Below are 64,644 nucleotides of genomic sequence, written 5' to 3' on the forward strand. Positions count from 1 at the left end.
AAATTTGAACCAAGAGTGTAAAATTTACCCCGATTCTTATTTATACCGAAAATAAATACAACCTTAAAGACTCAATTTCGAAAGAGTACGAATATAAACACATACAATGCAAAACCTTGTATTTTATATTATTTTGTATTATTTGTACTATACATATTTATATTTATACTCTTTCCAAAATTTAACCTATATTTTGGGTTACATAATGCATTGATGCCATTGTTTGATCATTCAAAATTATCAAAATCATCAAAATCATATTCTCCGAATGACCCCAACATTTATTGTGTTTCTAGTTAGAGCCCCATGTACTCACGTCACCCTTGCATGGAATGTAACTCTTGATAATGGTTATCCTCTAGGGAGATTATCTTCTAGAGTCATAGTTCATCTCAAACTCTACCTCAGATAGAGTTATCCTAACTAATGTATTTATCTTGTAAACCAACAGCCTTGTATTTAAAGCCTTGATCAATCAGTAATACATTGAACCATTCTTATCTAATTATCCTCTTTCACTTGGTATGAGAGCCATGACCGCCAACCCATCTTCACTCTCTTCCTCCTCTTCTCCCTTCCCTTCCCCCTACGGCAATCTTGCCAATTTAATTTCCGTTCTAGATAAACACAACTACCTGTTGTGGAAGGCCCAGTACCAACCTATGCTTGAAGGACTGGGCCTGTTCAACTATCTCGATGGATCTTTCCAATGTCCCCCTCAGTTCCTCTGTGATACGACAGACACCGTCGGCATCAAAACCATGAACCCAACATTCACCTCATGGCAGATCCAAGACAAGCTCTTGCTTAGCTGGTTGCTCACGACTCTCACTGAAGGAGCTCTTGCTCAGGTAGTCGGCTACATAACCTCTCATGATGCGTGGATGACCCTGACTCGTATATATGCCTCTCCCTCACAAGCCGAGACCATGCAACTTAAAAATAACCTTCATCATCTCCACAAAGGCTCCAAGTCGATGATCGACTATCTACAACAGGTCAAAGGCTACATAGATGCCCTTGAAGCCGCCAACCAAGGTCTCTCATCCGATGACACATCCTCTACACCATGGGAGGTCTGGGACCAGACTATGATCCACTCGTCACCACCATCACCACCAGACATGACCCTCTCTCTCTCTCTCTCGAAGAAGAAGAAGAAGAAGAAGAAGAAGAAGAAGAACTTCATAGTCTCCTCCATTAGTTCGAGCTCCGCCTCAACCGCCAACACTCAACTCTCCGCCAACTCAGTTGTTCATAAACTAGGAGTTCGCTTACCCAACTCTCACCGGGGTGGTCGCGGTGGCAACCCCTCTTCACGTGGTGGCAGAGGTAAGGGTCGTTACAATAACACTACTCCGTCTAAACCATAGGTCACTTGCCAGGTTTGCGACAAGGTTGGCCATTCTGCTCTCTCTTGCTTCCACCACTTCGATCTCAGTTTTCAAGCATCCGGAAGTAATCCACCGTCTAAGGCCCTCGTTGCCTCCAATACCCCAGAATCATCTGATGGCGATTGGTACCCCAACACCGGTGCCACGAATCACCTTATAGCCGATCTTGGGAACCTCTCTCTTCGATCTGATTACAACGGCAATGACAAGATAGTCGTAGGTAATGGGACAGGTTTGGACATAATTCTCTTCATACCTCTTCCCGTATATTGCACTTAAAAAATATTCTTCATGTACCTGAAATCACTAAAAATCTTATATCTGTTCGTCAGTTTTGCCGAGACAACAATGTCCTTTGTGACTTTGATGATTCTGGTTTTGTTGTGAAGGAAAAAATTCGGGGGACACCAATCCTTTCAGGGTCGATTAGAGACAGCCTCTATCAGCTCTCAGTTTCTTCTCGTAGCTCGAATAAAGGACTTGTGGCCATGTTGGGGGTGCATACTACTGTCGATAGCTGGCATCAACGTCTCGGACATCCTCAACATCGTGTAGTTCAACAAATTGTTCAGCAGCACCACCTACCAGTTGACTCCAAGTCTGTCTCAGATTTTTGCTCTTCTTGCGTTCGTGGAAAGTCTCATCGTCTCCCTCACCCACCTTCATCAACTAGTGTGTTTGCTCCTTTAGATCTTGTCTATTTTGACTTATGGGGGGCCTTCTCCTATGCCCTCCAATAATGGTCACCATTACTACATTGAGTTTATTAATGCTTTTACTAAATTTACTTGGATTTTTCCCATACGAAATCTGAAGCCTTGTATACTTTTATTCGTTTGCGAACCATGATTGAAAAACAACTAAATAGGCCCATCAAAACCTTACATCGATGAAGGGGGCGAATACCGCAACTTCCATGCTTATTTACAGGAACACGGTATCGTCCACCGCTGTAGTTGCCCACACACACTCTCAAAATGGCGTCGCCGAGCATAAACACCGCCACATTGTTGATACTGGTCTAACACTCCTCGACAATGCCAAGCTTCCTTGACGGTTCTGGAGTGAAGCCTTTGCCACATCAGTTTTCTTGATCAACCGCCTTCCGACCCCGCTTCTTGGCCACAACTCTCCATACGAGCTGCTCTTTGGACGTTCCCCAAATTACTATCGCTTCCGACTTTTTGGTTGTGATTGCTACCCCAACCTGCATCCCTACAACCGCAACAAATTTGATTTCTGTACTCTTCGCTGCACTCTCCTTAGATATAGCTCTCGTCGCAAGGGTTATCTTTGCTTGCACAAATCTACTAGTTGTCTCTACATTTCTGATGACGTTATCTTCGATGAGACATCTTTCTCTTACAGTAATGGTTCCTCTCCACGTAGCATGACTTCATGCTCTAAGGACATGCCCTCTCTATTGAGTTTGCCACCTGTGTTGGGACGAGATCTGAACTCTAGAATATGATGGTGTTGTGAGGTATTGATAAATTGGGCATCATGTCTAAACATATAATCAGAGTTCAGCCCAGGATTAGAATTTGTAGGCCCAAACTACTGTTGGGGTAGGTATCAGCTCGAAATTAATGACAATTCACAAGTGGGCGTTGATGCATAAAATATGGGTATTTAACATTTTGAATGTTTATAAATCTGTAGTGGAATTCAAAAATTTGCATTGGGCATGTCCTTACTTCTCCAAAAGTTTAAATTCTAGTTTTTATATTATATTCCTACGTTTTAATATAATGATCAGATTTAAAGATTGAAATATGTAAATAAGAACGACCACCCTTTACAAACATTGACAATATATCGTACTACTAAATATTTTAGTTGGACTTTTTTTACTTTGAGCATAAATGAAGCCAATAAGTAAGAATCAAAACTTGCATATTGTTATTGGCAATTGGGATCTGGATTTGCCACGTAAAATCACTGTTATTGGGGTCTTATTATTGGTTATACAGCCCCTAGTATAGCCTTCACTCTCAGTTAATGCACGCTTTTAGGATTTATATATGGCACGGGTAATTGCAAATTTATCTTTTAGGTTCCACAATGTAAGTGAAATTTACAGCGGTGTAAATGCATTGTACAACAAATGGGTTGAGCATATATTCTTATCATCTTGTCTGCTTTTGCTTCACACTAATTGACTTTCTGTTGTTTGGGAGGAGTAAAATGATGCTAGTCCCACTTCATATGAAAAAGAATGAAAGGAGCACGAAATTATTTGTTTATAAAGAATAAAATAGGAATTAAATGATATATTCCCATTTTAAGTATAAACTTCGAGTCCGCTACAAATAAGGAATGTACAAGGGGCTGGCATATTGATGTTGTTCGATTCGAGATAATTCTTGAATCAAGATCGCAGTCAGATAATCTTGTCAACTGAGTGGAGTTGAAGTAGAAGGATGAAATCATGGTTCAAGATCTAAAACCAAAAAGACAATCAGAGGCCCGAGGAGTCATCCCTGAGTAGATATTCTGATGCTCAAGTTAATCAAAGAAGGTGGACGGTTGGGCCAAGTAGTTAGAGAACGGTGCTGGTCCGAGCAGAGTAACAGTATGAAAATCAAGAGTCGAATCCCTTACCTTGAGAGGGAAGTACATTTTTATAGCCGAAGATCTGTGTCTTGGTCGGATGAGGCTTCTGGGGTTGTCGAGATGAGATTAGCCATCGAGGTCTTTGGGATAAGACCTTATCCCCAACGGAGTCATCATCCGTACAACATTCTCCTGTCTGGGTCACACTTATCCACACAACGTGGTGCTGACGTGGCTGGAGAGATAAGATAGGCCACGGAGGTTACGCAACGCTGATGTGATCGAAGAGATAAGGTGGGCCGCGGAGGTGATGCGGTGCTGACGTGGCCGAGGAAATAAGGTGACCACGTAGGCGACATGTGGCGTTCGGAGCCAGGTCAACCATAACCCAAACACCACTCCTCCAGTTCCGAAGTCGAGGAGTGTAGTGCTCAACCGCGGTGTGGCATGGAAGAATTCTTCAGTTCTCGGCTAAAGAACTTGAAGTTGAAGTTTGGTTTAACACGCCAATCAAGAATCAAAACATCATTGCAACATACAACTAATATCATACCTATAGGCTTAGTTTGGAAAGAGTACAAATACGTCAAAAAATGCAAAGTTCTACAGTACCCTACATGTTTGGATTTGTACTCAATTTAGAAGGAATGAAAATACGAATATGTAGAGTGCAAAACATTATGGTATGAAAAGAGTTTTTGACCATTCAAAACCCATCCATTAATTTTGATAAATAACACCATGTTCCCTAACGCGTTTGTGATTTGGTTTATTGATCAATTTGGTTTATTACATACTTGCATTTATACTCTTTTGGATTATTACCGACGTATTTACTCATAATTGAGTTAGGCAGCATGCATTGTACACGTCTTATTTGAAATGAGTGTAAATTTTGCATCTAATTCAGATTTATCATTTATACGACAAACAGTGACAGCCCTAGATAAACCCACAAAGATGAATAACCTTATATGTTGTGAAATTTCAAATTTCCACGTTCCCTGTTGACGCATATATGGATTTGATTGCATTGACCTTCATGAGTGTTGGGTACGTGTGGCTTCCAAATCTAAACAAAATTATAACATGATTGACTCTGATTGGATTGGCCTTTCACTCTACTCTCCGTCAATTTTTATTGACGGTAGTCGGTACGTACGAACCAACGTGGAACTGTCGAGTCCAAAGGCCCCACTGGGCTGGTGGCGGTGGGTGGTCATTGGTCAAGTCAGCAGCCAACACTCTCCGTCAATTTCCATTGATCTCCGTTCCGTCTCCAGAGAAAGAGAGAGAGAGAGAGTCCACTTGTTTTGTGAGAGCTTGAAAATTAATAAAGCTCCTTTCCCTTCATTATAGAATTTGAAAGTCTCCATTTGTTTCAAGTTCATCCTAGGCCTCAAAGATGTGTCTGCCACCTATTCGTCCCTGGTTCCCTACAATCCTATGTGAAGAGTGGGGTCGGCCCCTCTCTATAGCATATAGTGCCCTCACTCCCCTCCCATGTTGTCCTTCCGGCCGTATAATGCATGGAACTATAGACATCAATATCATCGCACTTCCCCTACAATCTACATATATACGTTCATGCCTAGCCTTACAGTCTTACACAAAACTCAAATTTTCCAGAGTCCAGTAATACATTGGTTCAGTCCACAGTCCACACTGGAGACTGGACTGCCACTCAGGCCTCAGTACATGCAGCGCTCGCTGAGACTCTTAGGCCTGCAGCATTAGAAAGTAGCAACAGGCCTAACCATGCATGAGTTGTCTCTGCAAACTGCCGAGAACAGGCATACTGATGCCTTCTTTGGTTACGTCCTACATACGATGGACTGGACGCTAGTGGATCAACTGCTGAGCTACACTCCCAATAGCAAAACCTTCTTAGAGAGAATTGATGGGGTACGGTGTCCGGCACGTTTCAAACAATGCGTGGTCACTGGCCCAACTACAGCTACCGGTTTGACCGCCATATTTGGAGGAGGGACCTAAGGTCCCACGACATCGCAAGGTCGAGCCCACCGCCTGAAGCCACGGAATCAGTTAATCTTCCAATTATTAGTAATCAAACTAAAGATAACCTGACCTGAGAGAGGGAGTGGTGTGTTCAGTCGATTTCAGACAGTTCCACCACCACCCACTGGCCCCTGCACCTGTGCCACTACCTTTCATTTTCTTTCTCTAGGCCCTTTCTTTCGCTCTCTCGCTTGCCCACCGCCACATCGAAGCTTGTCTGGGCCACCGAGAGCGCCAGAGCGGGAGTCGGGACCCAGCTGCTTCACATAAGTTGCTGCTGCCCAAATACCCCCGGAGACGATGTTGAAGAAAAATTGTTTCGATACGGAAGCTATGAAAAGCATTCATAAGAATGGTTTAAAATATCAAAAGATACAGTCAGAAATACATGTTTCCAGGTGTTTTGGATCTCTAACTAATTTTAATCATAAAAAACATGTTTTAAGCTTTCTAAGTACCGATATAATACGGTCAAAATGCGTATCATATCTATACTTTGAACATTGTCCATAAGCACATCATAGATGGATCTTTATACTCATTCCATGAGTCCATCAGATGGGGAAGCCCATCTGATATTTGTATATATTAATAATTTTATTTAAATTAGTATAGTAAATAAATTATTTAAATTAATCAAGTATGAAATATAATGTTATTGATAGTATTTTTTTTATAAATTATTGAACATTACCATAATTTATCAGTAAATTAGATATTTATTTTTTGCATTAATTAACTGTAAATGATATACTCTCTTCATATTGGATATTGGATATTGGATATTCATGTGCATTACATGAACCGTGCTAGTATCACATAATGCTGGGCACGCACTCTCAAATTAAGCACCATAATTTTATTCCTGCACATATAATTAAGCTAAAATTAGCGGACTTTATGAAGGCCCAACGACAAAATCCATTAACAGCAAAGTTTACACGGATACAATATGAGATTCATCCTCACGTAAAGCATGGATGATACAATTAGGAGTGTTGCCGCACGGATTGGCTGGGGTAACGAGGTAAATTCATTCTCCAGGTCTCGAATGTTGGCCGAGGACTTCGTAGCCTTGGAAGAGGTGCGCCGAAGATGAGGATCGCAGGCCAAGGCGAGGTGTTCCTTCCGAAAACCGTGGTAGTCGAGGACTACAGGCCGAGGCGAGGTCCCTGGTGACCAGAGGTACTGCAAGACAGGAAATGTAAGAGGTCTCGGGCGGGTACCCGAGGCAGAGACTCCGATGCTCAAGTTAGTACGAGGTATAAAGTAGGAGAGGGTGCGAGCGAGGTCTTGGCGATAGTCCTCGGATGCACCAGATCTCCCAGAGTAAATGCTAAAGAAGCAAGGTAGGTGCAGGGAGTAAATGAGTAAATTGTGTTAGAATTTTCTATTCTGAATCCCCTTTAAGGGGGAGTTACCTCTTATTTATACTTGACCATGCTGAAGATAGATAAAGATGAACGCCCCGGATGAGAGTCCTAGGTGAATAAAGAACTTTCTCACTTGGGGGTGAGGGGGGAATAGTTGCCAACACTTGAATGGAACAAAAATGTCCCTTTTAATAATATATTTTTTCATTTTTTATGGCTAAGATGGTCATTACCTTATTTACCTAGAAAATAAAAGAACATGGGTAAATGCACTTACCCAAGTAATTACGTTTACCTGAATAAATAACTTACCAAAATGTGAATGGGGTCATAAAGTTTCAAACCATGGACTAATTTAAGGCCCTCAAAGAAAGCATGGACTTCAACAAATATACAAGGAAAAATAATTTTGGGTAGACCAGTCACCAGTCCAGATCTCCTTCTCATACCAACCTCACAACACCTCACAGCTGCACATTGGGAACATCTCCCATATTCTGTATCGTTATTCATCGGGAGATGTTCCCAATACAGGTGAGATAAGGCTGTGAGGTGCATTCTGTGATGAGCAAATCCCTCAATCACAAAGTTCAAAAAAAATTGAGGTCAGATCTGCTCCTCACAGCAACCTTACAAGATGTTCTAACCTTCCATGAATATCTTCCATACTTGTGTTATTATTCATGGGGAGACGACTCAACCATCTATTTTTGAATGGAGGACCCGTTTTGATAAAAAATTTAAAAAAATAATAATTAAAATAAAATACGACCAAAACTGTTGAACGGTTGAATAGGTCAATGGTTCGACTATCCAAATTCAACGATTTTTGGCTAGGAATCAAGTTTGGAGTAAAACAGAACCAGTTTTCTTAATGCTTCCTGGGCTAAATGGTCTAACCATCTAGGTCAATAGCGATTCAAAAACATTGGTTTCCAATAAACCAATACACAACGCAATGTGCTTTGAAGTAGATGTGAGATGCACCATGTGGGGAGCAAATCCCCATTCAAAAATCTTGGCAAGATGAAATGATGAAATAATGCCTACCCAAGCCCAACCTAAAACCAATATCATTTTTTTCCTTTTGTTGATGGGTTAGGGTTGCGGTTGGGTCCCAACAACTTGTGTTGGGTTAGAGATGACCTAACCCAACCCAATTAGCCCAAAAAACAAAATTAAAAACGACCAACTAGAACCACAACATAGAATGTGGATATGCTCTTCATAGAATGCACCTCACATGGACCTTACAGTCCCATCTCACTGTATTTCCTTTGTATTATTATTCATGGGGAGATATTCCCAATACATGGCGGTGGCCTGGTGGGATGGAGCTGTGAGGTCCGTGTGAGATGGGCCCTATGAGTAGCAGATGCTGACTCAACAACATACAACCGCAACAAAGTAACAGCAAGAAGGTGTAATTGGTGGGAAAGAGCATCAGCAAGATGCAGATCTGTCAAAGGCAAACAGTGAATTAATGTTTGTTTATTAGGAATACCAAACATCCTATGCCTATTTTAGGGTCTATTTGACACGTCTTTTTAAGAAAATCTTTTGATAGCTCTAACAGTCAAAAAATACATTGAACTTTTGTAAGAAGATTTAAGCAGTCCAAGTCTTTTCATGCATCTTTTTATGTGAGAATAAAATGGGAATAAACCGAAATTCGGTCTACCCAATTTATAAACAGCCGAAAGACCATGCAAAAAGACACTAAACAGTCCCTTAATCTTGTTAAAGCTTGGGTTGAAAATCCAGGGACTGGACCCTCAGTCACACAGTCACACAATTGAACAGTTGCTCTCTTGATGGGTCATTGTCTTTGTAATGATTGAGACGTGGATCGGCCCCAGATAGCTCCCACCCTAGGAGACGGGTTTAGCCCAGTCCGAGACTTGACATACCCCTACCTCCTTAATATTCATGGAATAAGGGTTTTATATAAATATATATAGTCACGTTGCCTATAAGCTCATTTCTGTATGCGGGGACCGGCTCTCTTCCTTGCAATATTAAATTATTAATCATAAAATTTTCTGTGTGTATTTTGAGATATAAAACATAAATACACGACTTACAAAATACCTTGTTTTATTTGAAAACAAAATTACATGAAATCTACCATTTATAATTTTATGACCCTACTTGTTTACAAATGTTTTATTTATCTAGGTAAGTGTATTTATTTAGACTAGTTTATTTATTCATACATGTTCTTTTGATTCTCAAGTAAATAATATAATAATAATTTTTTTATTAAATGGACAAACTTATTGCATTATATTTTATAAATGAAGCTTCTTAGGAGGGAAAATGAAGCTCTCTTTACCATGGAGCCCGCCCAGTACTAATTGGAAAAAAAAAAAAAACCCCTGTAAAATTGGTCAATCGAAAAAAATACTCACTAATCAACTTTACCCCAAATTGAAATTCAAAATTTGCGCTTAGAGACCAATGTCTATAATTTTGGAAGTTATTTGAAGTGAAAATTTGATTAAGCCATGAGAAGGCTTCTTCTCTAGAGTCTAGAGTGCATGCACTATATTTATCATCAGTTAGATGGATTTTGATTAATGGCCACCCATCAAACGAGGAATGTCCAGATTGGCTATAACTTGTCTTCTTCTCCGGTGCATGGGTATGCCATCCCTTCAACTTTTTTTTTTTTTTTCCAACTCATCCTTTTTGTTGCCTTTTCGAAGCTAGCAATTAAATTGAAGACTTGTTAATTTGAAATTAATAGAAAAATAATAATTTGTCTTTTACGCCTCAAAAGGGGATACTGGGGTAAAACGGAAAACAGTAATACTTGTCTGACCGACGATGGTAATGTGGAACCACGTTTCTGTCCTTTTCCTGCACATAAAATTATTATATTTAGGATTTTAAAAAACCAAAATATCAGCCATTTCAGTTCCTCAGACCGAAAAGAAACAACTAAAACTAAAATATACAGTTACTCAGACCGTAAAATACATTAAAACTATTATCAACTAAAATATACTGACATGTCTAATTTTCGATAATTTTAAAATCATAACTAAATAATGGGAATGGTTTTGTTTTCTAAAACAAAAACAATTGCGCATCATCAGCAAAAGTTTTTTTTTTTTTTTCCCGCTATGGCAGTAGTTTTTTGTTGAATTCATGAGGCTAATCATATTTGTATTTATATATAAATTTTTTATACGTACAATTTTTTTTATAAGAAATTTGGTTTAAAATCGAATTTTAAATCAACCCGAATTCAAACATATACATGAGCTTTTTAGTTGGGCCGAATTCAAATTCAAATCTCTAATTTGAATGGAACTCGTTTTTTTTTATGAACCATACATGAATAACCAGATATTCGGCTTGACTAAAACCCATCCCTATCCATGGTTTGCACTGCTCATATAATTTGATCCGGGTAGTGTTTGTTTGATGTGTTTACACTGCCCATCCCTATCCATGGTTTATACTGCTCATCGATCCAAGTAGTTGGTGAAAGATTTAAGAATGTAGTATTTGTTTGATGTGTTTGGTTTTTCAAAAGCTATCACTTCTAAGAAGGGTACTCGTTAGGCCTTTTCTGAAGACAACCTAATCCCGCTTTATCCAAATGAATGGATAACGTGGCCCTCCTCGGAGCGTCCATCAGAAAGCCCACGCCTTTTCTTTGCTAGTATGTTTACTTTACAGGCACCATGTGAACCCTACACATTATCATCTGTTGAACATGCATGCTTCATCAATCACTCTTTACTCTCTGTGACTGTGTTTATGTTAAACTTTTTTATTGAGTAGAAATGCTGCATGCAGGGCTGAGACTTTCTTTCGCTTTGTATAGTTTTGTTTGTATGTACGTCGCCGTAGTGACACATGGAGCCCCTATTGGGCTGCCAAGTGCCAACTATGTTGTCACGAGTAAGATTCCTGATGAGGTCCAACACTAGTCCATCCATCCATCTATCAAACTGCTGTACTGCACAAATATGAGTGAAAAGACAATCTGTTGTTTCTTCCATTATTTTAAAGTCTTTAATCCAATCAGCAGAGCTGAAAGCTGTTTTGCTTTTGTAGTACTTCTTAATTTCTTATTAATAACTTGGTTAATAAATAAACATTATTACACAAGACAAGGATTTAAAATAAAGTGAGAAAACTCAAAACTGAACGGAAAGAGTAAAAGACAAGAAAGTAGGAACTTTTTCTCCTTCTAGCCCTTGGACTTAACGGTTGGCAGGGAAAAGAGAAGAAAGAGGCTTAGTAGAGAATCTTCCTTTATCGAAGTCTGGAAAATATACAGTTCCCTATATCTGACTTCGACTCTACGACGACTACGAGACGATGTTTGGCGGGGGCCGGGGGGTGGGTTAGAAAAGCATTTTCCGGTGGCCCTTGTTCTGAGTTTTGAGTACTGGGGCCGGCCGATCATATACGTACCGACGTCACCCTCACCACCCTTGTTGTGTTATTCACTTATTCCCCGTTTTGGGCCCAAACAAACTCATCAAACTCTACAATTCAAAGTTCAAGCTAATGGTAATGGAGTCGTCGGGCCAAAAACCTCCACCCAGTTTGTCAAAGAACAGTCACCACGGCGGCTTTATCGGAATTTTCTGGTTGGACAGACAGCGAGAGGGTGGAGTGTGACTCCAATAATGGTAATACATATGGAGTCTGAGGTTGAATTCCTTGTGCAGTTCAAATCCCCTACAGGGCTACTGGAACCGGATTAATTGGGCCCACCATGATATGTCACGTCCACCTGACATGTAGAATCCATGTGTACGAGCTGGGCCCAGTACTACGAATATAACTGTAGAGAATTGGAACTTTCAATGGTGCAGCCGTGCAGTTAAGGATTTTACTTGTGTTAGGATTATGAATTCTGGAAAGGCAAAGATAGAAATGTGAGTTGGCAAATTTGGTAAGCTGAAGTAATGACTTATTATTGTGCTATCTTCTACTGAATCACTCTGTGGATTTGAGGCTGAGAGTAGTCAATTTGTGCAAAAAATTGCCAAAGGTTATCCATGATAGCTGGGACCAACATGGGATGCAGAATGGCTTTTAATTTTTTCTTTGCCACGTCAACAAATACAGGGAAACTTGCATCCTGAAATTGCAGCCCCTCCTAATCCGTTAGTAACCCCTATAAACCGCATCTTGTTTATGAATTTGACATCAATCCAGGATTCAGTTCACCCCTAAAAATCCTAACTCCGGACTGAATTATATTTTTATATCTTCTTTTTACTTTAGAAAATATTATATATGCTGTTTTGGAATGTTTGACAAACTTTTCAAAACTAAATCAAGATTTTTCCTTAGAAAATGCTCATGTGATATTACATATCGCATAAAAAGGGGGACACCTCCAGGCTCAACTATGATGTTTCTCCAACTCTAGTTTTAATTTTGGTAAAGGGTTTTTGTGGGGTTGGCGAAGAGCTATTGTACTAATGCTCTTTGCAGCAATGACGCTCAGAAAATACTGTTTTTTGATAAGAGTGGCGGGGCTCCTTTTTCTTGAAACATAAAACCAAACACTGCTACAAGTTGATAAGTGAGAAAAATAAAAAATAAAAAAAAGGGGTTGATGAAGGAAGATTTGGCCCGATCTCCTCATCACTCAATACGAGGCAAAGGCAAACAGCTCAGCACAACAACACGCCCAGGGCGTGAGCACCAAAGGGAGGAACCAACAGTCTGAATTCCCTACCAGCAGTCCAAACTCCCTATCAGCAGTCCAAACTCCCTACAAAGAGCCCGAACTCTTTAATAGGAGCCCGAACTCCCTACAAGGAGCCTGAATTCCCTACAAGGAGCCCGAACTCTCCCTGAGGGCCCGAGCCTCACACAAGGCAATGACCCGAACTGGCCCGCCTCACGGCAGTTCGGGACACTCCCCTATCCGAACTCAAGACTTCATCTCGCTCACCACTCCAGCACTTTGCCTCCAGGATGCTAGACTGAACAAACACACCATACCTGACACCGAGGATGTCCGTATCCAAGGGCGGCGCACCCGACTGACTTGGGATCTGACGCTTGACAGCCGCACTTCAACGGCCACCTGCCGCTGCCACCTGCCACCGTCGTCACCAGCCGCAGAGACGGCTCCGACAAAGAGAGCAGTGGCGGTTCTGCCCAGCCAGAGGGGATGACATCCGAACTGGCAGGAGCTCAGAAATAATCATACCCGATCTGACAGAAGCTTAGAAGTGAGTGCGCGAGGTGGTTATAAAAGGCTCTCTACCCCCCAAGAACAAGGTATGTGAACTTTGCGCCATCTGATTTTATCTTGCCTTTGAGAGAATTCTAACTTGAGCTTCGGAGCATTCATATCGGGTTCCCCCCGGAGCTTCCTCATCTTCTCCATTTCAAGCTCCCCGTAGCTCCGTTCAGAGGCAAGGTCGTTGACAGCTAGGACCAGCCGGATTGCGCACCATCAATTGGCGTCGTCTGTGGGAACGCTTCTAAAAGCCTCCCTCTAAACTCTCATAACCTCTTTCTCCAAAAAGCCCCAATACTCATGGCTTCTTCCAGCAACACCGGACGTGGCACAGAGACAAACACCATCGGGGAACAACTTCAAGTCCCCGTGGTGTGCGTCAGACAGTTCACAATCCCCCTTCCGGTGGATGGGATCCCCAACTTGAATGCGCCACAAGCAGTGGCACCCGTAAACCTTCCTGCCATGAGCATCTCCTTTCCTCTCCCTATCAAAACAACCTTTACTAAACCAACTGTTGTCCCCCTGGCAACCAGCCAGAACCAGTTGGACGACCTAATGCAATGCATGCGGGCAATGCAAACCCAAATGCAACAATTCCAACAACATCAGTTCCAACAGCACCAAGTAATGCACAATATCTCCCAGTATCACTATCAGCAGCAGTTCCCCCAACTGCCTCTGAACCAACCACTACTTCCACCTCGGCACCCTGCTCCGAAGCCGGTTAAGGCCTCCCCTTAGGGTGGACGCCCCCACCAGGGAGAAGCCTCCCGACCCCAGAACCCCCCCGCCTCACAGCTCGCAGGCGGGTCAGGAACCTCGCCCGCAAGTTCAGCACCTCAGCGCTTTAGGCCCGAGTTCCCGCTCACGGAGAACCGATTCAGCGCCCTGGCAGTAGACTACCAACATTCCGAACCCATCGAGCTCGGCAACACATAGGCCAGCAGCGCCAGTACTAGGCCCACTCAACAACGAAGGCGCCGGCGAAGTCGCCGAACTGCCACCCGTGTCCTGCCCAAGCTCAAAGGTATGGAAGAGACGAGCTCAGACGAGGTAAAAGCTGCCTCGATTCTCTCAGTTCCTTCCCCCCTCGCATCGCAGTTCCCATGTCCTGAGACTTCAAGCTCCCACCTTCGGACAAGTATGATGGGTCCTTTGACCCTAACGACCACGTCGATGCTTTCCAATCCCAAATGCACATCGCTAGGGCCAGTGAATCATGCATGTGCGTGGCCTTCACCACCACCTTCAGGGGGGTGGCCCGCACCTGGTACAGGAACCTAGCCCCAGGGTCAATAAGAAGCTGGACCCAATTCGTGCAGGTCTTCACGGCACACTTCGTTACCAGCAAGCGGTGCCCCAGAACTGAGGAAAGCATCTTCGGAGTAGTCCAGAAAGAAGGAGAATCCATCCGGGGCTACATTAAGCGATTCAATGAAGCGTGCTTGCAGATACTGCGGTTAGACCCCGCGGTACAACTCGCGGCGGCCAAGAGAGGAGTAACGCATAAGGAGTTCAAATGGCACATGGTAGCCAGCCAGCCCGCAACCGTGGCCGAATTCCTCAAGCTCGCGGACAAGTTCATGAGAACAGAGGAAGAGATCAACCAAAGGACCGAAGGCGGGGTCGAGAAAAGGAAAAGAGAAGGTGAGCCCTCCAACCCAGGTGACAGAAGAAACCCGGCCCGGGAGGCGAAGCCGAGCCAGCCGTCCTGAGCTCCCTTAGTAGTTCGGACGGATTACACGCCGTTAAACGCGAGGCAGACCGAGATTTTGATGACGGTCAAGGACGCCCCATACGTAAAGTGGCCACCTCGCCTAAAGGGGAATCCGAACGAGAGAAATAAAAATTTGTATTGTAGTTTCCATAGAGACCATGGTCATAGTACCGAACAGTGTAATAATCTCCAGGACGAGATAGAGGGACTCATCCGTCGCGGATACTTGAGAAATTTTGTACAGCATGATAATAATAATAATAAGGCAGGTCGGCAAGGGGAGCACGGAAAAGATGCCCCCGAATCTAGCAGCAGACCAGCCGAACCGTCGCAACGACAGCCTCTGGAAGAGAGGCCGGTTCGGGGAACCATCCATGTAATAGTGGGAGGTTCGGTGGTAGTAGGGTGTACTTCGGCAGCGGCCCAGACGTCAGTTCGCGAAGCAGCCCGAGAGGAATAGAACCCTCCAAAGAGATCGAAGACTGAAGAGCCGATCTTCTTCACGGAAGACGATGCGCGAGGGGTCCACTACCCCCACGATGACGCGCTTGTCATAAAACTAAGGATCAGCGACTTCGAGTCAGGCGCATACTCGTGGATTCGGGCAACTCGGCGGACATCCTCTTCAAGTCAGCATTTGACCAGCTACAGTTGCAGAAGAGTGAGCTAAAGCCCACGAACACTCCTCTGGTGGGCTTCAGTGGAGAGGAAGTCAGGCCCCTCGGAAAAATAACAGTACATGTGGAAGTCGGCACATGGCCTTGTGCGGTCAAACTCAACCATGATTTCCTGGTGGTCGCGACCCCTTCCCCATAAAATGCCATAATAGGGCGGCCAATTGCGCATATCCTGCGGGCAGTGGTCTCCACATACTATTTGGCAATGAAGTTCCCTACAGACCGGTGTGGGGGTAGCGCGGGGCGACCAGCTTGAGTCTCGCAAGTGTTATGTTGTCGCCCTGAACGGATAAACCAAGGCGGCCGACGACCTTGAACTGGAGCGGCCTACGGAGCAAGGCGAGGAACGAGCTTCATCCACAGAGGAAACGGTCGTAGTTCCGACTTCAGCTACAGACCCAGCTCTTACGCTACAGATCGATGCTTCCGTCGAGGAACCACTATGAACCGAACTGGTGAGTTTTTTACTTCAAAATTTAGATATTTTTGCCTGGTTCGCGGCCGACATGCCCGATATTGACCCCAGCCTTATAACTCACAAACTTAATACTGACCCTGTAGTCAGACCCGTTAGACAGAAGAAACGCAACTTAGCCCTAGAGCGCTGGAGGGCGGTCGACGAGGAGGTCGAAAAGCTCCTCGCAGCAGACTTCATAAGGGAAGTTCATTACCCAAGCTGGGTAGCCAACCCAGTGCTGGTGAAAAAGGCAAACGGCAAATGGCGCATGTGCGTCGACTACACCGACTTGGACCGAGCTTGCATGAAAGATTGCTTACCCCTTCCCAGAATTGACCGCCTAGTGGATGCGACCTCGGGACATGAGTTGCTAAGCTTCCTAGACGCCTACTCGGGCTACAACCAAATCAGGATGAACCAGTCCGATGAGGAAAAAACCAGCTTCATAACCGAGTTTGGCCTGTACTGCTACAAGGCCATGCCCTTCGGATTAAAAAATGCCGGGCGACCTTCCAAAGACTTGTAAATAGGCTGTTTCGATCCTTAATTGGCACGAAAATAGAATGTTATGTAGACGACATGGTCGTCAAGACGCAGTTTTGACAGGAATTAATACAAGACTTAGATTCTGTCTTTCAAATCCTGCGTCAATTTAGCATGAAACTGAACCCTAACAAATGTGTCTTCGGTGTCACCCCGGGTAAGTTCCTAGGGTACATTGTCAACCGGTGTGGTATTGAGGCCAACCCGGACAAGATAAAGGACATCCTAGATATGAGACCACCCCGGAAAGTAAAAGAAGTTCAGAGGCTAAACGGCCGCATAGCCGCTCTGAGCCGCTTCATGTCCAAATCGGCAAACCGCTGTCTGCCTTTCTTTAAGGCAATCAAGGGCAAAGGGTTCGAATGGACCCATGACTGCCAGCACGCGTTCGACGAGCTAAAAATCTACCTCGCTACTATGCCAACCTTAGCCAGTCCCGAGGAAGGCGAGGTCTTAGAACTGTACCTCTCGGCAAGCGACGAGGTGGTCAGTTCGGTACTAATAAAAGAAGTAGATCGGGTCCAGCGGCCCGTCTATTATGTTAGTAAAGTTCTGCAAGGAGCAGAGACGAGATACCCACAGATAGAAAAATTAGCATATGCACTGGTAATCACAATTCAAAAACTCCGCCCATATTTCCAGGCTCACACGGTCATGGTCTTGACCGACAAACCTCTGAGGCAAGTCTTTCTCAAGCCCGAGGTTTCCGGTCGACTAACGAAGTGGGCCATCGAGCTCAGCGAGTACGACCTCCAGTATAAGCCACGAACTGCTATTAAGGCCCAAGCCTTAGCAGATTTTATCGCCGACTGCACGTTTAGCCTCGAAGCCCCTGGGCCGGTCGAGCCCGAGATCCCTAGTTCGGGTGAGCCCGGAGCTCCCAAGCCAATAGAGTCTGAACCCCGTGAAGTGGCAGCCAGTGTGGCATCTCTCCTAGTTAGGCCAAATGCGAACTGGGATGAGGAGCCCTGGATCCTTCACGTAGATGGCTCCTCGAACCAGTAGGGCAGCGGGGCTAGAATAGTGCTATGCGGCTCGGGTGGCACGAAATTAGAATACGCACTACGCTTTGAGTTCGCGGCATCCAACAACGAGGCGGAGTACGAGGCACTGATAGCCGGGCTTTACCTAGCGCACAAGGTAAGAGCAAAGCACGTAGTTATCTGCAGTGATTCCCAGCTCGTGGTCAACAAGGTTATGGGCGAATACGAAGCACGCGAGCTCACTATGATTGCATACTTGGCAAAAGTAAAGGAGGCTCTGCTCAACTTCCAGTCACACTTCATCAGGCAAATCCCGAGGTCAGAGAACACTGAGGCCGACGCCCTGTCCCGGTTAGCTAGCACGAGTTACAAAACCATGAGAACCGTGTACATAGAGGACTTACCTCGGCCTAGCATTCTCGGTGGGGCAAAAGAGGTCGCTCCCGTCCTTGAAGCAGAGCCGAGCTGGATCGACCCACTCGCGAGCTTCTTACTAGATGAAATCCTCTCTGCGGACCGCAATGCAGCCAAGAGGGTGTAGCGCCAGGCAGCCAAATACGCCATAATAGACGAACGGTTGTACCGACGATCCTACACGCTCCCCTACCTGCGTTGCTTGCGACCTGCCGAAGCCGAGCTCGTACTCCACGACACTCATGAAGGTCTGTGCGGCGGACACCTGGGGGGCAGAGCCCTCACCCAAAAGGCACTTCGACAAGGATACTACTGGCCAACAATGAAGGCAGAAGCCGTCGAGCTCGTCGGAAAATGCGACAAGTGTTAGAAGCATGCCAATATCCACCATCAGCCTGTTGCCGACCTCAAGTACCTCACCAGTCCATGGCCCTTTGCACAATGGGGCCTTGTCCTCCTGGGGCCATTCCCGCCAGCAACAGGTGGGAGAAAGTTCCTAGTGGCAGTAGATTACTTCACAAAGTGGATAGAAGCTGAACCTCTAGCAACAGTCACAGCCCGAAACATACAGAACTTCTTTTGGAAGAACATAGTATGTCACTTCAGGCTACCTCGGGTACTGATCTCCGACAACGGCAAGCAGTTCGAGAATATCAAGTTCCAAGAATGGTGCCAAAATATGGGAATTCGTCAGAACTTCACATCGGTCGCACACCCGTAGTCAAACGGTCAGACAGAGGTAATGAACAGAGCCATCCTCCGCGGACTGAAAGCACGACTAGACTGAGCTAAAGGGTTGTGGGCGGACGAGCTACCAAGTGTTCTATGGGCTCACCGAACTACGGAAAAAACCGCCACGGGAGAGACCCCCTTTAACCTCACCTACGGCACCGAAGCGGTAATCCCGGCGGAAATCGAAATACCTACACTACGACTAGAAGCATATGACAATCAGACAAATGGAGACGAGTTACGCACCAACCTCGACCTACTAGATGAGGTAAGAGACCTCGCACACATCCGAACAGCGGCCTACCAGCAAAAAGTAGCTTGGTACAACAACGCCAGAGTAAAGAAGCGGAGCTTCCGCGTCGGCGACCTGGTTCTCCGTAAGATCATGGTACCCGAACCCGGCGTGGGCAAACTTGGACCGAATTGGGAAGGGCCCTACAAAGTAAAGAGAGCGCTCGGGGGGGCATACGAGCTCGAAACCTTAGAGGGAAAACAAGTACCCCGAGCGTGGAACATCGTCAACTTAAGGCGATACTACCTATAGGCCACCAAGCGAAGTGGACAAAATCGCTACTAGAAACTAAGTATTAACAGGGACATTGGCATCTCAGAGACCATATTAACACCAAAACAGGTCGTGCGAGTGCAGTAACCCGGGCAAGAAACAGATCGAGCATATGTTCAGTTCGGCAAATACAGTCAGTTCGGGAGAAAAGAACAACCAGCACTTATCAAAAGAAAAGTCCTTCCATTTCAAAATAAGGGAGCGTACATTTCAAAAAAAAAATAAAAAAAGAAATAAAAAAACTTTTTTACATTTCATAGGCCCTGAGCTATTTCTTCATTATCAGAAGGCACTTCAATGACACCCGAAGGTCCTGCCTCGCCCTCGGAATCCGGCTCACCATCAGCAGCATTGGCCATCTCCTGAGTTATGCGCGAAGTGGATATGGCATTGATATCGAGCTCGGGGTACGTATTCTGGATCATCCACTGGCTTAGCTTGAAACCCCTTCGGTACGAGTCCACCATTAGGTCATCAAAGCTCAGCGAGGTGATGTACTCATCGATAGCCTTCTTCTTGGCATCTTCAATACCTTGAGAAAAGATCTGCGTCCTCTCCCTAATGTCCTCCTGAAGGTATTCGACTTGATGCTGCAAATCCAGCCTCAGGTCCGCCATGTGCTTCACTACGACTCCCATGGCCTCGGCATCTCTCTGAGACCTCGCCTACCTGGCCTCTGCAGCGCGAGCAGCCGCCTCAGCAGCTCGGGAAGTCACATCTGCAGCACGGAAAGCCTCTTCGGCAGCTCACGCCTGCCGTGAGCTCCTTTCCACCTGGGCCGCCAAGGCATGGATAGAAGAATTCACCTACCAAAAGGGAAGAACAAGTGATCAAAAGGACGACAGCAAAAGGGATAAAAACAGAGAGCCCGACAAGAAATCTGACTTACCACCATGGCATGAGTAACAACGCGATAGGCCACCTGGTTCAAAGGAAGATCTGTCCACGCCGTGACCTCCTCGGGGAAAATGGTCTCCCTACTCTTCTGAAGAGCGTGGTTCGGCGACAACACGCTCCTGAATTCCCCTTGGGCTCCCGAGCCTGAGGGCCCAGCTCGCGTATAAGCAGACCCAGAGTAAGCAGGAGCCCTTGTGTAAGTAGTCTCGGCATAAGGGGCCCCTGCCGCTTCTTGCATTGGAGGAGCCATCTCGGGTTCCCTGGGTGGATCCTCTGACGGGTAGTCTGGCACCTCGGGCTCCGCATCTCGGGGCAGCTCGGCACGAGTCCGTTTGGCGACTCGCTTCCTCCTCTTCATGGCTTGAAACAAGTGCCCACCACGAGTCCTTCTTGAGTCCATCACACCTGCAAAAAGGAGTTCGGCATCAGAAAAAAGCAAGAGACAGAGCAAAATAGAACCTCTAAGTAAGGAACCTACACGAACTCAGGCGGGCCGCAATGAGCTTGGCCTCCTTCAGATACTGTTGGCACTTTAGCCCAAGCCACGCCCATTTCCAGAGGCCCTTCACCGTCTCTTTGTCAAGCGTAACACCGGAGTCAGGGGCGGCCATCCCCCACCCGGTCTGAAACGGCCATCCCAGCACACTTCGCACCCCGAAGTAGTCCCGCTTCCACGCCGGGACCTTGTTAGGAAGTTCATGTAAAAGCTTAAAACCCGGGCGTGGAGACAGGTAATACGCCCGCCTACGCCCGGGGAGGAGACCCGCTTGCTTCTTAAGCATTAAGATGGAAGAGAAGATCTCCAAGTCTAAAGGAAAGCCCTGTTCGCAAAGTAGGGAGATTGTCCCCACCAAATTACGAAAGGAGTTCGGGTGAAGCTGGCCGACTGTAACACCGAAGTGATTCAAGATCTCGACAAGGAAAGGATGGAAAGGCAATCGCAGCCCCGCAGCGAGCTGCTCCCGGAATATCACGATCTCATCAGGACCGTGTTCCGAAGGAAAGCTACCCGAAGGTATGAAATAAGCGTACTCCCCAGGCAAATTGTAATAGGTAATAAGGGATTGGAGCCCCTCAGGCGTCATGGTCGAGGGGCCAAACTTGTCTAACGTCCGACCCCGATGAGAGGTGGACGCCAAACTACCTGAGGCGACTCGACCTACGGGTTCAAACTCTTCCTCGAGCTCTACCTCTGGCTCGCTAGAACTATCAGGGGATGCAACTCGGTTCATAGAACCTGCATCTGACCCACTTGAAGAACCGTTTGAGCTATCCGAGCTAGACATCGAGGAGAGAAGGTGGATTCCAGGAAGGTACTCACCGGGAAAAAAGCTTGAACAAGACTACGGGAACTTGAACGAGCAAAAACGTTGAACGCGAACTGAAAGCTTGAACGTGAGCTGATACTTGGACGCGAGCTCAAGAGGCAAAGCACAGAAGTGACAAATCGACTGGGGTCCCCCACTATTTATACCCACAGTGACCGAGAAGCAACAACACAGATCAAAGCCAATCCGACGGCCTGCAGTCGCGCTGACCGCACGTCCCTTGAGACCGAGACGTGATTGGCGCATGTCTTTCTGAAACTGACAGAGCGCCGGCGCACGTCTTTCTGAAACTGACAGAACGCCAGCGCACGTCTCCTCACATTAAAGGCGGCAGCGACACATTTTCAAAATTTGAAAAGACGCCTGTTGTTGCGTCTCCCAGTGGCACGCTTTTTGAATTTTTGAAATAAAGCGCGCGCTGTCACGTCTGTCAGCATTTGTAGGCAGGTCGGCGCGTTTCCCACCTTTTGGGCACTCGAGGAAACCCAAAGAACCCTGACAACGCACCTCGTGCTATCAGTCAACTGAGATTCGAAGTACGGGACAAATCCACCTGCCACCTTGCGAACTCCCCGTGCCAAGGCAAGACCCTTAGCACGAGGAGTGGGGGGCAATTGATGAAGGAAGATTTGGCCCGATCTCGTAATCACTCAACACGTGGCAAAGGCAAACAGCTCGGCACAACAGCGCACCCAGGGCGTGAGCACCAAAGGGAGGAACCAGCAGTCCAAATTCCCTACCAGCAGTCCGAATTCCCTACCAACAGTCCGAACTCCCTACAAGGAGCCCGAACTCTCTACTAGGAGCCTGAACTCCCTACAAGGAGCCCGAACTCCCTACAAGGAGCCCGAACTCTCCCTAAGGCCCCGAGCCTCACACAAAGCAATGACCTGAATTGGCCCGCCTCACAGCAGTTCGAGACACTCCCCTATCCGAACTCAAGACTTCATCTCGCTCACCACTCTAGCACTTCGCCTCTAGGACGATAGACTGAACAAATGTACCATACCTGACACCGAGGATGTCCGTATCCAAGGGCGGCGCACCCGACTGACTTGGGATCTGATGCTTGACAACCGCACTTCAACGGCCACCTGCCGCCGCCACCTGCCACTGTTATCACCAGCTGCAGAGACAGTTTCGACAAAGAGAGCAGTGGCGGTTCTGCCCTGCCAGAGGGGATGACATCCAAACTGGCAGGAGCTCAGAAATAATCATACCCGATTTGACAGAAGCTTAGAAGTGAGTGCGCGAGGTGGTTATAAAAGGCTCCCTACCCCCCAAGAACAAGGTATGTGAACTTTGCGCCATCTGGTTTTATCTTGCCTTGAGAGAATTCTAACTTGAGTTTTGGAGCATTCATACCGGGTTCCCCCCGGAGCTTCCTCATCTTCTCCGTTTCAGGCTCCCTGTAGCTTCGTTCAGAGACAAAATCGTTAACAGCTAGGACCAACCAGATTGCACTCCATCAGAAATGATAATAAAAACCTAAATAAAGATTCTCCTATATGTATCATCATTCTCATGCCCATCCAATAAATAAGTAAATAAAACCATCATTTTCTTATTTGCTTTGGAGGAATGATTTTTATGCGTACAGATCTCACATATCAGTAGGCCTCTATAATGGGTCATAGTCTTATGGTCAGATATGAGATGTATGAATATAAGTCATAAGAAAAAAACAAGTCATGTTCGAATCATGTTGGGACAGTTTTTATTGTGAAGAAATCCCAACACGATTTTTTTTACCACCTTCGAAGTCACAGCCCCAACCAATTTCAGGTAGGTCACAAGTAGCCTAGCCTACTTTGATGTTTACCTTGCCTCTTCCTAGAAAGCTACTTTATGATTGTTAATCACAAATTGTTATAGTATTCATTATACTATAAATTTACACCAATGTCATTATCAAATGTCCCATCGCATTTTAATTAACAAATTAGGTCTTTTAAAATTAGAAAACCATTTTCCTTTCTTGCAATTATTTTTTATCATCAAATTTTAACATTCATTTGTCAAGACAATAGTCAAACTCAGCATTCAATCCATAATTAAAGATCAGTTATTCATTTATTTGGGCACATTCCATTTTTTATTAACAAGTCGCATCCCATTGAAAACAACTTTTAAATATATAGATGTTTTTGCCTTTCAACAGACCAATTTTATGAGGATGAGGGGTGATTTGGCCCAATTCATCAATACCCGAACATATAGAAGCGGTCTCAGGTCAGTTTGGGTATTTAGGGCACCTTGGCCAAGACCAAGATTCAAGCATTTCGTGATGGCCCGATCTATCAAGGTGACATGTAGCCAATTTTTAGAAGTTAGTTGTCTCCGACGTCCTCAAGATCATGATGCATATCCGTAAGTCTAACCCTCATCCCTCTCGGACCAGACGAACTTGATAAGTCTTATCCGCTCACACGAAGTCCACCTCATAGAGCGAAATGGATTCTTAGTAGCACAAATCGGGGATCTTGAAGGCGTTTCATAAGTCATACGACAGATTATTAGATTATTGCTCACTAGCCTACTTGCATTCAAACTTTCAACCTGAACAATATAAGTATGCGCGATTTATTGCTCACTAGCCTACTTGCATTCAAGCTTTCATCTCGCACACCATATTACTAACTTAAGCATCGGAATGCCCACACCAAGTAAGCTACCCTAGGTTCTTTGAACATTGTTTCCTTACAGTTCGACTGGCCAGCAAAACAACCGACGTCCGAGATACCTTCCAGCTAAGAGCATCCAGATCGCGCGCCATTAGATATAAATGGGATGTGTTCAAAATCAATATTGCAACTCCTCTTAAAAGGCTACGTTTGGTTTGCTAAAAAATAAGAGAAAAATATAAGGGTATTTTTTAGGTTCCATGGGGTAACCCATAACCCCCCAACCCTAGTATAGGTGGATTTGATCCCAAATCTAATACGTCCAGCGAGAGACCTTACCAACCAAGCAATTGGCACCCTCAACTAGTTGAATAAGGTTTTTAACAAAATTTATGAAATTCCTTGGAGATTTTTCCTCAACTAGTTAGGGTCGTACCTCAGCCAGTTGAAGTTGCGCTATGGACGTTATCATGTCCCAGGCCCAATTGACCTCTTTAGGCCACATCAGCAGATCAGCATGCCACATACCTAAGTTGGCGGATAATCCCACAAGCAAGAACCTCGAAGAAAGCATAATCTCTCATGGACAAGCGCCCCCGTTGAGGAGAGCAAAGCCTCCTGAAAACCTGGCGGACAGTCTCTTCCCTTAAACCCCACAAGGAATTTGTCCAAGTGCACTACGACACTCGGTTATTTAAAGGCATCTCTCATATCTTTCTCTTCGGCCCGATCCATTTCATCTTTAACAGTTCAGCCGGACTGATCACATCACATATTAATGACTTGAGAATCGAAATGCCTTCCCCAGAGACCACATCCTCAGGCTTCTGGCATTCGCTTTGATTGCATATCTGCTGGTACATCACTTCATTCTTCCAACTTGGCTCGTCCAAATCAGTAGGATCATCTGCTGCGTATCCGTCTCGGCTCCTACTCGGAGCGGATAACATCACATCCCCTTCATTAAACACCGTGTGAATGGGCTTTGCAAGTTCAAACATCCCATCACAAATCAAAATTGACAAAGTTGGATTGGAACCACAATTTGACTTCTTTTCCCCATATATATGAATAAGAAGAAAGAAGCAAACTTCTCTTTGGCATTTCAATTATGTCAAATGCCTTGGTGGACGCAAAAGAACTACAAAATTTTCAAAGCCATACGTACAGAGGATGAGTGCAAGCGTTGTTAAAACTTGGAAAATATGTCAAACTGAATTTTGTAGAAGATTGCTTAAATAAGACAGACAATTGAAAGGCAATACTGATCAAACTTGTCATCAGTTACGACTAGAGAACAATTGCAGTGAAGACTTGTTTTCTACAATAAAGCATGACAATGTCTCTTCTTCTTTCTTCTATCAATTTCTAATTCGTCATTCATCAGTTGGTGTATAATTTTCCACCAACCATGAGAATAGCTATAATAAACACTGCGACCCAAACCCATCAACAGTCAGCCATGTTCATTGGACCCTTCTTAAATTCTAAGTTTTCAATTTCCAACTCCACCTACCAATACTGCTGTAGGAAGAAAAGCTTCTTCTGCCTGCCAAATTCAAAGACCAGTCTTTACTAACAGATATCTGAATTGTCCATCTTGAAAAAATTTCGACCACCATTCTATCTATGGGTCCAGTTTTTCTGCTTTCATTGCTCATTGCCTAACTAAAGTCTGAAATCATAATAGACGGTAGTGTTTTTTTTTTATTTTTTTAATATCCATCAGGAGAGAAATGGAGAAGCCTCCAATTTAACTAATTAATCGATCGACAAGTAGGTATAAATAAGAGCTTTATAGTAGAATAGTTTTTATTTTGGGCAGCCCCTTGTGATTTGGAGAATGCTATAATTTAGATACTACTGAGGAAATGGCTCAAAAGAAACATGATAGGCCGATCAAATAATAACACTGAAGAAGTAGAGGGTATTAACCAAGGTTTTTAAAATTGGATCCGACGGGGAACTGTTTTGGGTTCGGTTTTTAGGTTGAACGGTTTGACTGTCCAGCCCGAATGGATGGCTTGTTTTGATAAAAAAAATTAAAAAATAAAAACAAAAAATGGTCAAAAATTATTGTATGTTTCGACAGTTCAGTGGTTTGACTGCTCATTAGTGGTTCGCTTACCAAATCGACGGTTCTTTTAGCCCAAAAACAATTTTGGGATGAAACAAAACCTGTCAATTGACCGGTTCCCGGTTTTTCAACCTGGTCCGATTTTGAAAATACTGGTATTAACTGCCTTTTTGAGAGGGCTTATGTGTTAATTGAGCTGGACTTGAGACTTCATTGAAAAGTTGATTGTACAGCTCATGTAAGCCTATTTTCAACTTTTTCGGATTTTTACCCAAATAGGGCAGCTGCTGCGTAACAGGAGTCGATGGAATGAATGTGTCCTTAGTGTCATTAATTATTTGGTGTAATAGTAAAATTTTGAGCTAATAAGCACGAGAGTATGGGTTCAAGTTCGAAAACTATGACTTAACATGAAAAAAAAAAAAGCTAGCACTTAGTTCTCAACCAAGATCCTCAAATAACTACGAGTCTGGGACCAACATTGGATCATTAATAACATTTTTGGTAAATGTATTGATTTTTTTTTTTTTTTGAAAAATATGTATTGAGGTTCATAAATGGGATTTTCTGCTCATCAAGAAAACTTGTACAAAAGATTTCATTTTGATGGTTTCAATACATGTTAATTTTCTTTCCATCACTCAACTGAAACCGGAATGAAAGGCTCAATTAATCTAGCAATTCTAGCCCTGGAAGTCAAATTTGCTCCTTCCTTTTTGTAAAATTATTTGTGTTGCTTTAGAGATAAAATAAAATAATAGTAATAACACGGTTCCACTCCACCAACCTCACCCACCACCCACCAAGAAACGAGTAAACACTTTTCTTCTCTCATGAGTCATGACTCGTCAGACTCACCCAAGTGCCCCACACTCACTCACGCCCATAACAGCAGCTAGACAGATCAGATCCAATTCAAATTTTAAATACCCAATTCCCCAACTTCTACGACCCACAACAGAACCCCTTGTGAAGTCCATGTCACTTCGCACATACCAAACGCTACCCAATATAAATCCTAACACCAATAATACACTTTATCAAATTAATTAAAAAAAAAGGCTCAATTCTCTAGTAGTAATCCTAATCCTGTGCTGTAATCCATCCTCCTTTTCCACCTCATGCACGAAAGATCGAAGTCAACACATAAACAACTGGCTTGAGTCTGAAGGTAGAAACAAGTAGAAGCAGAAGCGTTGATCCCGTTGAAATTAATTAACAAATGCAAATTCTAATCTGGTCCCCTTCCTTCCACAGTCTGGATCTTGCGTCATTCAGATAAGTGTAACCTTTAATTTCTCCATTAAGTAGCTGTCGGTAGACTTTTCTCCATTTAATTTCTCACTTAAACAGTCTCAGTCTCGACTTAATTAACTTGGTCGGATTAGAAATTATGAAGTTATGATGTGAGCAGAACAGGGCCGACCCCGCTGAAGCCCACCACCTCTTTCATGGATTCATTGGCTTCAATCCATCTATCGCTTACACAGTCAAGTTCAGTACTTCAGTTTAATCCAAATGGTTGAACAACCAGACCAAACCTAGATACTTACCAAAAATAATTAGTTATACTCTGGAATTTCAACAATTTATGCTCTTAAACTATACTCTAGAGTCTAGATTCCTTATTCTTGTAATGTTGGCGTGTTTGGCGTTGAGATTAAAAAAATAAGTTATTGGCATGGGCTTTTGCTATTTCAATAAGCAACAAGTCAGTGGCAACTTAATTTTCTTGTGCTCTAAGCTAGTTTTTAGCTTTTTCTTCTTTGAAGCAATCTATGTCAACGTAACCAAACGGTCCAGAAAGCAATTTAATTTTAATTTTAAAAAGGGCAGCTTATGTTATGCAACAAAAAATAATGATAATAATATTTTTCTATGCAATTATTCTACCACCCAAATATCCAATTGAGTTGATAAAAAAAAAAATCCAATTGGGTTATCGCCTCATCGACTCTAAAAACCAACCCAGCATGATCTTGAATCACCGGAATCATGAACAGTTATATTCTTTGGGATATATTCACAGTTCAACGGTTCAACTACCTGGGTCAATGGGTCATCAACTAATTTAATAGTTAAAAAAAAAAAATATCAGTATCCGGGCCGAACGGTCCGACGTCCGAGTCAACGACGGTTTTAAAACGTTGATGAATGATGAAATTGAAATCTATATTATAACATTATATACACGTATTCGGCGGGCTATCACCACATGCTTTACACCTACGAAGTCTCAACAAGTCAAAGTAAAACATGATCACATGATTGCAACTGTTTGGGCCCATCGAAACGCATAGATATGACAGTTTTGATGTGATCCACATTGATTTTTGGATCTTTCATACTGACCTTTGGATCCAGAACATCAAAAGTGGGACCCACTTAGGGTTGTCCATGGGTTGTGAAAATCCACAACCACAATTCTCAACTCTCAAGGAAGTCTTATAGACCCTAAAGCTCCTCCTCTCCATAAAAGTTAAGACTTGAGTTCCACTCCAATGTCCAACATGCAGATGGACAAAAGGCCAAGTACTTGCACTTTCACCACCACACAATACACAAAGAATACAGAAAGAATCAAACAATTACAAAAAGCAAAAGTAAATCTTCAAAATGATTAACACAAAACCCAAAAGTAATTTACATGAAATTTAAACCCACAATAAGAAAAGAAAATATCATTAGTTTGTTTGTTGAATGGCCACCCAGAAATCTATAACCTATAATCCATATAATAAAAAGAAGAAAAGAACAAAAGAGGAATCAAACATGGTTACATGGATGTAAGAAAGCCAAATTTCCAAATAAAACGCCATCAAATCACCTTCAGCCCCTATATTTCCTCTCCCACAAACTAATCAGACACTCTTGTTACTGTCTCTCTCCTGCTCTCTCTTCTCTTCTTCTCTCTCCTCTTCAATCATGGTTGTTGTTGCAGAGAACACCACAGCGGCTGAGCAGATTAGGTTCAGGAGACCCAGGAGTCCATCCATTATAGCACCAGATCCAACCCCACAAATCCCTTCTATCAATCAATCTACTCGCGGTAAAACCACCATCTCTTCTCTGTTTCTGTCCACATTCTCCACCAACAACAATAACAAGAACAAGAGTTCAGACATGTCTTCAGCGGCGTTGAAGGATAATAAAAAGAAGAACTTCACATCTGCGACATTTAGAGGACTTGGATGTACGTCCTCCGCTCAAGTATCGGCACCGGCGGTTATTCGGTCTTCGGCAGATTGGCAAGCTAAGAAGGTGAGGAAAAAGAAGCATACTAATCCACAAAGGAAGAAAGGCCAGCAGGTGACGGCGACGACAACTATGGGGAACCCAACTCCAGCCGTTGTTGTTCCTGATGTTTGGTGCTCTCCTGGGATCGGTTTTGCTGCTGATGCTGCCCCCATCGATTGTGTCGTATCGAGACGGCCAGTGGCGGGAAGGGGGAGGGTTGATGCGGAGAGGATAAATCACAGAGAGGTGTGTTTGCCGTTTTTGTTTTGTGGCTTTTTCTCACATTGAACTTTCTTCCGTATTGGTTCTTTCTCTTCTTTTTCATCATCGCCATTATAGATTCTTTCCTTTTTTGATAAATTTTAAGATATATTTGCAATTTTGTATGTTATTGGGAGATTATATAATTTCTATTTTTAATATATATACATTTAGAAAGTGTTCCTTTTTTCTCTTCTTTTTCTTATTATTTTTGGCTTTTTTTGGATTTTCCATGGCGGAGTTGTTTTGATATTCTGGGATCTTTAAATTTTGAATTGGGTTTTGGGATTTCTTGGGATTCATTTTTTTGTTTGCGGTTTTGTGGGTTCTCGTGCATTCTCTTCCCTGCTCGTTTTTTTTTTTTTTAATTTATTTATCTGTTTCTAGCACAGGACAGGTGATGGATTACCATAAACATCTCCTTTTGTTTCTTTATGAATCAATGATGGCCTTTTCCATTGTTTCTGGAGAAGGTTTTGATTCACCAATTGGTTTAGCTGTTTTTGTCTATTGTCGATGGATTATCTTGGGTGGGCTTTCCTGGGATCTTCTTTTGAGTGTCCTTTTTCTTTTCTCCAATACTCGCCTACGTTTACTTAATAAATTATCAATTCCATTTTTTACATTTCCCTTTATTCAAAATGTGTTCTTTCTTTCTTTCTTGTTGGAATGGATTTTCAAATTTCCATTTCTCTCACTGGAATTCTTGTTCTTTTCTTGCCCATGCCTTCATGGAGTGTTCTTGAGCATCTTTATTTCTTTCTTTTCTGTTTAGTTCTAGTTAGTTTGAAAGTTCTTCTAACTTATCATATTTGCTACTTTTAATTTTCTAAAGAACTTCCTTAATCACAACTAGCATAGAAATCCTCCACATTAGATCCGGCATGTACAATGAGATTTCAGTCGAGAATAAATCTGTTAGACCCGTAAGGATTTACATTTCCAACCTCTTATAGGGAACCAATCCATTAGTAACCAATTTACCCTGTTAACCACCTTTAAAAGATGAGATGATCGTGGACTATGAAGCTATTTCTCTCCTTTCAGTTTTCATGCATTGATGGTCACTGTGATATAGTTTTGGGTTACCATTTTGGTTTTGAGGGATTTGTGGAACATTGTCACTTCATGTATGTGACTGTGGAGTATATTTAAATGGTTATTAAAATGTATGTTCTGAAGGTTCTGAGACTTTTATTTGGTGGCCTTGATAGCGTTCTTGTAATGCAAGGCGAGCTGCACCCTTTGAGCAAATCACTGGTTTGGATTCTCCATCCACCTTTGAAATGCACTCTGCGTCTGATGTATTTGGTGGTAGACATTATCGTCATCTTCGACATCGCTCACCGGGAGGGCTTGCAGAGGTATGCCCGTACATATGCTCCTCTTTGATCAGTTATTGATGTTTGCCCACAAACTGTTTCATGCCAATTGAGTTGATTTCCTGTATTAATTGTGTTTAAAAGATCTGCTTTTTTATAATCAAAGTTCAAGATATAGGTTTGGTATTTTCTAGGTCTGGCAATGTAGTTGAACATGTGAAGCCTTTGCTTGACCCTCTTCTAAAGATTGAGTGGGTGCATGGATGGAATAACCACTGTCTCAATAGAGTTATTGCTTAATAGGGCTGGCTTGTACAAAAGAGTTTTCTTGGTGACTGCACTTATTCTGCTGAAAACACAAAAAGGAAAAGGAAAAGGAAAAGGAAAAGAAAAAGAAAAAAAGAAGCCTTTGGAGAAGAGAATGGTAATGTGGAGCTCCGTTATATCTTGTATGACTTAATAACCCTATTCAAATTGAACCTCTGCTTCAATCGAACTCCTCATAAAGTGCCACTTTAGCTAAATGTAAACTAATCTCTTGAGTAGTAGAGTTCCTTTCAGAAGAACTGTGACCATTCTCCATTGGGTGCTCATACTTGCAATTTACTCTAGTAAGGGGCTGTTTGATAACAGCTGATGGCTGAATTGAATGACTTATTGTTTTGTCTTTTAGTGAATAAGTTATTAAAGAGGTTGTGAGTTCCTTAATGGCTGAAAATGAAGTTACATTGATTACTGAGTTGAGCCACTTCAGCTGTTACCAAGCAACCCCAAAGTCTTCACTCTTGCTTGGTTGAAATATTTTCTATAAAACGGTTGGAAGACAAGCAATGCTGTATGGAGCAGTGTTGGGTAATCAGAAACAACTTGTCCAAAAAATGAAAGTGGCAGAAATACATATGCTGAGAATGATTAGTGGAGAAACTAGAAAAGATAGGCTCAAATTAAGTCATTTGAAGGAACCTAGGAGGCTAGGAGTAGCTCCAATAGGTGTTAAAAATGAGAGAAAGTAGATTGAGATGGTTTTGTTACATGCATAGAATACCATCTACAACACCTGTAAGAAGAAGTGATCTGTTGCAAGTTGAAGGGGCAAGAAGGGCTAGGGGCAGACCAAAAAGGATATGGGTTGAAGTAGTAAGAAATGATTTAAGCACTTATAATTTAACAATGGATGTGGTACTAAACAGAATTGAATGGTGAAACAGGATTCATGTAGCCAACCCCAACATTGGGATAAGGCTTTTAGATGATGATGATGATTCTGTTTGATATTTAGGCTTATTTGTGTTAATCCTAACTGATGTAACCGTTTTTGGTCACGTACCATTTTTTGTGATGTATAAATTTTTTGGCTAAGTACCTCGTTGTTTGACCCGGTGGTGACGTGTCTTGGTGATGAGCTACTTGGTGGCGAACTCCCTGGGGGAGAACTACTTGGTGACGAACTGCCCGGTGGTGCTCCCTGGTGGCGAACTGCCTGGGGGCGAACTGCCTGGTGGCAAACTGCCTAGTGGTGCTCCCTGGTGGAAAACTGCCTGATGGCGAACTGCCCGGTGGCGAGCTGTCTGGTGGCGAACTGCCTGGTGGCGAACTGCCTGGTGGCGAACTGCTTGGTAGTGCTCCCTGGTGGCGAACTGCCTGATGGCGAACTGCCTGGTGGCGAACTGCCTGGTGGCGAACTGCCTGGTGGCGAATTGCCTAGTGGTGCTCCCTAGTGGCGAACTGCCTGATGGCGAACTCGTCACTTGACTTGCTCCTAGGCGGTCTGCAACTCAGAGGATGGTGGAGCTCCCTGGTGCAGCGCAACCCAACTACCCTCCGCGTGAGGTGATTTTCTCTCCTTTGTAGACGGCGGGAGCTGAGGGACCTGCGAGAACTGAATCAGAGGACCCGGGGGTATTTTCCCGGCGGGGACTCTCCGATGCCTAAGTTAGCATTCTGATTACAGAGGCTTGGAGAGAAATGAGAAAGCTAGGGGGCGAGGGTTACCATACTTTTTTCTCCCCTCCTTGGCTTTGGGGGTCGGAGTCCTTATATAGTGGTGCCCTCGCGGGTTAGGTGGGTGAAAAGCCTTCAAATGGTAAGACGTCATATCCCGTCAGAACCGGGGTACGGTGATGAACTCCTCAAGGTTGTCAGGCTGGCGCTTGTGCCAGGCGGCCAGGTCGGCGCCTGGGCCAGGTTGTCAAGTCGGCGCCTATGTCAATCGGCGGGTCGGTGTCCGGGCCAGGTTGCCAGGTCGGCGCCTGTGTCCGGGCCAGGTTGTCAGGTCGATGCCTGTATCAGTCGGCGGGTCGGTGTCCGGGCCAGGTTGCCAGGTCGGCGCCTGTGTCCGGGCCAGGTTGTCAGGTCGACGCCTGTGTCAGTCGGTGGGTCGGTGTCCGGGCCAGGTTGCCAGGTCGGCGCCTGTGTCCGGGCCAGGTTGTCAGGTCGGCGCCTGTGTCCGGGCCAGATTGCCAGGTCGGCGCCTGTGTCCGGGCCAGGTTGCCAGGTCGGCGCCTGTGGCAGGCTGATCCGGCCAGGTTGCACAGGTCGCGCCAGGCCAGTCAGACCGGTGCCCGGGGGGGACACCAACTTGGTAAGTTGTTGCCTGGGTGCTTGCCTAGTTGTCACGAGGTGCCACGTGTCGCAATTTCACTGGAGGGCCAAATCTGCCCTCATCACTAACTGTTAGTCATGGAGGGTGGTTTCTGTTTGAGTTCCTTGAAATTTCCTTCTCTGGAATAACATTTTGAAGAATTGGACATTTATATATTGATTTTGGATTAAAATATTTGCATTGGCCTTTAGTATGAGAAATGAGGCAACTTGTTATTGTGGGGTTGGGTATTTTATTTGTTTCCCAGAGTAATAGGTGAAATAGATTCATGGAATATCTCTTCTTTTACAAATTAATATATGAATTAAATTGTTTTCTTTTTTCTAGTACTCAAGGATCTGAATTTGTTGACTGGAAAATTATTTTAATGTTTTGGTGAAAACAAGAAAAAAAATGCAATTGCTCAATTAATTGATGTCATCATAATCATATTTCTTTCCTAAAGTAAGCAAACTTACAAAATAAACAAATATTTTTTTTCAGCAGTAAAAGAAATAGTGAATGATGTTCTTCCACTTTTAATTTGATCGAAAAGAAATTAGGTATGCAACCCTGCAATCATATCATCCTTGATCATAGATATCCATAATGTCCATCACACAAAAGTCCATTAGTTGAGTTTTACCCAACTCTTCATAAAGGGATTTGTTCAGCTTATATTCTAGTGTCATAACCTAAATTTTCAGGATACGAAAATGTTTGTGTTTTGCCCTTTTATGAACAAACAAGTAGAACGTGTGAGGCTAAAAAATTGATTGTTATGATAGACTACCATAGCAAGACAAATGGTCAAATGGAATCCCAACTTAGACATGGAGTCAACCACCCTATCTCTCAAGTAATAGTCAAGCACCACAATACTTGATCTTTTTCTTGGTAAGAAACTGATTTCATTCAAGAGACCATAATACTTTATCTAACAATGCTTTCAGTGTTCAAATTAGAAAATTCCTTCTTCCTACACGTATTACAAAATAAGTCAAGTTAACAGCGAGTAGAATGTTGGTATGTTAGAAATATGGTGGCATATGAGAGAAAACTTTGGCTGTCCACATTTGACTGCCTGGGCTGTCCACATGTTATTTCACCCAGACATGCATCCAGCATCAACACTGTTACACTGAATCTGTAACTAACATGTCATATGGGGAGAACCCTCTTGACAGCCCAGGCTGTCTAATGAGATCCTTAGACTGAAGAGTGGAGAGGATTTAAGACATTTCAAAATCGCGTGGACAAACCTCAAGATGTGAAGTCAATAGTGCTCATCAGGAAAACAAAAGGTGAAGTTATGAGTGCATTCTCAAGTGGCTGAAAAATATTTTGGTTCTTGGTTCACAGTAACTTTAAAGCAAGAAATGCTCAAAGTAACAAGTGTAGAATAACCAATTAGAATGTTCCCTAGCAATAGGTTTCCCACTATAACAAAACCCTTCTATTTTCTGCTGAGTGAATGGATCCAATTTTGTTCAAGCATTTTGTTCGCATGTATTAGGGTGCATGTTCCAATTGATTTTGGACCTCTGAATGACCCAACTTTCTGATGCCAGTGAATGAGCAAAAACACAAATTTTAAATGAGGGAAATGAATGTGCAATTTGTTTACTTTTCTGTATTCTGAAATCCGTATGTTGGATGCAGATTATGATGTTCCAGAGCCTTCTTTTGGGTGGAAGATCAGAGGTATATGATCAATACAGGGATTGGCGGCTTGATGTTGATAATATGACATATGAGGTGTGAAGTTCTCCCCTCTCACATACTGCCTTTGCATCATGTCCCCGACTTTATCTAAATTATCTGCATTTATTCCATTTAATGGAATGACACAGATCACTTCATCTAACTACTTGTATGATTCTTTTGACTGTAATTGTGCAAGCAGGAATTGCTTGAACTGGGAGATAAAATTGGGTATGTAAATACTGGTTTAAGAGAAGAAGAGATATTCCATTGCCTCAGAAAAATTAAGCACTCCTTTATGGAGGATCTGCAATCACATATTCCCACTGAAACAGATTGGAAATGTAGCATTTGTCAAGTGCGTAATTTTTTTCCCTGTTCCTTTCCTTTACCTCCTTACTTTCTCTTTGCTTACGTAAAGAGGTTGATTATGTACATTTGTGTTTGGATATCATTCAGGAAGAATACGTAGCTGATGATGAGGTGGGAAAGCTGGACTGTGGCCACAGTTATCACATATTTTGTATAAAGCAATGGCTTCTGCAGAAGAATGCTTGCCCTGTCTGCAAGGCTGCTGTAGCAGCTCAATACTAAGATTGGAAATCATTAAAGAATATGATGCTGATAATGAGATGGGAAAGCTAGATTGTAGTCAGAGCTGTCACATGTTTTGCTTAAACCAATGGCTTCTGGAGTGCTTGCCCGGCAGCCATGCTGCCAAGTGCCAGCTCAATATTAAGATTGACTTCATTTGACCTCAGTGTCTGCCAATGGGTATTGGATCAGTGTTTCTCCTTTTTGGCTTCTTGTACAGTTTTCGACTGAAATAAGCATGCATCCATTCTTTGTTGTGTAATTCCTCTACCCGTTTGCCTAATATAATATATTGGGTTTTTGTGGGAGCCACAAACACTTGAAAGTTTGCGGCTGTTCGCATCACCATTTCATGGGCAACATTTCATTCAGTAGTTTTGGTTTCCTGTGAGATGAAAATACTTTTAATACAGTCAAAAGTTACCATTCAGTCATATTTGCTAATTTTGTGCGCAGTATTGCCGTGGTGAAAGGTCTCATTTCGCGATGTGGCACATATGGCTTAATTACATAGAAAGCATTTAGAACTAAAATGGCCGTAGAATGGGAAAATAAGACCAATCAAGGGATCCTCCCGTGGCAGTTGGCACCCATCCATGTCTGCCCGAAATATGAGAAAGTTCCTAGAGAGCGGGGATGGGTTACTGGGGAGTCCGGATCATCTGCCCATGAGAACTCTGCCCATGCCTACCCACAATACACTATTCCCCGTGAATTGGGAATATCTCTTCCTGCATAATACTATACAGATAATGAGATGTTCTCCATGTGTGGCTCTGATAAACGTGGGCAGGAGATCCGGACTCACTACCGGGTGTAGACTATAGGAGGGGGGGGGGAGAGAGAGAGAGAGTAATTTCTTGTTTAATCTTTAAGGTCTATTTGTTCCACAACCGTAAAATTAACTCGAAACAAAGTTAAAGAAACATGTTTTCTGTCCTTATTTACTATTTCCTTTAAACAAATGTTTTTAAGTTGATGACAATATGATATTGATACAACAAAGACATAATTGACGCCAGACTTTCCCTTTCTTTTGTATCGTGTACATAATAAATATGTTACTTGATCAGTGTTCTTTATCCAGCTGCTCCTCTTTGCATGCTAAAAAATTAATGCGAAGTACATTTCACTTGGACAAACTAAGGAGAGGTGATGAAATGGTGTAACGGAGAATCATGTCACATCATGACGAGTGAGGAACTCAATTATGCATGGATACACTTGTTCCACTGCCTGCATGGGCGAGAAAGGAAAACAGGAAAAGGAGACGCATCAGAGCCACAACAACCGTTGAACATGGAAATGTTACCAGACAGAACTTGGTCCTTCAATGTATCGAGTCATATTGAGAACATTCAGAAGAAGCTCGTAACCTTCGAAATTAAATGACAGAAAAATAAGAAAGCAAAATACATACCAAACGCCCTCCCACCAAATCATAGTGCGCATAATGAGGACCACCAGGTTGTCCAAGGATCTTATATGTAACCAAATGCCGAGGAATTACCTTGACAGTTTCTGTGCCATCCACAACAACAGGAGTCAGAAAAAGAACCAAAAGAAAAAGGTGTGCCTTGGTAAGATCTGAAGCCATTAGAGATAAAGCATACTTTATTTCCAATTACAACTTTGGAACGTACCATACACAGCTTCAGGTGGGCATATCAGGTCTTGGTCTCCCGCAAATGCCAGGACAGGGATATTGCTTTTGTGCAAATGATCCTTGAAGAAGAAAGTACCATCCCTGTTACGTAATCCACCCTCTTTGAAAGCAGTTGTTAGTTGCAGGACGAGCTTAGCAGGTATAGTACCTGTCAATCATGATTACCTGCTAGATAATTAACTAGCACTGAAGAGAGAAGATGAAGGAATTAAACATGCAATAGAACAGTTCCTATGACAATATTAGTGCAAAGGTGATTCCTGTAGAAGATGAAGAAACCAAGGCAATAAGGGAAGATATCATATGGTGTAGAGGGTACATCGGCACGTTTATAATGGTGGAATCTTCTCTTATTATGAATGGTGATGAGTTAAAACTTAGCAATGGAGTGTGGTCCCAAACAAACAAGTAGGATGCTAAAGGCGATGGGTTACAGCAAAGCCATATTGTTTTTTTTGGTGATGTCGCAGTTGTTCTTGTTATGAAAAACAAAATCATATACATATTTGTAGCAACTAGCAAGCCCCATTTTATGTACCCCAACTGCGAATTGGCCGCACACAGGACCATGAGAGGGTCTTTAATTTTCCAGTTTCACATTTTATTTCTGTAACACAGTAATGTTAGGATCTTAGGATTTTTTCCTGAGTTTCAATTACCTTAGAAAAGGATCCCCGATTCTCTCAAGGACTGTCATAGTTGAAGTGGAGATTCCATATTCTGATTGAGAGTTTGAGGGCAAGCAAAGGGCGTTCCTTTTAAATAAAGATCCTCAACAATTAAAAAATGGAATGGAATAGAATGAAGCTGAGATCTTTGACTGTCTTGATTGCTGCCATCTATTGATATGAATGCTCTACTTGATAGTAAGGCTCCATTTTGAAGCTCTAAGGTAGATTCTAACCCCCCAAACCTCCATTGATGTCATGAGATTTTTTGTTGCATCTTATCATTTGTCCTATTAAACAGCTATCCATTCAACAAGGTAAAAGCAAAGAAGTTAAAATTGAAATTTTCTAAAATTTTTATGTATTTCTATACTTTTAGACAATAGGGGCATTTTTATTATTTTATGTGGTTTGTAGGAGTCGGTCTTAAATTTTAATTTGTCTAATTATAGTTGGTTTACGTTTAAAGTGACTCATTAGTTAGGTATAGGTATAAGTAGTTTATGACTGAGTTTCCACAGGATAATTAAATTCTATTTTATTGAGTAACATGCAGTGAAAGAAAAAAAAAAATGATTCATAATTGTAGTAGGGATGGCCACCCCTATAGTATCTATATGTATGCATAAAGTGCAAAAACATGAGAACGCATAAAATGAGTTCATTTGAGTTCTTAAAGCTTATGCTAAGAGTGTTGATCAATTCCCGTGCCTTAGAATGATTCTAGGCACCTTGGTGAGTGGTTCTGGGTTTTCTCTCTCTTCTTTTTTCACTCTACTTTGTTTTTAATTTTCCAAGCAGCCATTATAGGCTATCAATGGCCCATAAGTTCTAACATTGAACTCACTGAAGGCATTAACACGACATCCCTAAAGAACTGAAACTGATCCCAGTAAGTTTCTTTGTTTTACATCAAGAACCAAAATTTTCCATTTCAACAAATTGTCTTTTTGTCACAAACCATCTCCTATTACTTCTCTGTTTGGAATCCCCTAATAGATCTTTGTAACCTTCCACACTCCCAAGTTTCATCTCAACTCCACCTAGCACCCTGGATTCTAGAGTTTTTGTTTTTTGTGTTTATTTTTTTACAAAATAAAATTTTCATCCTTTCATACAAGGTGTACAACAACCCTATAAAACTCAGTCACCCTTTATAACTATCCAATCAAAACTTAAGGAATTTTATTAAGAATTTCCATCCCTACATTTAGTTTTCGAATTTTCTATTTTTCCATCCTCCTATAAAGAATTTGTAGTTCTCTATCAACCCTTTTAGTCCTAAAATCAGCTCTAAGTTATTCCCAGCCCATTGTTACATCCTAGATTCATCCCTAGGTCACATAGATCTTACATCAATTGGTATCAGGTTATAGGTCCTACAACATTTTGGAATCAGAAAAGCCAATCCTCCCCCTTAACACCAAATTCTAGTCTTTTAAGTTTCCCATAGCCACCCCAACAACCGTCATGTGCTTTTTACCAAATCTTCCAACCTAAAGTAGGCCTGGGATCCTTTCATGGTTCAATCAATACCTAGAAACTTCTCACCCGTGTGAAGATATGCAACTTCTCCAAAGACCTGGGCTCCAAGATCAATTTTCTAAATTCTGCCAATTTTGAAATAGTCCTAATAGGTTTTAAATCTCTATAAAAGAGTATTTTGGAGCCTCTAAGTTCAATAAGTGCAGGTTAGCCATTTTATTTAGTGATACCAACTAATCACTTAACTGGCTATATACTACACTTAACTGAATTACCATTGGGATGCTATCTTAGGCTCAGATTAGTCTGCACTGAACTTAATCATAACAACCATCATCATCTAAGCCTGTTCCCAACTATAATAGATTGGCTACATGAATCCTGTTTCACCGTTCTGTTCGTGCACTTAACCAATAACAACCATATCTTTTGTTTGCTGACTGGTCCAGTTCAAAAATCAAAATGCTCTATCTGAATCAATTTGTTGATTGAGCTTCATATGCCCTATCACCTATTAACAAGATCTGCATTAAGACATGCTGCAAACATAATGCACTAGCCTGAGCAAACACTGAAGTATGAACTCCAATTGGTTAAGAAAGGAAAAGCAGCTCCATACTTACAAAAATTGTTCAAGACAAGTTTTTCAAACAACTCCGGATGCATCATGTCCTCAGCTGAGATCTGAGCATTAAGCCAAGACAACACATAAGGAGGACGACAAGAAAGGGGATAAGCAGCTGCCAATAATGCCCCCAAAGGTACAACAGGAACATTAAGTGCCTGAGCAGGATCTGCCTGCACACCAAGACAAAAGACCATTATATTCTGGTTCAACGGCCAAAGATATTCTGACTAACAAGTAGAAAATTGCCAAACAAGAAAAATAAAGAACTATATAGTACAAAATGATGCTGCTCCATTCCACTTACAAGGGGTAGGAGTAACTTGAGTGATGACTTGGAAGAAGTGTAATCAAGTGATGATGCCAAAGTAACAACTGCAACCAATCCAGAGTCTCTTCCCTCAAAGCCTTACAACACAAGCAAGCAGGTAAATAGAAATAAAAATCTATAATGAAACTGAGAGAAAATCAATAAGAATTTTTCATAATAAAATTTAGTTATGGGAACTGCTATACACCATAGCTAAATGCCAGTTGTTGCATAAAAAATATGAATAGAAAAAATAGACAATGAGTGTATGTATTTCTCCAAAAAAAAAAGAGTTCACCGTTTATAAACAATAGAACAGTCAAAGGCTTGGGTCAATGGAATATGCTAAAGAAAGCTGTTATCCATGTGGTGAGTGGTGACCTGGTGTGTGGGCAGATTCTTGAGGACAAAGTGACAGCTTTTAAGGCTTTGAGGAGCTGCATCTTATCCATGCTTGTTTTTTGGAAGATAGCCACCAAGATTTGTGGGAAACCTTTTCATGATTTGAGAAAAATCTTACTAGAAATCCTCCAATCCTCTGAAGGCACAAACATTCCCTCCCTCCAACCAAAAAATAGGGATAAAAAGGACAAAAGAGCCACTCTTCCTCCTCAGGTTGTAGCCTAGATCAACTGCAAGTTGATGGCACTTGGAAGCTTAGTTAGGAAACCCAAACCAGCTGGCATAGGTGTGATACAAGGCTGATGGAAGCATGTGAGGCTTTGATTGGGCTCATTCGATATACAAAATCTATGAAATGGAAGTTGGGCCCTATTTATGGTTGCTTGATTAGTAAACCATCTTGAACTTTCATTGCTTGTCATAGGAGATTCCAGAAATGCTATCAGATGGTGTGAAATTGCAGGTAGTATGTGATGCAGGATGGAAGCAAGGAAAGAAACAATGCAAGAAGAAATCAAGTTTCTTCATATTCTTGAAGCAATGGCAATTTTGTAATTTTTGGGTGATTCAGACTTTGGTATTTTTCAGTTTCTTTAAAGTTCATTTATACTCTGTTAGTGTCTTAGGACCAGGGTTAATGGTCTTAAAGAGTCACAATAGTTTAAAGAGTTTTGTTAGAGAATTTTTTGATTTCTGATAAGATACAATCACACCTCTTTTCTTTCAGATTATTTTTAGGGGCCAAAATTTGTGCACCCTGCATATTTTGGTTTTATTAGATAGGTTATTGAGTTACCTATCCAATATTCCAATGAGACCAAGATCATGTAAATCTGACATGTTTGAGCAAGTTATAGCCATTTTAGTGATAGGGTGTTCAGGTCAAGGTTCAAAATTTCGACATGATATGCCTCTTGTATCAGGTGTTTTGTATTGTATTGGGAGGTCTTTGATACGCATTTTCTAAGGCGCTTCCAGAAAATCACATTTGTAGATGTTAAATAACATAAACACCAGCCCCTGTGAAAATTTGTAAGTAAAAAACTAAAAACATAATAATAATTTTTCAGTGTCAAAACACCCAATAATAATTGCCCAGTCTCTTCTTTGATCTGGGGGCATTTCTTTTAAGGTTTTGGAGATTAGCTGGACTATGCCAAAATCTGCGAAGGAGCTGCTGATGTGTTGGAGAATTGAGGGTCTCAGTAAGAAAGGAAAGATTGTTTGGAGTACCACTCCAGCAGCTGTGTTATGGTCCATTTGGATTGAAAGATGTAGAGAAGGATGGGCCGAATGGCCCATAGGCTGTTTATCCTTTTTTATCTTTTATGTTCTTTGCTGTAATGGGCCTTATTCTGGGTTTATTCTTTCTTATGTTATGTCTTTTTAATTTGAAATAGAATTAAGGGTGTAAGAGAAGAGATTATGTTCGAAAATCTCTCTCTCTGAACCCAAGTTGCCACCACCTTCTTCTTCTTCTTCTCTCCCCTTGAACTCTGATTTCTGCTACTTTCTTTTGAACTTTTGCATCTTTATAAACAGTCCTTTCTTCTCAAAAGACTGTTTTTCTTCTAAAGAAATAACAGAATCTTCTGTGGTAAATTTAAAAGCCCGGATGAAGTAGTGCAGAGTGCTGTCTGTGGGCATGTTATGTTCTTGGGTGTCGGTGAATGAGGAATTTAAAAACCAAAATGTATCTCTTTTATTTTGTTCTAAATCATGGATGAGCTTGTAATTTGACTTGTGCCCAGGCAATCTTAGTGGTCTGGGTCTTGTTGTATCTCTCTTTTATGGGCTGAATAAATTACTTTACCTTTTCCAAAAAAAAAAAATGTTTGTGTGTACTGGGTGCATCGATACTTTGAACCTTGGTTTAGGCCATTATAGGATTTGAGTTTCTATTTTTTGGGTCTATCTTGGAGTTGTTTTTGTTTGTTTAGTGGTCTTAGAGATATTTTAGGAGTCCAAGTCCTTAATTCTGTTATGGGTTGCCTACAGCTTTGCCCTAGTCCTAAAAGCAATCAGGAATTGGATCTGGTCAGTCCAAATTGGAGTTTGTAAAGGGAAATTTGAGTTCTTATATTGACTCTACAAAACCAGTTATGCTAATTGAGCTTTTAAATGAGAATTAATAAGTGTTATGAAATTACCTGTGACTAAGAGTGTGATCCTCTTACCCTTTACCTCTAAAAATGCAAATTTTTCCTCTTTCTCTTATATAGTTCATATTTAAATTTCTTCTTGTCACCTTAGTAGAACTTTCTCGTTCTGTCCTATACCAGTTTGCCTATGTGACACAGCCCACTACCTTAAATGAGAATTAGGGAAATACGAGCAACTAGGAATTTCAAAACAAGATGGATTCTAAAAGAACTGAATTCTACAGTCAATATGCTGACCAAATCAATAATTTAACAGAATTTTTGTACAAAAATAGTTCCTTATTTGAGTAATTTTTTCTTTTCTGGGTTTTTTTGATAACCATGAATTTTATTGAAGGAGGAAAAAAGTGGTTTGGTCTCCTCAGTTCAGAAGAGGTCTTTTTGACTGGGAAATTCAAGAAGCTCCAAATCTGTTGGAGACTCTACAGGCTCAAATCATTGAACATAATCAGGATGACAAATGGATTTGGATTTGGTCCAAAGAAGGTGTTTTTTCAGTTAAATCAATGGCTAGTAGACTTGGTAGTAGAGTGGCAGTGGGAGATTCCCCTGCTAAACAGATTTGGAACCCTACCTGCCCCTCTAAAGTTAATTTTCTAGTCTGGACAATGGCTTTGGACAAATGTCTATCCCGAACCAATCTTGAGAGAAGAGGGTTGCAGATTCTGGACAAGTCCTATGTCCTTTGTGATGATCATCTGGAAACTACGGACCATATATGCATTCATTGCCCTTTTGCTGCTCGGGTGTGGCATCACTTCTTGAAGACGGTGGGGATTTGTTGGGTCATGCTTAAATCAGTTAAGGAGTTACTCTGCTGCTGGAAAATCAGTAATTTGAAGAAAAGATGGAAATTGGTTTGGACCATTATTCCGGCAGCTGTGATTTGGGCCACTTGGTCTGAGAGAAACAACAGAATTTTTAATCAAAAAGTGAGAGGGCTGAGGATACAGTTCAGCTGGCTGTTGGTAAACTGCTCTCTTGGATCTCAGTCACTCCTGAATTCAGACACTCAAATGTAACTCATCTATTGAGAACTCAGTCAATCTGGTGCTTGTAATGGGAGTCCCTCAGGCCTATCCGTTTGTGGGCAGGTTCTGTTTTGTACTTCTATGAGTTAGTTTTAATAAATTTATCTTACCTTTTCAAAAAAAAAATGAGGGAGGAAAAATGTGTATAGTTACAAAAACTTATAAACAGCCAATGAGAGATAAAACCCCGTATCTCTCTTCTATTTCTTTCCCTCTTTTTCTTACAATTGTGCCTAAAAGAGTTGATCTCTCCCCACGCCTTGTTTAGCTGGTCTATTAGCCATGTTATTAGAAGTACTTTTAAACAATTGAAACCTCATTTTCATATCTTTAGTCACCCAAGTCCACATCTTTGCATCCCTACTTTGTAACTATCCCATCACCAACTCATCAATAAATAAATAAATAAAATCCCATCACCAATTTAGAATCTCCTTCAATGATTAACTTTTTATATTCAGACCCTTTGCCCTTTCTATTCCTTCCATCATCGCCAAGACTTCACCCCTTAAAGAGTCACCAACACTGTTCAGGCCTTTTTTTTATCAGCAACACAGAAAAAATTTCATTAATTATGAGAGAAACATGATTACAACAAGAAGTTGTGAAAGGAAGCTGCCCCAAATCAGTACTACATTTGAGCCCAAAACATATGTGTTCTATGTACCCCTTGCTTGGCTAAGCTATCTGCCATGCCATTAGCAGTCGTCCTCACCCATTTCACTCGGATTAACATGTCCTGTGACAGCCATTTAAATTTTCTGAATTCATTCCTCAAGTGCCATGCCATCTGCTCCCCTTTAACCAGCCACTTAACCACAGTTTTGGAATCTCCCTCAATAATCAGCCTACTAATACCCAGTTCTTTTGCCTTTCAACCCCAACACCGTTCAGGCCTGACTATAAAGCAATTTACATGGCCCTCTAAAAACCCCTACTCCTGGCATCCCCAGGTTTTCTTTTCTGGGTTAGGACCATTTTTCCATTTTTATGCAGCACTTTATATCATCTCATGTAAACATTCTTTTTATATTTATCTTTAATTCAAAACAGTATCCCCTCTTCTCAAAATGAGAACTAATGGCATTGTGACTAAAAACCTTATAGACCAGGCAACCTTAAAGTTGTTATTTCAAATAACTCCACTCTTGCTCTATAGAGAAGGGATTGCAACCCAAAGATTGATATTTCAAACAACTCCTTGTTCCCATATGACACTTTGCATTGATAAGGCTGATGTGTGACTCACCAATTGATGAAAAATTGTGAAAGAAGTAACAATAATCAAATTGACAACGTCAAGAATTTATTTTCTAATCAAATCCATTAACAATCCCTGAGAAAGTGACAATGTGAGAATGTGAGAATGTCTTGAGTTGGAAATTCTGTCCACAATAGGAGACAAAGCCAAATGAGGCAATTTTCTACGTGAATTTTGATGGAGAAAGGAATTGATTGCCTTTCTAGATTAGGCAAGGCATTGGACACAAAGAACTGGAACTTTTGGTGACGAGAGATAGACCTGAAAATGTGAGAGAGAGAGAGAGAGAGATTTGAATGAGAGTAAGGGTACATGGGCTTAGAGGCATACTTCTCAGCAAGGGGCATTGACTCTAAGTTCCAGCTTGAACCTCTCAATTCTAACTTCTGAGATCACAAGTTTGATTGCCAATAGTCTAGTAAGAGCGGGAGTGACAAGAAGTGAGTTTCTTTGGGAATCTAACATGTCAAACTAGATCTATTTTGTGTTTATGTTGTGTGACTGAACCCATTTTTGGGCTTAGATCACCCTTGGTGCTTTTTTATTTATTTTTCTCTCTTCCCTTTTTCCTTTTTTTTTCCAATAAGTACCACCCTAGGTGATTTTTTTATTCACAGGAGTTCTATCTCAAGAATTTCATATTAGTACAGATATATATTATGCTGCAATAAAGAAAAAAAAAATGAGATCTGCATTACTTCAACAGGGCTACTAGAATTTATGGGCTTGTTAAATTCTCTCCACTTCTGGTTTTTCCTTTTGTGCTTTAATAAAACTTTCAGTTACTGATCAAAAAAATAAAACAGAAGAAAAGTTAGTAAATGATAGAATAATCAATTGATGGATCGCACATGAACCTTGAGCCATTAAGCCTTGTTGTTTTGCATGTTTTAACCAGCTAAAAGGAGAACAAACAAAAAATTTGTACAGGTCATCTAATTACTGTAAAGCTCCAAGTAGGTTTGCAAACGATAGATGAAAGAATGAAAGCAATAGCAATCAACATCTGTACGTTAAAAGAGTGCAGGACAAATCAACATAATTATAATAAGAGGGACCATAGAGTAGGCTGGGAGGTGGTGACCAGGAGTAAAAACAGTGGTGGTTTGGGGCTTGGGAACATTAGAAAAAGAAATTTGGCCCTTCTGGGAAAATGGTTGTGGAGATTCCCACTAGAGAAGGAGAAGTTATGGGCCAAGATAGTGGTCAGCATACATGGGCCAGTGTTTTAAAAGCAAAAGGCACACAAAAAGCGACAGGTTCCAAATGCGCCTGAGGCACAAGGCGCAAGGTGAGGCGCCCGCCTTTTTAAAAAAGGTGCACAAAATTAAAGAAAAAAACTAAAAAATTGAAAAAAATAGAAAAAATAGAAAGGGGCCGAGCCCTGTTTTACTGTTTTCAAACTAATATTTGCTGCTGATAAAAAAAGTATTGTGGAACAGTGGGGCGGAGCCCTTGTTTTAGTGTGAAACAGACAAGGAAAGAAGAAGATGAAGAAGAAAGTGGGGGAAGCAGAATCAAAGAAAAAACTAAAAATAAAAATAAAAAAAAAGAAAGGGGTCGAGCCCTGTTTTACTGTTATCAAACTAACATTTGCTGCTGATAAAAAAAATATTGTGGAACAGTGGGGCGGAGCCCCTGTTTTAGTGTGAAACAGACAAGGAAAGAAGAAGAAGAAGAAGAAGAAGAAGAAGAAGAAGAAGGGGGCGGAGCCCCTGTTTTACTGTAAATATATTTCAGAAGAAGAAGGGGGCGGAGCCCCTGTTTTACTGTAAATATATTTCAGAAGAAGAAGGGGGCGGAGCCCCTGTTTTACCGTAAAAATATTTCAGAAAAAGAAAGACGATGAAAAAAAAAACAAGAGTGGGCGGAGCCCCTGATTTTCTGTGAACAAGAAGAAGAACTGAAGGAGGAGAAGAAGAAGAAAGGGGCGAGCGGAACCCCTGTTTTCAGTGTAAAAAGAGAAAAAACAAATACCTGATGCTGATTGCTGAAAGCCTGAACGTTGCAGTTGGTCGTCTGACTGAGAGATGGCCTCTGATAGAACTTCGAAGGTGGCTGTTCGATTGAGAGATGGCCTGAACTTGATGATCCAAGAAGAACGTGGGGGCTGAGGGCTCGAGACTTCGATTGATACTGGGAGCCTGAGAAGCCTTTGCATAGCAAGTTTTTTCTCTTGAGAGGGTTGTGAATTCTTTCTTTCGTATTTGCTATACCATATCCCAACCATTTTGGCACATAAAAGGAAATAATCTATACATATATGATTATAATCTATCTATAAAAGTCAATTTAAAAACAAATAAAAAAACAAAGGGCAACCAACATAGGTGTGTGCCTGGACTGCCTAGCGCCTAGCCTGAGGCGCACGCCTTAGGCGCAGAGGCGAGCGCCTTACTAAAGTGTCGCTGCCTTGACCTAGGTGAGGCACCTGCTCTCAAAAACGCCTCGCCTTGCGCCTCAGGCATGCCTTTTAAAACACCGACATGGGCTGGAGCTAAATGGATGGGATGCTGGAATCCGATTTAGGACTACAAACGCTTCACCTTGGAAAGCCATTCATGAGTTGTTACCAGTTTTTTCCCCTCTTATCAGGTATGACTTGAATTCAGGTAATTCCATAAAATTATGGGAACAGACTTAGGTGGGGAATGCCCCTCTAAAGGACCAGTTTCCTTCTTTGTATGCCCCCTCTAACCTTAAAAATGAGCCAATTTCCTCTTTCATAACCCCCTCTCTTCCTTTTCTGGGTTTGGGTGGAATTTGGGATTGAGAAGGGCTGTGAGAGACTCAGACCTTGACAGCATTTCAAGTCTCCTTCAGCTTCTTGACAATATTTTCTTAGACCCTACTAAGGTGGACTCTAGAATCTGGACCCCCACCCCCACTGGTTCATTCTCCTGTGCCTCTTTCTTCAAAGTTTTAAGCCAGTCCACCAGTCCTGTAGCCCTCCCTTTTCTTGTTCATGAGGTCTGGTGCAGACCAATCCCTCCTAGGGTTGGTAGTTTTTGTTGGGAAGCCTTTCTGGAAAGAATCAACACTGGTGATCTGCTCCAAAAGAAGAGACCCAATACTTGTTTGTCCCCTCACTGGTGTGTTCTTTGTAAAGCTGATGGAGAGACTGGTTTTCACCTATTGGTGTCTTGCCAATTTGCAAAGTCTATTTGGGAGTGGGCTCTCTCCCTCTTTGGGTGTAGTTGGAACCCTCCATCAAATTTGCAAAATCTTTTTTTAGGTGGCGCATGAAAAGGGGAAGGACTATGTGGAGAGGACTGAGGGCTATGGTTTGTTGGTCCTTATGGGAAGAAAGAAACTCCAAGATCTTCTCTGAAGTATAGAGAAGTGCTGAAGAATTGAGGGCTCTGATCCTTATAAGGGTCTTACAGTGGATGAAATCACTAGAGCTATTCACAGATTATACAGTGGATGACATGTTGAGGAAATGGGGTGATATTGCTAATAGTACCTAGACTAAAACAGTGATGAGTGTGTCTTAGACTCCCCCACCTACGGGTTTCATAAAGCTAAACTTTGATGGGAGTTGCAGAGGGAATCCTGGACAATCAAGGATTGGGGGTGTTTTCAAGGATGAGAATGGGGTTGTTTTTGCCATGTTCTCAGGCCCAATTGGAGTGGGTGACTCTCTCAAAGCCGAGATCCATGCGGTTATGGAAGGAATCCAGAAAGCTAGGGAGATGAATATCAGAAAACTTATAATTGAAGGGGACTCGGAGGTGGTTGTAGGATGGCTGAATAAAGACAACAGTGGCTTATGGAATTACAGCAATATGAGGAGGAAATTTAGATGGCTGGCTCGAGAAATGGAAGTTAAAATCAGTTGGGTAAAAAGATCAGCTAATTCTTTTGTTGATAGGTTAGCTAAACAAGGGGCGGAGAGGGAGTCAATGTTTTGGGCACAGTTGTTAATTTTATTTTTTCTATTTCTCCTTCTCTTTCTCTTTTTTCCTTTTTTCCTTTCTCGGGGCTCAATTTATAGCTGGAAGATAAGAAAGTCTGTCTTTTGTAATTATTATTGAGATTATTTAATGAATTGTGTTATTGATAAAAAAATAATAATAAGGAATTAGCAATGACGACTTATGTGAGGAAAATTGCAAAAAAAAAAAATCTTCTCTAAATATTGACAACCATTGCTGGGAATATTATTACTTCTGGACAAACACATTAATAGGGCAAAATATGAAGTGGGATAACATCTTACCAGATTGTGATAACATCGCATACAGCAAGATACCCCCCATGGAGTGACCAATTGCAAGTAACTTACCATCCTTTGGCTTGCTTTGAGCCCTTATATATTCCATCTGCATTAGTAAAACTAAAGATCATTACGTTCATCATCCATACAGTAGTAAGTAGAAGAAAATCTCTATATACCATATAAAATTGGCAAATTGGCAAAGAAAAAGATTTACAATGCTAACATCCTTCTAGCATGAGATGTCACCTCACCGCAGTAGGAACATCCTCTTCCAAGTAGTTATCAAAGTCCCAATCATACTTGATAATCAGGTCAAGTTGTTTCTGGAAATCTTCTATGGTTGTTGAAAAACGCTCTTGCAAGTCAAAAAACTGTGGTGAAACAGATCGTTGACCTTCTTCAATAATATTTACGAGCCTTTGACTCAAATCCCTGATTTGACTAGCAATAGCAGAGTTCTGCCTTGCTTCTAACAAACCTGAAAGTTTTTCTCTGATCTCATCAAAACGTTCTGATAACTGAGCATCTTCTAAAAGTTTGGATATTTGATCAAATAATTTAGCAGACATAATCCTTGATTGGCCTTCATTAAGAAAGCCAGAGACTCTTTCTGACAAACTCATAAAAGTTTCTGTCAACTTTGCCACCACTTGCGACTCATCCCATACAGTCACAGACTCCTTATTGTTTTCTTTGACAGCAGAGTTCTCAAAGTCTACTAAAGAACCAAGGTTAATGGCTGGCTCCTGTTCTGCAGGAAGTACACTGTTGATTGTTCCCTTGGTTGTAGATACTATCGGGTTTGATATTACATTATTCTCAGAAGACAGATCAGTTTTCTTTGACTCTACTCCCCGCATGCTCAACCCAGCACCTCGTACTTCAAGAATCCATGTGTCAAATCCTTGGCTTGACATGTAACGTGCAAATGAAGACTGCAAATAGTTATATGCATCAATAAGAGGTTGAAGAACATAAATACTGAACATTTTTCATGTTTTGTTGATAGCATGGATATTGGATAATGAGGGAAAAATATTTACTAGAAATAATAGGATAACAAGTTATATGCAAAACAAAGATAGAAAAACTGTTTTGAAAAATTATTAAATGAAAAACAAGGAGAAGATGCTAATGGAGGAAAATCTAGCAATACTAATAATGTTAAAAATAATGTGTACCTTCATAGAGTTAGACCTACTAAAGTAAAAGAGGTACTAAATAAGATGAAGAAGGGAAAGGCACTAGGACCTGATGGAGTTTCAATAAAAGTGTGGAAAGGTATGGGAGATGCAGGCTTGTTATGACTAACTAAGTTATTTAGTGAGATAGTAAAAGAAAAGAGGATGTCTAATGATTGGAGAAATAGTAATATGGTGCCTATGTTTAAGAACAAAAGTGATATACAAAATTGAAATAACTATCTAGAGATTAAACTCAGGAGCCACACTATGAAACTTTGGGAGAGAATAATTGAACAAAGATTATGACTTGAAACAAGTGTATCATAGAACCAATTTGGCTTTATTCCGGGGAGATCAACCATGGAAGTTATATTTCTTTTGAGACGATTGATAGAAAAGTTCAGAGAGAAGAAGAAAGATCTTCATATGGTGTTCATTGATCTAGAAAAGCTTTATGATAAAGTTCCTAGATAAATAATATGATAGGTCTTGGAAAAGAAAGGAGTTCAAAATAGGTATAGACCTAATCAAGGATATGTATGAGGGGGCAACAACCAATGTTAAAACACCAGTGGAAGAGACTTAAGATTTTACAGTTACAATGGGTCTTCACCAAGGTTCAGCACTTAGCCCTTATGTATTTGCACTAACCATAGATGAATTGACTAAACATATTCAAGAAGAATTTCCATGGTGCATGTTGTTTGTGGATAACATTATTTTAATTGATGAAACTAATGAATGGTTTAATGCAAACTTAAGCTTATGGACAAATGCCCTAGAAACAAGAGGTTTTAAAATAAGTAGGGCTAAAATATTGCTGAGTCCTTGGTGCTCTGATGTTCCTCTTGCTGAGTCCTTCCCACTCCTCTTTCAGTGTGCTTCAGATCAAGAGGCCTCAGTTGCTGAGTGCTATAGTATTTCGGGTGGTTCAGTTCTTTGGATTCCCTCTTTTCAAAGAAATCTTTTTGATTGGAAGGTGGAAGAGGCAGTGAATCTCTTGACCTGTCTTCAAAATCAAGTTCTGGATTATAATTTGGAGGATAAGTGGCTTTGGAGGTGGAATTCTGATGGTCTGTTTTCTATAAAATCCTTGGCTGCTATGCTTGGTAGGAGGGGTGGTCCTGATTTCCCAACTCGGCAAGTGTGGAATCCAATCAGCCCAACAAAAGCCTGCTTCCTAGTTTGGACTATGGCTCTAAATAAATGCCTTTCTAAGGAGAATCTTGTGAGAAGGGGAATCCAGGTTTCAGACGTCTTGCAGTTTATGTGGTAGCAGTGCTGAATCCACTGATCATTTGTGCATCCACTGCCCGTTTTCTGCTCAGTTGTGGAACCATTTCCTCAACATCTTGAAGGTTTGCTGGGTGATGCCGAGGTCGGTTAAAGAGTTGTTAAGCTGCTGGCAGATTAGGGGTTTGAGCAAGAAAAAGAAGACACTCTGGAAGTTGATTCCAATTGTGGTAATCTGGTGCATCTGGACCGAGAGGAATAATAACAAGTTTCTGAGTCTAGAGGACCTAACTCAGAAGTTAGTGGGCAAGCTGATTTCTTGGCTGTCTGTGGCTGCATATTTTAGAAACTGTGATGTGTCAGATGTATTATTTTCTGTTTCTTGATGGTTCATGTATTTGCTGTTTAGATCAGTCAGCCTATTCTGGGACTGATCTCAGCCTCCTGTGTGTATCTCTTTCTCGATAAATATTACTTTACCTTTTTCCAAAAAAAAATAAGCAGGGCTAAAACAAGGTACATGACATGTAAATTTAATAATAATAGGAGTGTACATCAGGATACACTTAGGATTGGAGACCAAGAGATAATTCAATGTGATCATTTTCGGTACCTTGGTTCAATAGTTCATAACAAGGAAGAGATTGAAGAGGATGTCACCCAGACAACTAAAGCAGGTTAGGAAAAATGGAGGGGTGCATCTAGACTTTTGTGTGATAAGAGAATACCACTTAGATTAAAAAGAAAATTATATAAAATAGTTGCAAGCCCAGATATGTTAACATATTCAAAATATGAGCGACAGAAATGTGAATGCTAAGATGAATGAGTGGAAAAACTAGAAAGGATAGGATCAGGAATAAAGCCATCCATAGAAACATAGAAGTAGCTCTAATAAGTGGTAAAATGAGACAAAGTAGACTAAAATGGTTTGGTCACGTGCATAGAAGAGCACTAACATCTCCAATTAGAAGTGATTTGTTACAAGTGGAAGGGGCTATAAGATCTAGGGGCATGGACCAAAAAGAACATGGATAGAAGTAGTAAGAAATGATTTAAGCACTAATAATTAACAATGGATATGGATTTAAATAGAACGGATTGGTGAAACAGGATTCATGTAGTCGACCCCATAGTTGGGATAAAGAATGGATGATGATGATGATGATGATGATGATGAAGTTATATGCAAAAAAAAAAAAAATATGACTCACTCAAATGATCTTATTGGGGTATCTCGCCCCTTTTTCAGTAATACAAATATTATACCATTTATCAAAAAAAAAAAAACAACTTCACATTGCACTTCACTACCTTAGGTTCAAAAATGAACCAAAAAAACTACAGATTGCAGACATAAAAAGTAATCATTACTCTACCAACACATGGAAAAACCATTAAAACTGAATAACTGGATTATGGCAAACAGAAAGGTTGATCAATTTGATTTTTTTAACTGCCCTAAATCTCTCCTTCCACATGGATAATAGAAGAGATATAATTGAAATACATTATTTGAGATATATATTATTCACATCTTTCTGTGAATAATAAAGGTGAAAATTGCAAATAGGATACTATCCAATGATAAATACAAAGGAGTCAATGAGTTGTCTTATGTGAGTTAGGTAAAGTGTTGCAGATGTGTCAAAAAGAAGAAAGCAAATAACATAGATATGAAACCCACCAGATGTTGGTGGTTTAAAACCTAACTTTGATGGGTGCAGCCTTGAAAACCCAGGTGTTTCAGATATTGATGGGTGATAAGGGGTGAAGAGGGCAATATCAAGGTTCAAAGTATTGAAACATATTGTATCATATCTTTGGACCCATGACACACCATTTAAGGGGAGTTAGCAAAGAAATTTTTAATGATATTATATTATATGTTAAAATGCAATATTGTAATGCCCTTGTCAAAATCTAACACCAAACAGATAAAAAAAATGGAGTTTTGATAAAGACAAAACTCTCGATTCACAAATTTTTGAGTATTGAGAGTATTGATACATTGAACCTTGGGAAAATACAACTGAGATTTGCAGGGCCTGTGGGTACCAGAAACTCTTTAAGAACTGAATTGATAACAGTCATACAAGACAATCCAGGTGTTCCAGGTATTGGTGAGTGATAAAGGATGAAGAGGGCAATATACAACTGAAATTTTCTGGGTCTGTGGGTACCAGAAACTCTTTAAGAACTGAATTGATGACAACCAATACAAGGTTTAAAGTTAGCAGCTGCAGACAACTGGAGAAATTTAATTGTTGAGGAATGTTAAGTTGTTATTTCCTGGTCGCATACAGAAAAGCCATGCCATGGAAATTCAGGTTTACAGTAGGGGAAGCCCAGTCTTTAGGAATATATCTGAACAGGTCATTCAAATGGATCATGAGATGTGCTAATTAACTTGCTGATGCCCTAGCTAAGTAAGGGATTTCAAGAGATTGTTCAGTAGAGGTTTGCCCGGGACCTGGGAATGCAACATAAGCTTTCATCATAATGCATTAAGAGATGAGAGGTCAGCATGCTTTTTTTATCAACAATAGCTTTATTAAGAAGCAAAGCCAATAACAAAACAGGGAGAGATAAATTCTCTTAGCTCTCCCCGAGAAGTACAATCATACCAAAATACAAGAATAAAAGCAATTACAATCGATCCCAAAACATTGCATCCCTATTCACACCCTTGCTTTGTTAGCCCATCAGCTATGGAGTTGGCACTTCTTTTGATCCATACCACTTTAACTTCAATGTCTTGTGTTAACCACTTGAACATATTTCCTCCATTGCTGTAATTCCAAAAGACATTCCTCTCAATCTAGCTTAATTGAAACCTCTAGATTCAGATTCTAGAGCATTCCTCCATAATTCTAGTTTTCTCAATCCTATTTTAGTATTGTTAATCAAAGCTATTTCATCTACAAATGTCATACACCACCAAGCCTCCTTTTGTATAAGAACAATCTATTCACCCATCAGTTAATGAAAAAAAGTTTAGCACTGATCCCCAGAGAAAATCCATTGAAACTAATAACATATTTGTGTCTCTTTTGATTTTCTCATTCTAGTATCACCCATTCATGCATGTCCTAGTTTTTTCCATGTATTTAATTAACACTGGTTGCTTTCTCACTATTCCTGAAAGCTCTCTCAAGTCTCGAATAAGTTATCAGACTCAGAATGGCAACCAGGATAACTCAGCCAAGAATGTACCATATTTTCCTCAAACTGGGATTTGGCAGTTGGATAATGTTGCAGGGCCTCCTCATGAGTGATAGATGGTTGGAAAGTGTTATTAGTTAGGACAAGTCCAAATAAGCCCTAAGAAATACGACCTCATTTGCCTATATTTTGTTAATTCAGGAACAACTGGCTCCCAGACATGGCAAACAAGAAACATTGAGAACAGAAGAACTAAGATGGTAATAAATATCAATTCGATCATCTAAAACCAAATGTCCATTCACCAACCATGGATTGAACTGGGATCTGAGCTAGCAAATAAAATCAGAAAATGAATTAAAATAATAATACTCATGTAATGAACGAAAGACTTCAGAAGAAGAGAAAATTCTGAGTAGTGAACGATGTTCACAGTATGTTGGGTTGAGTAAGGCTCAAGCATCAGAAAAGTCGGAAGATTCCGAACTTTCTGCTACCACTTAAAATGAACCACAGTGAATAATGAATTCTCAATTAACAGCAACACAATGACTTGCATGCAAATAATGAACAGAATAAACTTACCCCAGGAGAGAGATCATATCCAATGGCGTTAGTCCCCACCCCAGATAAAAGCAACAGAGGATGATTTCTCGAGGGTGCCTATTGATGAATGCAACAAGCGCAGACCATTAATTCCCCAAAGCCTAAATTTCAGTGAAACTGAAACAAAATTATCAAACAATATGGGGTCCTTCAAAAGCGGTGGCAAGACTGACCTTGGGAGAAGGAATATAGCGCCAGAGAGCAAGTCTCCAATCGGAGTTGGGGGCGGAGACATAGTGCAGCTCATCGGCCGTACAAATGGCAGGCTGGATGGTCTTGTCGACGAGCGCCTCGCTCTCAATAGAGGAGGGAGAGGAAGAGAAAGCCCTTACCCTCGATCTCAACTTTAACCTCAACGACTCAGCACGCACCTTGGTTCGTCTACACAAGGCGATGCGGGACTCTGGCCACGCGCTCAATGGAATTTGATTCAGGTAACAAAAAGTGGCGGCAATTTGCAGTGCCGACCGGAGGTCCGACTGAACCGGATACATTTATCCTGCCGTCCGTCGGAGCCTGTCGCTGCTTTCGTTATTTCAGGTTTTACTTCTTATCCTTTGGTAACCAATTAAATTTAAAACTGAAGTGAATTCGCAGGAGCTTCAGAGTTCAGACACGAATCCTGATTACCTTTTGCTTTTTTTTCCTCTCCTTGGTGCATCATAAAAATGAGATTGAGGTCTATTGAGGAAGAAGCCAACTTTGTCGGGTGGTGATTTATGAAATATGATCATGATGGCGCGTTTTACAGGCGACCAAACCGGTCACGAACGATTCGATGATCACATCTGTAAATTGCATGTTAGTACCATCTATTCATTTGGTATTCCAACTTCGTGCCATTATAATATCTGATTTCTCAAAAATTGACATTTTAGGCACCGTCCCGTTACCGTTAGCATTCCATTATTTGATGCATGTGATAATGTTACATGCAATTTGAAGCTTTTAAAATCCTAAAATTAGAAGATAATGTCCATCGTCATCGTCCTCTTCATCCTTTAATTCTCATATTCTTTTAAGTGTAATTTTATTTGTAGCTATCATTATTCGATCTACGGTTTGATAATGGTTGAACCTCTAATTTATAAATCCTCCCTTTTTTAGGTTCTATGTCCGGTCAGGTCGTTTGGACATTGTTGCTAATTGAAATGTTTAATTAATAAAATTAAATAAAAAGTATGTCTACTATGTTGTTTTATTCAGAAACTAAACTTATACACGGAATGGATATAGCTCACTACCTCCAAGGGGTGCAAATATAGATGGAAGGGACCAAGGGGAGAGCAAGCATGGGGAGGGGAGAATATATATATATATATGGAAAGGGGATACAATATATACAAAACAGTTAAGAAATTTTCTCTTTGTTTAGAGATTTTTATTTTTTTTATTTCATGTTATTTTGAAAACAACCAATGAGATGCACTTGTCCAATAACCTAAATAATCTCTTCTCCTAAACTACCTCCCCACTATCTCCTACTTTCTTCAAAATTATCTCTAATTCTTATTTATCTTCTAAATTATCTCTAATTTCTATTTATCTCCAAAATTACCTCCAATTTAGTAGAGAATTTCTTTCCTAAATTATTTCTAATTCATATTTATTCTCTCCTCTATTTTTTATTTATATCTATCTAAAGAAAGTTTGAATTAAAAATTTTAAGAATTATTTAAATATTCTAACAAGATTATATAATAACTTTAAAATATTTATTAAAAACACAAAAAATAAATTATATTTTTATAAAATATATCACGAAATTATGTACTAACAATTTAAACTCTGTTTTTCTAGATAATATATATATATATATATATATATATATATATATATATATATATATATATATACACTACTATAAAAGTATGAATAGCTCCTATGGCTACTGGAATTTTTTTAACATTTATGGTTATTATAAAAAAAAAATAATACAAAAAGACAAAAAAGAAGTGTGGACCTTAATATTGAACCCTGCTTTAGCGCTGGTTTCTATTAACATAACAACAACGTCACAGGACTTGGCATCTCCCTCCTCTATTGAAACTTGCCTATTTGATTGTTAGGACATTGTTATTATGAAGTAACAAAAGTTAATAACATTATAATTCAAAATTTCCTTGGTTACATGGACATTGCAAGGACATTGGTTGGGCAAACACACAACATGGAATTTATACTAAAATTTATGTATCTGACACGTATACAACATCCATATTTTTTAAATTCCATGCAACATACAGAAATTTCAACTTTGACACCATTACAGGACAAGATCAAATAATGCATTTAAGTTCATATATGCTTAGGAAGTAAGAGAATGGTATACCAAACTGGATTTGCATATGCCCAAGAAAGTAGGCAATCAGAAATTGAAATTATTCATAAATGTTAGTGCACTAAACTCTTAAGTTCACTACCTACCTTTTGTCAACAATATCAGTTTTGTTATGGCTAGGGCTTTTCCAAATAAGCCAGGCCGAGCCCAAACCCAACCCGATAATATTAAATATAATATGATATATGTCTTAATAATATATAATATAAATTACATAGTAGTCAAATTAATAGCAAAAAAGTATTATATATATATATATATATATTAAATGTATAAAATATTATATAATATATAATATATTATAATTAGAATCGGAATCGAAATCATAATCCTTTAGAATCGGAATTGGAATGGTCTATTCCTATAATCTGTTTGGTTCAGATAGAAATGAGAATGAAAATTGGAATCAGCAGAAATGAAATTTCACTCCCAATGGAGGGGCAGGGAATGACCATTCTCTCAAATGGGAAAATGTCATTCCAGTAGGAATGGGAATGGGATTCCGATTCCGCCCAACCAAACAGTTGGGATCAGAATAGCCCATTCTGATTCCAATTCTAAACCCCTATTCCTTCGAGCCAAACGGGGCCAAATAACATATTGTGTGTGAAACCGTGTCTTCAAGGCAAAATATCATCACCCCCACTATTAAGATCAGTTTGTGCAAAAACCTGTACATTTCCAAAAACCTTCAAAATGTTAGGGAGAAGAAAACTGAACAAATTCAGGCACAATTTAGAAGGAGTACAAATGCAAATTTGTAGAGTGCAAAACCTTATATTTTTTATTATTTTGTATGTTTTTGCACTGTACATTCAGGCACAATTTAGAAGTATATTATTTATACTCCTTCCAAATTGAGCCTCAGTTACAATGAAAATATATGGTTTGAAACTTTGAATGGTTTCAAATGGCATAGCTACTACCTTACCTATTAGAAATGAGATGGTCTTCAAGCCAGAAAATCCAATGGAAACTCCTGCATCAAGAGCTTGTTAGGTGTTAGTAGAAAACAAAAGCATCAAAGTCTGGTTGGGTTTCACTTGTTGAAGGGCTTACAGTTGACGTTTTGAGGAACAATCTCTGTTCGTGGAATGTTAAGTTATTAACTTAGAGGAAAGTCCTATAATTGAGAGTTAACCTAGAGGACTCTGCATTCTGCAAATTAAACTTACAATGTTGTGAACATGGGGAACGTGTCGAAGCAAATCCAAAATTGTAAATATTTGAAAATTAAAAAATACAAAAATCATAAGGTACTATAATTTGAGACAAACGTGGTAAGATCGTTTGCAATTCTTGTCATTTCAACTTAAACAAAAGGGAAAATTCCCGATTAGTATCCTTTGCTTTGGGTCTAGTGTCACTTTTGGTCTCTGAACTTTAAAATGTGATAATCCAGTATCTGAACTTTCAAAATGTGTCAAATGCAGTCCTAAATCCTTGTCTTTTTTATTCAAGAAATTTAGGGTCCAAAACGCCCATTGAGACGTGACCCCAACTTTTTTGAATAGAATAAGTAAAGATTTGAGATCATTAATTTTTTGTCAACACTTGAATGGTTGATAAAGAAAATTAGATGAATCTCAAAGGGCATTTGTGTCTTTCTCAAATCCCACTTAACGACTGATTAACAATTGGTTAACGATAGGTACTGGATTGACACGTTTTGAAAGTTTGGATATTAAATTGTTGCATTTTAAAGTTTGGAGACCACAGTGACACTAGGCCCAAGTATAGGGTACTAATCGAGAATTTTTCCTAAACAAAAAATCAAAAACTCTAAAAATTCTCAAAAGTTAGTAAATGATTTAAGAATGAAAGATGAGGTATGATGATATGTACAATTGTGTTTATAGAATATAGTATAGATTACTATTTAAATTATGTAATTAAAATTAAACTATTATAATTAATAGTAATGTATTGATCATGACAGTAATTAAAAAGTTATAAATTTATAGTAATTTATATTTATATTAAGTTAATAGCATTTGTAATAAATTAACAATAATTTATAATCATGTACGGTAATTTAAAGTAATTAATTATCATAATTAATTAAAGTTAATTTTTAGAAGTAATAACTACTGTAATAATCTAACCGTAATAGTTACAATATAAATTTCACTGTAAAAATTTATATTAGTTGCGATGATTTATAATCGAAACGTAATTAATTATTAACCATCACTGTTTCATATTAATTAATACATTTAACTATCATTATTACCGTCATTATTTTACAATGTACTTAATTTAGTAAGTGTTTCCAAAGCTCCAACCTCCTTAACCCAATTCAAAGCTAATGGATGTTCGACACGATTATAGTAGCAAAACAGAGCATCCAAACCACTTTGTTTCCATCTGAAATCAGTTCCATGATTTTATAGATGATTGTTGGAGGGAGATTCAAAATTTCAAGAATCTCTCTCTTCCTTCTCTTATTTTTGTCTTTTCCTCTTTCTATTTTTGAGTGCAGGGTAAGACTCCTCATCTCATATTGTTTGCAAATGAAAACTGCAAAGAGAGGCAATGTTGTCTTCTCAAGCTTTGGCCTTTGTGTCCTATTTTGAATAGTTTCTCACTATATCACGATTTACCAGTTTGAGTCTATTAGTAGGGGGGAATGGAAAAACGTATATGGATTATAGAGCAAATGTTGAAAGAGAGGGAGATAGTGAACTGCGTTACTTTATATATATATATACTAGCAGGGCATGTGGGATGCATGAGAAAACTAGAAAAGTTGATTAATTTTATTAATTGATAATCAAAAATATGTCAGAGATTTTTCCTTTATGTAGAGATCAAAGTATAGGAAAGGCTTAAAATTATTGTTCCATGGGGCTACACAAGATGGATCATCCCTCAAACCCATAAAGCCCCCCAATCACCGCTACAAATCAGTAGGACACCTTACCAACTAATTGATACTTTGGTAGGGGATGTTTAAAACTAAACTAACAAAAAAATCTCTATTTCATTTTGTTTGCATAACAAAAAATAAATAAAACAATAAAAAGAAACACTTGACAAATATCTTAAAAATCATTTGTATAAATATTGATATGAATAAATTATTTTTCAAAACTTTACAAATAAACTTCTGAATTGATATGAAATAAATTTTCCAAAATCTATTGATATGAATACATTAATTTTCAAAAATTCTGAATTTATGAATAATTAATTACTAAAAATATCAAGTACTTATTGGGAAATTTTACTTGAGTGCTTTCCATAAGCTAACTTTCATATTTTTGGTAATTTAATTTAGTGAAAGTTAATTTATGAATAATTAACTACTAGAAATATAAAAAATTTTCAATAAGTTCTAACTTTTTAAAAATTAAATTTCACTAAATTAAATTATCAAAAGCATGAAAATTAGCTTATGGAAATCGCTAAAGTAAAATTTCCCAATATATGTCAAAAACCAATGAAAATTACCAATAATTATGGAAATTGTTATTACTTACCAAATGCAAATTATCAATATTAAACTTCCCCAACAATTGTCTAATTTAATAATTATCAAAAACCAATGTCAATTACCAATAATTAATTATGGAAATTATTAAAATTTTCTAATTTAATAATTTTCAAAAAGATATTAAAATGTTTTAATAGTTTTGGAAATTATAATTATAGTTAAAATTCTCCAATAATTTTTCCAAATTAATATTTAATAATTACTAAAAACCAATGTAAATGAAAATAGAAATAAATAATATTTCATTACTAAAATAAATTTTCAAAACCAATAATATTCTAAAACTATATGAAAATTACTAAAAATTCCTGAAAAAGTAATTTTCTGAAACTTTCAAAATAAATAGTTTTCTGAAAATTACTAAAATTTTGAGTTGATAATTATCAATTTCAGATAATGCTAATATATAATTAAATTCAATATGATAATAATAAATTAATATTTAAATATAGAAAACTTTTAGTATATATCACTAATTATTAATGTTTTCATTAATTATTGATTGTTCAATAATTATTGATGTAACCGTTTCTGGTCACGTACCAAATTTTTGTGATGTATCAATTTTTTGGCTAAGTACCTCGTCATTTGACCTGCTCCCAGGTGGCCTGTGACTCAGAGGATGATGGAGCTCCCTGGTGGCGAACTGCCTGCTGATGAGCTACTTGGTGGCGAACTCCCTAGTGGTGAGCTATTTGGTGACAAGCTCCCTGGTGGAGAGCTACTTGGTGACAAGCTCCACGGTGGAGAGCTACCTGGTGACGAGCTCCCTGGTGGTGAGCTACTTGGTGACGAGCTCCCTGGTAGAGAGCTACCTGGTGACGAGCTCCCTAGTGGAGAGCTACCTGGTGACGAGCTCCCTAGTGGAGAGCTACTTGGTGACGAGCTCCCTGGTGGTGAACTACCTTGGTGGACTTGTCATTTGACCTGCTCCTAGGCGGCCTGTAACTCAGAGGATGGTGGAGCTCCCTGGTGTAGCGCAACCCAATTGCCCTCTGCATGAGGTGATCTCCTCTCCTTTGTAGACAACGGGAGCTGAGGGACCTACGAGAACTGAACCAGGGGGCCCGGGGGTATTTACCCGGCGAGGACTCTCCGATGCCTAAGTTAGCACTCTGATTGTCGAGAGCTTGAAGATGATATTAGAGGAATGAGAGAGCTAGAGAGCAGGGATTACCTCCATTTTTTCATTCTCTCTCCCTTTGGCTTTGGGGGTCGGAGTCCTTATACAGTGGTGCCCAGTCACATCAAGTGTAACTGCCACTACCCAAGCCATTACTGCCAGGACTTAGGTGACAGGTGCAGGCTGCTGCTGCATGGTACGGACTCGTCAGGCGTGCCATGCTTTTCAGAGACGGCAGGCACGACGCCGCCTGACAAGAGATGTGGGCGCTGCCACTAGATCTGTCAGGTACAGTTGTCAGGCAGGAGATCTTCCTGCGATACGCCAAACTACTCTTCTGTACCGAGCTACCCTACAAGTGGCGAGCTGCCCGGGGGAGCTATGCCGAGCTCCTTGGGCTATGCCGAGCTGCTTTTGGTGAGCTCTGCCGAGCTGCCTGGCTCCTTGGCGAGCTACCGAGCTCCTTGGTGAGCTACCGAGCTCGTGGAGTATGCAAGCCGAGTTTATCGGTGGGCATCTTATGGGCGGCTAGGTCGGCCAGGTTGAATCATGTGCCAGGCTTATCCAGGTCGGCCAGGCCGCGCCAGGCAGTGCGCAGGCCGCGCGCCAGGCAGCGCACAAGCTGTGTGCAGGCTCCCGTAGGCCGCGTGCAGGCTGCGCCAGGCCGGTGCCCGGGTGGGACACCAACTTGGTAAGTTGTTGCCTGGGTGTCGCCTAGTTGTCACGAGGTGCCACGTGTCGCAATTTCACTGGAGGGCCAAATCTGCCCTCATCAATTATTGGTATTAATAAATTAATTTTTAAAAAATTAAATTGAAACTATTGGATTGATTGTGAAATTAATTTGAGAACCTGGACTATAGCATCTGTTTGTATGGGAACAACTTTTGAATTGTTACACAAAATCAAGTGTGTCATTGAGTGTTCAAATACAATAAGGACATTAGAAGATTTTATGCAAATTGAAGTTTGATGTAACCATTTCTGGTCACGTATCATTTTTTCGTGATGTATCAATTTTTTGGCTAAGTACCTCATCATTTGATCTTCTCCCAAGTGACCTGTGGCTCAGAGGATGAAGTGGAGCTCCCTGGTGGTGAGCTACATGGTGGCGAACTGCCTGGTGGTGAGCTACCTTGATGAGCTGCTGGGTGGTGAGCTACCTTGATGAGTTGCTGGGTGGTGAGTTACCTTGATGAACTGTTTGGTGAGCTGCCTTGATGAGCTGCTTGGAGGTAAGCTACCTTGATGAGCTTTGTTGCTCTTTTAGAGGCCTACAAGGAACCAAATGTTAGAGGACCCGGGGTGGCTTACCCGGCGGGGGACACTCCGATGGCTAAGTTAGCACAGTATAGTAGTAGAGAGCTTGAAGATGAT

General features: G+C 40.8%; 2 protein-coding genes across 6 annotated transcripts; one reads left to right on the forward strand and one right to left on the reverse strand.

Moving 5' to 3' along the window:
• The first annotated feature begins 29,382 nt into the window (after nucleotides 1-29,382).
• LOC104613300 (uncharacterized) lies at nucleotides 29,383-36,721 on the forward strand. The gene is made up of 5 exons (XM_010281067.3): nucleotides 29,383-30,071; nucleotides 31,301-31,450; nucleotides 35,652-35,747; nucleotides 35,896-36,051; nucleotides 36,153-36,721. The coding sequence occupies exons 1-5, from the start codon at nucleotides 29,514-29,516 to the stop codon at nucleotides 36,285-36,287; spliced, it is 1,095 nt and encodes a 364-aa protein (XP_010279369.1). The 5' UTR covers nucleotides 29,383-29,513; the 3' UTR covers nucleotides 36,288-36,721.
• Nucleotides 36,722-37,204: 483 nt separating this feature from the next.
• Nucleotides 37,205-57,044, reverse strand: LOC104613301 (uncharacterized). Of its 5 annotated transcripts, none has more exons than XR_016085914.1 (10): nucleotides 56,481-57,037; nucleotides 56,287-56,364; nucleotides 50,371-51,054; nucleotides 50,120-50,222; nucleotides 47,875-48,050; nucleotides 41,039-41,139; nucleotides 40,730-40,904; nucleotides 37,931-38,101; nucleotides 37,708-37,808; nucleotides 37,205-37,523 (listed from the first exon to the last, which is right to left on the reverse strand). XR_016085914.1 is itself a non-coding variant. In XM_010281068.3 (9 exons), the coding sequence occupies exons 1-9, from the start codon at nucleotides 56,799-56,801 to the stop codon at nucleotides 37,464-37,466; spliced, it is 1,794 nt and encodes a 597-aa protein (XP_010279370.1). In that variant the 5' UTR covers nucleotides 56,802-57,035; the 3' UTR covers nucleotides 37,205-37,463. The 5 variants fall into 5 exon arrangements, 2 of the variants coding, with proteins under 2 accessions (XP_010279370.1, XP_088760528.1); XR_016085913.1 differs by having other exon boundaries at nucleotides 47,875-48,107; XR_016085915.1 differs by lacking the exon at nucleotides 47,875-48,050 and having other exon boundaries at nucleotides 37,931-38,118.
• Nucleotides 57,045-64,644: the final 7,600 nt, after the last annotated feature.

Source organism: Nelumbo nucifera, chromosome 4 (genome assembly GCF_055504915.1).
Source record: "Nelumbo nucifera cultivar China Antique chromosome 4, China Antique-T2T, whole genome shotgun sequence".
Lineage (NCBI taxonomy): Eukaryota > Viridiplantae > Streptophyta > Magnoliopsida > Proteales > Nelumbonaceae > Nelumbo > Nelumbo nucifera.

Coding starts and splice junctions, on each gene's coding strand:
- LOC104613301 (XM_010281068.3), bottom strand. CDS start 56,801: ATGTATCCGGTTCAGTCGGACCTCCGGTCGGCACTGCAAATTGCCGCC. Junction 50,223..50,370: donor AAGAGGATGTTCCTACTGCG/GTGAGGTGACAT, acceptor TTACTAATGCAG/ATGGAATATATAAGGGCTCA. Junction 38,102..40,729: donor ACTTGTCTTGAACAATTTTT/GTAAGTATGGAG, acceptor CATGATTGACAG/GTACTATACCTGCTAAGCTC.
- LOC104613300 (XM_010281067.3), top strand. CDS start 29,514: ATGGTTGTTGTTGCAGAGAACACCACAGCGGCTGAGCAGATTAGGTTC. Junction 31,451..35,651: donor CACCGGGAGGGCTTGCAGAG/GTATGCCCGTAC, acceptor TGTTGGATGCAG/ATTATGATGTTCCAGAGCCT. Junction 35,748..35,895: donor TTGATAATATGACATATGAG/GTGTGAAGTTCT, acceptor TTGTGCAAGCAG/GAATTGCTTGAACTGGGAGA.